General features: G+C 50.9%; 3 protein-coding genes across 7 annotated transcripts; all 3 read left to right on the plus strand.

Moving 5' to 3' along the window:
• The first annotated feature begins 1,201 nt into the window (after positions 1 to 1,201).
• Positions 1,202 to 37,879, plus strand: Fcgbp (Fc gamma binding protein). The gene is made up of 19 exons (XM_076837523.2): positions 1,202 to 1,256; positions 2,230 to 3,477; positions 5,363 to 5,709; positions 7,953 to 8,523; positions 10,050 to 10,654; positions 13,056 to 13,626; positions 16,322 to 16,914; positions 19,385 to 19,955; positions 20,076 to 20,275; positions 21,406 to 21,582; positions 24,075 to 24,434; positions 25,609 to 26,182; positions 26,424 to 27,040; positions 27,379 to 27,922; positions 28,891 to 29,468; positions 29,737 to 30,313; positions 31,333 to 31,532; positions 35,228 to 35,611; positions 37,613 to 37,879. Exons 1-19 carry the CDS (start codon positions 1,202 to 1,204, stop codon positions 37,877 to 37,879), a joined length of 9,039 nt encoding a protein of 3,012 aa, XP_076693638.2.
• Positions 37,880 to 41,431: 3,552 nt separating this feature from the next.
• On the plus strand, positions 41,432 to 51,956 carry Fbl (fibrillarin). The gene is made up of 9 exons (XM_076838604.1): positions 41,432 to 41,545; positions 46,649 to 46,810; positions 46,906 to 47,007; positions 47,089 to 47,183; positions 48,190 to 48,360; positions 49,446 to 49,578; positions 50,820 to 50,932; positions 51,552 to 51,697; positions 51,838 to 51,956. The coding sequence occupies exons 1-9, from the start codon at positions 41,536 to 41,538 to the stop codon at positions 51,860 to 51,862; spliced, it is 957 nt and encodes a 318-aa protein (XP_076694719.1). The 5' UTR covers positions 41,432 to 41,535; the 3' UTR covers positions 51,863 to 51,956.
• A 278-nt stretch (positions 51,957 to 52,234) lies between these two features.
• On the plus strand, positions 52,235 to 60,640 carry Dyrk1b (dual specificity tyrosine phosphorylation regulated kinase 1B). 5 transcript variants are annotated; one of them, XM_076839504.1, is made up of 12 exons: positions 52,814 to 53,165; positions 54,385 to 54,548; positions 55,591 to 55,710; positions 55,801 to 55,989; positions 56,333 to 56,480; positions 57,343 to 57,629; positions 58,349 to 58,495; positions 58,586 to 58,726; positions 59,025 to 59,060; positions 59,145 to 59,340; positions 59,700 to 59,806; positions 59,902 to 60,640. In XM_076839504.1, the coding sequence occupies exons 1-12, from the start codon at positions 53,087 to 53,089 to the stop codon at positions 60,271 to 60,273; spliced, it is 1,986 nt and encodes a 661-aa protein (XP_076695619.1). In that variant the 5' UTR covers positions 52,814 to 53,086; the 3' UTR covers positions 60,274 to 60,640. The 5 variants fall into 5 exon arrangements, with proteins under 5 accessions (XP_076695621.1, XP_076695622.1, XP_076695619.1 ...); XM_076839506.1 differs by lacking the exon at positions 52,814 to 53,165 and adding an exon at positions 52,235 to 52,377 and having other exon boundaries at positions 59,025 to 59,340; XM_076839507.1 differs by lacking the exon at positions 52,814 to 53,165 and adding an exon at positions 52,385 to 52,506 and having other exon boundaries at positions 59,025 to 59,340.
• Positions 60,641 to 69,324: the final 8,684 nt, after the last annotated feature.

Genomic DNA, 69,324 nt, shown 5'->3' on the forward strand with positions numbered 1-69,324 from the left:
CTGTGTGTGCCCCCTATGACCCCCATGTCTCTTCTCAGGCAAATTCTGGGGTGTGCAGAGGATACAATGACCCAAAACCTGTTCAGCCAGTCCCTTCTAATGGAAAAAAAAAATCCCCACAGGACAAAATAAAACAAATCCCAAACTAAATAATTCTACAGGAAGCAAAACCCACATGTCTGTACGAAACCAGGAAACCCAGGCCTCTGGCCTTACACACAGCCTCAACTGGACTAGGGATGGAGGCATCGTGTCCCTCACTGTGGTTTAGGATAGGGCCTCAGAGCCATGCCCATCTCCAGACACTGGCCCCAGATTGGTGCCTAGAAACAGGATGTGGGTGGCTTGGGACCAGCGATCAGCCCATGGGGACTGGGGAGGAGTCCAGACCCGGATATGGGCTTTTTGCTATTGTTCCTGGCAGGGGCCAAAGGAAGAAATCTGGCCAGTGAGCCAGCAAACATCAAGAATGCTGCCTCCCTGCTCCCCACCCCCACTCTACCCAGCCCCTGCCCAGATGCAGGCTCATGGCACCCTGCTCCCCAGCTGTCTCCCTCGGGAATGCCACCCCTCCAGTAATTTGTACGACATTTCTCATCGACTCCAAGGACACAGCCACCAGCTGTTCTCACACCCCACTCAGCACCCAGGCTCCCGACTCCACCCTGCCCAGGCCTTCGGGGCTCCCCATTCCATCTGGCCCTGAGATCAGCAGCCTCCTTCAGGAAGTTGGCATCATTTGCCTGGCAGGTGGCCCCGGGCGTGGCCTGAGGGGCTAAGAAACTCCCCTATATAACCCAGCCTGCAGGTGCACCCTAAAGCTCCAGGGACCTGCAGGTGAGAAGGGCTGGGGTCCCCCACAGAAGTGGAACAGCAAGGAACAGCAAGTTCCCTACTCTTGCCTCTGGCTCCAGACCCTTCTCCTCCCTGGACCCTCTGAACAGCCAAGTCCTCATCCTCGTCCCTGGTTTCTGCCTCTTCCACTTCACCCCACCACCTATTGGACATTCCTACACACACACACACACCCTTGGATTGGGCCCACCTTGCCCCAACTACCCAAGTTCTCTTCCCGCCTCGGTCTTGCTAGTGGCCAAGTAACCTTGTCCTGAGACTGGCCCCTTCTGTCCTCTCCAGGGTAGTCTCTGGCAGGACCAGCAGGCAAACCTCCTATGACCCCCTGTCTTTCCCTACCGCAGACATGGGTTCCCTGTGGAGCTGGTGGACGCTCTGGGCCGGAGCAGCCCTCCTGTGGGGTAAGTCAGATCCATCCCTCATCCATGTCCTTGTTCCAATCTGGGAAACTCTGCCTGCCTGGGTTAGTACCAGTCATTTGGGTCCCCTCCACAAACCTACCTCTCAGTATCCTCCTGGCTATTGACGTGAGAGAGAGACCTTTAGGTTCTGCAGAGAAATGTGGAATTCACCCATTTTTTTTTTCTCTCTCTCTGTCTCTGTCTTTCTCACTTCCCCTGTTCAGGGATGTTGGGAAGCCCCACTTGCCTCTACTTTTAGAAGATACATTGTCCTCTCTTTCATAATACCCTTCTTCCTTTTATCCTCTTCACAAACCCCCTAAATCCTATAAAGACAGAATTTATACACTGGTAGCTGACTTCAGTCAGTGTGTGCCCTTTGGTGCACAAAACAATTTTGGGTTGGCGATTTCCCAGAAAAATTCAGATCGTTTTTCTTAAAAAACGAGAACATGGTTGGGTGCAGTGATGCCATAATTCCAGCTACTCAGGAGGCTGAGGGAGGAGGATTGCAACTTCGAGGCCTGCCTCGGCAACTTAGTGAGGCCCTGCATCAAAAACATAAAAAGAAATGTAGCTTAGTGGCAGAGGGCCCTTGGCTCAATCCCCAGTACTAAACAAAAAAGGAAGGGAAGTAAAGTATTAAAAAAGAAAGGGCCACAATCCCTCCTAATAACTGGCTAAATCTAGTAGCAACAACCTGCTTTAGGTGGTGTATATGTGCTCTGGTTTTCCAGTTTGTACTACTGGCCTGGCCCTGGCAGCACTTAAGCTTGAGAGCCAGATTTAAAGTGTTTGGCTTTTGGGAAAAAAAACAAAAACAGAAGGGATTACAGATGAATGTTGCATGAGTAATAAGAAAATAAAGAGGTGGGGGTGCAATTATTTCAGCATGTTTTCAGACAGAGGGCAAGTGCTTGGCTCTCGGATGGGGAGGATTAGATAAATGGCCCCACAACTGTGTTTTCTTAAGGATTGACCCAGGAGGTCACAGCGACCCCCAAGAATGCCGGCGGGATGGATTTCCTGGCGACCTTCCTGCAGAATTACCAGGCCGGGTACAGCAAGGCCAGTCTCCAGCTCTTCATCTCCAGTTTGTCAGAAAACATCGCCACGGTCTCCATCATCAGCCACGCAGATAAGACCTCGCAGACGGTCACAGTGAAACCTGGGCAAACAGTCACAGTCAACATCACTGCTGAGGCTGAGATGTCCGGCACCAATACCTTCATGGGTGCGGTAGAGGTTCACTCTGACCAAAACATCTCCGTGCAGGCGTTAAATGCTAAGCCCAGCTCAGCGGACCTGACGCTGTTGCAACCTGTCAGTGCCCTGGGCACAGAGTACTTTGTGGTCACACCTACTGACATCTCAACCCGAAATGTCAGGGAGTTTGCAGTGTTGGCTGGCTCCGAAGGTGCTGAGGTCAGCGTCCACCTGAAGGGGGCAGTGACGTTCAAGGGCAAATCCTACTCAGCCGGCAGTGTCCTAGAGGTGACTCTGAACTCTTACGAATCGGTCCAGTTACAGAGCAAAGTTGATCTCTCAGGGTCAAAGGTCACAGCCAACAACCCCATAGCTGTTTTCTCTGGCCACAGCTGTGCCCAGAAGCACACGAAGTGCGACTTCGTGATGGAACAGCTGTTACCCACATCTGCCTGGGGCAAACAATATGTGGTCCCCCCTCTGGCCGCCCAGTCCAACTATGATCTGGTCTACATTGTGGCCAGCCAGACCACAAACCTCACCTACAACCAGGGGGGTACCCCTGGCTCCCGGGTGCTCCAGATGGGTGATGTGTTTGAGTTGCAGGTCAAGCCAAAGCAGCCACTCACCCTGTCTGCAGATGTAGGCATCCAGGTGGTGCTGTTTGGCACAGGTGCCGAAAGGAATGATGTGACCTATGACCCCTACCTGATCCTGATCCCAGATGTGGAAGCCTACTGCCCTTCCTATGTGATCAGGAGTATTCCAGACTCTGAGGACGTGGTCATACTGGTGGCACAGACAAATGACACCAGCGGGCTGACCATGGATGGGCGCAAACTGGGATCCACACTCACCTGGGTGCCTGTGCAGGGCAGTCAGTTCTCATACGCTGAAGTGGACCTCAGCACTGCTGAAGCCATCCACAAGGCTGAGGCAACAACCAACTTTGGAATGCTCATCTTCGGGCTGGCCCAGGCTGTGGGCCTCGGGACAACAGCTACCTGTAGCGCAAGTGAGTGACGGGCAATCACCCTGGGTCCTGACCACCTGGCCACCCCTTTCCTACTTACCTGTTCCTCGGTGGCTCCCTGGCTCAGCTGAGCTGTCCACCTCTCAGGTCCATCTTCCCTAACATCGTAGATTTTTTTCAGTCCCCTCTCCCCACCCACACATACACCCAGGAAGGATATGATATTCTAAATATTTAGCAACCCGAGCAATCCAGGGCACAACCAGTCAGAAGTTGCCCCAGCCAGAACATTGTAGCAGGAAGCCTCCATTATACCAGCATCACCCCTTGCCTGTTGGTTGGTGAGGAGGTACATATAACAGGTACATCTCAGGGATGGGTTACTAGGGGAGAGTCCAGGTGCCAAGGTAGAAGGATCATTGGGGAGGGGTCAGGTCAGCAGCTTCTTACCAACCAATTTGGAAATATTTTGACATGTTAGCAACTAATACAGCTCTACTAATGCTACTCTCATGTCTCATATAAAATTGTTGATAACTAAACTCAGAAGATCTAAGAGGATAGCCAGGTGCGGTGGTGCTCACCTGTAATCCCAGTGGCTCAGGAGGCTGAGACAGGAGAATTGCGAGTTCAAATCCAGCCTCAGCAATGGTGAGGCTTTAAGTAACTCAGTGAGACCCTGTCTCTACAACATAGGGCTGAGGATATGGCTTAGTAACCGAGTGTCCCTGAGTTTAGTCCTCAGTACTCCCCCCCAAAAAAAAAAACAGAATAATAATGATGAGGGGGGCAGGTATCTCTCAAGGAATCCAAGATCTTTCTAGGTACTTCACCTTTTGACATGATTAATGAATAGGACCTGGGAGCCTCCAATTGAGGAGCTGCCACCAGGAGTGAAGGTGGCATGTGAGGACACAGAGGTTAGTGGCAAATTTGCCTAGGGTTCAAATGCCACCTTTGCTTGGGAGACCTCGGGCACGTGACTTCACCTTTCGGGACTTCAGTTTCAACATCAGTAAAACTGGGATAAGAGCTGCACCCTGGTCACAGGATTTTAGTGGGGTGTCGATGGTTAAGTGTGAAGCACTTCTGGGCAGTGGTAGGAAGTAGTAGAAAGCTAGTCAGGGGGAGCTTTGTTAGGAAGGGTAGGGAGGCAGGGGTGTTTGAAAAGAGGGAGGCTCACAGGGAGGGGCTGTTTCTTCCTTGGTGGTCTTCTTTAAGATAGGACCCTTGGCACTAGGGCTCCCTATCCTGGCAAAAATGTCCCTTCTCCCTGCCCTCCAGGGCGTGGATGCCCTCTGACTTCAAGGGGCCACTTTTGGCTTGAGTAGTAGAATGGGGGACTGGGTGGGTGGCTGATTATAACAGGTACATCTAACACACGGTTCAGTTCCAAACTCAAAACCCTGACAACACCCCCCTGCTCAGATCCTGATGGAGAGGGATCCTCGTGGATCTCCTGTTACAAATGAAGACAGTGGGGCCCGAGCATTTCAAATAACTAAGCCTATGTTACAGAGCTGGTGCGGCCAGGATTCCCACCCAGGACGCCTATTCCTCCGTCATTTCCATTTTGCTGAACAGTCTCCGTATTGCATGGTCTGTCCTTTAAAGCATCCCTTAGCCTTTCCAGCCTGGTGGGAAGGCAAGGCAGAGAGGGAAAGAAGAAGAGAAAAACCCAAAGGAACATTTCAGGGACTGTTCCGGGTCCTGCTTTGCTACTTTCCATTCTTCTGGGCTAAGCCGTGTTTAAATGGGGAATCGGAAAGCCTGGGGTTTTCAGGGGGGGGGGCGGCAGAGGAGCTCTCCTGGACTCCGAAGTGCGCTGCTGTGAGAAAACCGTCCAAGTTCCCCAGGGTGGGAGGACCCCAGGATCTGCCCCTGGGGACGATTCTAACTCTTGATTTCCACCCTGCCCCCTCCCCAGCTGGACGGTCCTCTGCGGACCCCTGCGAAGGTGTGCAGTGTCCGGTGGGGCATCACTGCCGGGCCGAGGGCGGGAAGACCTCGTGCGTGCGGGACCCCACAGCCGTCTGCCGCGCCCAGGGTGACCCTCATTACACCACCTTCGACGGGCGTCCCTACGACATGATGGGCACTTGCTCCTACACGATGGCCGAGCTGTGCGGGCAGGACGACACCCTGCCTGCCTTCAGTGTCAATGCCAAGAACGAGCACAGGAACAGCCGTCTCGTCTCCTACGTGGGCTACGTCACCGTGCTTGCCTACAGCCACTCCGTGTCGCTGGCCCGCGGGGAAGCTGGCTTCACCAGGGTGAGTGTTGGGAGGCCTCGGGTTTAGCACCCACGAGCTCCCAGTCTGAAGGCAAAGCCTTAAGCCCTGGTGTTAGACCCCAACCCCAAAACCTGTTGGGGTGGAGGATGTGGAGTGGTCCCAGGAGGGAGGGAGGGGAGGTGGGAAGGGAGGAGTTGAAAATCAGTAGCAGGACCTTAAAACCCTTTCCTCTAGAAAATGTTCTAGAAACTTCTAGAAATTTTAAGTAATGCCTAGAGAGATGATTAGATAAAAAGCATATGCCACGTGGTCTGTAATGACAAAAGAAAAACAGGAAAGAAAGGTCTCCAACAATGGGGGATTTCTGAAGTGACCCCATCGCTAAAGTAAATGAGCACCTACTATGTGCCTGATTTATGTCTTAGCACTTTCCCTGCATTGATCCAAATTTGGTGCTTACAACAACTCAGTGGGATAGGAATCATGAACAGGGATGGTTGAGGAAACTGAGGCTGAAAAGCTGAGCCGCTTCCCAAAGGCCAACAGCTGCCAAGAAGCTAGGAAGAGGTGGCTCTAGGAACAGGGCCAGGCTGGCTCCTGAGTCTCTGTTCTGCCTCTGGTAAATGCCTTCCTACTCAGCCTGAACAAATTACAGCACAGAAACAGTTTCCATTTCCCCCCCACACACACACAGGTTAGTTTTGCCTGGTTGACAATGTCACATTAGCCGGGTGGCATGACACACACATGTGATCACAGCCTCTAGGAGGCTGAAGCAAGAAGATCACAAATTCTAGGCTAGCTTCAGAAATGGGATGAGACCTTCAGCAACTTAGGGAGACCCTGTCTCAATAAAATAAAATGGGCAGGTGCCGTGGCACACACCTGAAATCCAGCAGCTCGGGAGGCTGAAACAGGAGAATCTCAAATTCAAAGCCAGCCTCAGCAACTGCGGGGCACTTAGCAACTCAGTGAGACCCTGTCTCTAAATAAAATACAAAAATAGGGCGGGGAATGTGGCTCGGTGGTCAAGTACCCCTGAATTCAAGTCTCAGTACCAAAATTAGAAAAATAAAAATAAATTTAAAAATTAGAAGGGTATATTATAAAAAGTCTCATTTCTACTCCTGTCTTTATCTACCTTCCCTTCTACTCCCCACAGAGAACCACTTGTATTAATTTCCTGACTACTCATCCCAGGAAAACCCCTCTCCTCCCTGATTTCCTGACTCTGTCCTGTTGATCCTTTAAGGTTCGGTTCAGCTATCCCTTCTTCTGGGAAATCTTTCTTGACTGGCAGGATTTGGTGTGGTCCTTTTTCTAGGCTCCCAAACCAACCCAGACTCTTTTGCCTGTGCCTCCCTAGTCCTGGTCCTGACCACTCTGAGCTGTCACTATTTAGTCAGTAATGGATCTGTCTCTCCCAGTGGATTTGGAATCCATGAGGGTAAGGGCATGGGGCAGTCTTGGTCCCTGTTGTACCCCAGTATCTCCTACTTCAGGGCTAGTTGCAGAGTGAGTGTCTGAGGGGTGTTTATTTAATTGTAGCACTGATTTCATAAATTTATTTATAAATTTATTAGCACCTGCTATTCTACCAGGCTCTGTTGTAGGCAGTGGAGATAAAATAGTGATGGAAACTGACAAAAACCCATCTTAGTGGAGCTAACATTCTACTGAAATTAGATGATAAATGTGAGAGATTTGCAAATCATATACATTGGTACTGGGGATTAAACTCAGGGGCACTTTACCATTGAGTTACATCCCCAGCCCATTTTTAAAATTTATTTATGAGACAGCATCTCACTAAGTTGCTTAGGACCTTGCTAGCTAAGTTGTTGAGGTTACCCTCAAACTTGGGATCCTCCTGCCTCAGCCTCTCAAGTTCCTGGGATTACAGGCCATACACTCACCCAGCACAAGTTATATTTTAGAAAATTAGAAGCTATGTGAAAAAAAGGAAAACAGGGAGAGAGAATAGGATTAGGGAAGAGTTGCTACTTAAAATAAGGTAACCTGGGAGTGCCTCACTAGATCGGTGACATTGAGCAAATATTTCATAGGAGGTGAGGATGTGAGTGTGAGTGTTCCCTCTCTCTCTCTCTCTCTCTCTCTCTCTCTCTCTGGGGGGAGAACATTTGGGAGCCTGGGAATTGCAAGGGCAAAATTTGTGAGGCTTTGATGGGATACCAGAAGGAAGGAAGGGGAATGTGGTAGAACAGGGGAAATGAGGAGGGGAGGAGATCTTTATCTCACCACCACCCCGCCCTCCTCTGCAGATCAACAACCAGCGCTCAGGACTACCGGCCTCCCTGAGCGAGGGTCACCTGCGAGTGTACCAGAGTGGGACAAAGGCCGTGGTGGAGCTGGACTTCGGGCTGGTGGTCACCTATGACTGGGACTCCCAGCTGACCATAAGCCTGCCGGAGCGCTTCCAAAACCAGGTGTGCGGTCTGTGCGGCAACTACAACAACAACCCTGGTGACGACCTGCTCACTCCGGACGGGACTCTGGTCTCTGACATCGTGGAGTTTGCCAGTAGCTGGAAGCTAGACGATGGTGACGACCTGTGTGATGATGGCTGCCAGAACAACTGTCCCTCCTGCACCCCAGACCAGACCCAGCAGTACGGAGACAACCGTTTCTGTGGCGTGCTGACCGTGCCCGAAGGCCCTTTCGCAGCCTGCCATGAATCCCTGGATCCCCACCTGTTCCTGGAGAATTGTATATATGACCTGTGCGTGACGGGCGGGGAACGGATCAGCCTGTGCCGTGCCCTCGGCGCCTATGCCCAGGCCTGCACAGAGCTGGGCATCTCTGTTGGAGACTGGAGGTCACCAGTCAACTGCTGTAAGTGGTGCCGTGGGTGGGGGGCTGGGAGCACATGGTGAGGGGCAGGGGACCTCTTGCTCCTGCTCAGTATCTGAGCACCAGTCAGCCCGGTGCTGGACAATGCCTGGGACACAGTAGTGGCCGACACAGCCAGGCTGTGTTCACAGTGAACCCAGGGTTGGGGTGGACATATCACCAGACAGTGACAGTCTGGAATGGTCTGGGCTGTGATGGGGGAAGTTCAAGGGGACTATGGGACACCAGTCTTGATCCATCTTGGGGAGAGTTTGCGGGAGGATTTCCTGGAAAAAGTAATATTTCATCCAAAACCCAGAGGAGAGTTGGAAGTAGCCAGGAAAAAAGGAGGAGGAAGTTGGTTCTAGGCTCAGGGAACACCATGGGCTGAAGCTTGGCAGGAGAAACAGTCTGCAGAATTCCAACGCAGAAATACAATTGTCTTCCTCTGCTTGTGCTCCTTGCATACCCCACCACCACCACAGCCCAAGCTCTATAACCAGGTGTTCACCCGCTTAATCAGTCATTCAGTCAACAAATACTCTGTCATCTCCCCGGCCCTGTGCCATGCCAATGTTGAAAACACAGTGAGGATCCACAGAGACCCACCCCTGCCCCTGTAAGACTCCCAGAGGTGTGTTTAGGAGACAGGAAATATCTTCAGAACACAAAAGAAAGCGAGTTCATGAAACAAGTATATGAGAGACTCGCAAAGTGGAGAGTCCAGGGAGGGCTTTTGAACAGGTAACACTAGAGCCAAGAACAGGGTCTGGTGATGGAGTCAGCTAGGTAATGATGGTGATATTCACCGAGCACCTCTGGGAAAACTAACTCACTTAATTCTCACACCAACCCTGTGAGGTCAGCACGGAATCATTTCACGTTCCTGATGGGGAAACTGAGGCACGGGGAGATCAGAGTGATTTACTCATAACTCCACAGCTAAGAGATCTGGGACTTGCACTCAGGCTGCCTGAACTCCAGTAGACTCGCATTTGACCTTGCACCACATTGTCTTTCCGAGGCAAGGGTGACACAGGCAGAGGGATTGGCCATGCAAAGACCCCATGTGGGAATTTGAGCAACAGGGAGAAATCCCCATGGCTGGGACAGAGAGGGAGTGAAAGAGGTGAGGGCAGTTGGTGTGGGTCTTGTGGGCCTTGGGAGAAAGGCCTGAGAAAGATGGAGCTATAGGAGGACTCTGAAATGGGGAGAGACCTGACCTGACCGTGTCCTCTCTGGCTGAGGACAGAGGTGAGGGCAGCAGCAAGAAGACCAGGCAGGAGGAGGCTGCTGCCTGGATGGGACAAGGAGGCAGATCAGATTCTGGGTGCGTTTTGAACACGATTTACCCACAGATTGGTTGTCCAGCCAACAGGATGCAGAAGGGTCACAGACCTCTGAGGGTTGGGACCTGGGCCCTGGAAAGGATGAAAGTGGCATTAATTGAGATGGCAGGCTCCAACAGAGTAGCGGGGTGTGCGGGGCATCCCGAGGGCCCTGCTGACCCACTCCCCATCCTCCCGCAGCCATGTCCTGCCCGGCCAACAGCACCTACGAGCCCTGCGCCCCGCCCTGCCCCGCCACCTGCAACTCGGAAGCCTCACCCGCCAACTGCTCGGGGCGCCCGTGCGTGGAGGGCTGCGTGTGCCGGGAGGGCTTCGTGATGAGCGGCGGCGCCTGTGTGCCAGCCTCATCGTGCGGATGCACCTACGAGGGCCAACTCCTTGCGCCCGGCCAGGCGATCTGGGCCAATGATCAGTGTAGCCAGCGCTGTACCTGCGACGGCGCCACCCACGCGGTGAGCTGCCAGAGCGTGAAGGGCTGCCCGGCGGGCGAGCTGTGCGAAGTCCAGAACGACCTCCTGGGGTGCTACCCCACCAGCTTCGGGAGCTGCCAGGCGTCTGGGGACCCGCACTACGTGAGCTTCGACGGCCGGCGCTTCGATTTCATGGGCACCTGCATGTACCTGCTGGTGGGCTCGTGCGGCCAGGACCCGGCGCTGCCCACCTTCCGGGTGCTGGTGGAAAACGAGCATCGGGGCAGCAAGACCGTGAGCTACACGCGCGCCGTGCGAGTGGAGGCCTACGGAGTGGAGGTGGCCGTGCGCCGCGAGAACCCGAGCCAAGCCCTGGTGAGTGACCCCGAGCCCAGGCTGGACGGAGCGCAGGAAGTGCGTCCTAGGATTGGTGATTCCGGGTTCAGGTTAGGGTTGGGGGACGGCTCGAGGATCTGTGGCCAATGGTTAAGGCCCAGGTCCCTAATCCAGGACGTACTGTCCCTCCTTGGGTGTGTGACGGTCTCTCACCGCCTCAGTTTTGTTCGATGTCAAAGGGATAAGGAGCCACCATTCACGGGGTGATTGTGCGGATGTCATAAATGAACCTGGGAAGGGTATATAAGAGAGGACTTGCGGCCACCGAGTGTTCAGTAGACGTTGGCTGCTGTGGTTTTTGTTGTTGGGAGCCTTCAGAGTGGTAGATTTGCACATTTGCTGGAGGAGGGTGGATTTTCAGAGAGCTAGAGGGTGGATGTGCCACGTGGGTCCCTCGCAGGGTTGTGTGTTGGAGGAGAGCAGAGTTCCTCTCCCAACCTCTCAGATCATGATGGGGCAGGACTCACAGAGGCCCCAGGTTTCTGGGCAGAGGGTTCTCAAAGGACCTACCACAGAGTGAAAGTAAAAACCAATGATGTTCTTTTAAAAAGAAGTGGAGAAGTGGGGTTTGGGGGACATTCACACAATAGCTAATCAATGTCATTGAGCAGTTTTGGCCCAGGCCCTGGGGAGGTAGATGACTGAACCAGAAATGGGAGATCAAGAGCACCTTCCATGTGCCAGGTGCTGTGCTAAACCCTTCAGGTACCTTAACCCCTGATCCTCACAGCAGCCTTGGGCCAAAGGAAACCTCATCCATAAATCCAGTGTCTGGCACAGAAAAGGCTTCAGATAAACAGAGGGCATGATTATTATTATTATATACTTACATTCCCACCTCTCTAAAATGACATTTTGCCTGAGTCTTGAATAATAATAGCCAACATATATTCAGTTACTTCAACGTACTAAATGAGGAAACTGAGGCACAGAGAAGTTAACAGAGAAGTTAAGTCACCTGCTCAAGGTCGCACAGCTAGTGAGTGGCAGAGTTAAGAGTTTGAAGACAAACTGGCTTCAGAGTCTGTACTCTTATTTTTTTTTAATTTTTTATTTGTTCTTTTTAGTTACACATGACAGTAGAATGTATTTTGGCATATCCTACACACATGGAGTATAACTTCCCATTCTTGTGGTTGTAGATGATGTAGACTTACACTGGTTGTGTACTCACATATGAGCATAGGAAAGTTATGCCCAATTCATTCCACTCTTTCCTGTTCCCATCTCCCCTCCCTTCCCCAATTCCCCAGTCCAATCCAGTGAACCTCCACTCCCCCCACATTGTGAGTCAGTATCTGCACATCAGAGAGAACATTCAGCCTTTGGTTTGGGGGGCTGGCTTATTTCACTCAGCGTGATAGTCTCCAGTTCCATCCATTTACCAGCAAATGCCTTAATTTCATTCTTCTTTATGGCTGAGTAACACTCCATTGTGTATGTGTAAGACCAGAGTCTGTCCTCTTACCCATGACACTGTCTTGCCTGTTCTGAAGAAAGAGATGGAATGGCAGGGAGAAAAGTAGACAGAAGGGTGTTCCAGAAAGAAGAACAGCAAGTGCAAAGGTCCTGGGACGGCGATAAGTTGGAAGAGTTGAGGGCCAGCAAGGAGGCCTGTGGGGCCGGAGTGAAGGTTGGGGTAGGAGTTGAGGCAGAGGCTGGCTACGATCAGGCTTGTGCTCTCAGCTAAGCCTGAAAGATGAGGGGAAGGCCACCAGATGAAGAGTGGTGGCTTCTAGGCAGAGGGAACAGCAGGAACAAAGACAGAGTTGGACTGAACTTGAAGAGCACAGGAGAGCAGCACGGAGGCCAGCGGGGATGTGCATCAGGAGTGAAGTTGGGAGGCAGGATAGAGCAGTTGTTAGGAGAAGAGGTCAAAAAGGTGGGGACACCCAGGGACTTGTGGGTAGACAGGGTCAATTTTAAACTGATTGTGAAGTATAAGATGTCAGTAGCCAGGCAAAGAATAGGGATGTGGAAGAAGGTGGGAATGTCACAAGCAAGGGGTACAGCGGGTGCAAAGGTCCTGAGGCTGGGAGGAGCTTGGTGCGTTTGGGGTGCCTGCATGACTGGAGTTGCCGAAGGTGGGTTGTAGTGCTGTCCTGGGAGATTAAATTGGAGAATAATGGGGACTTCAAGACCATCTTAAAGTATTTGGATCAAAGCTGACACCTAAAAGATGAGGCAGAGGTTACCAGATGGAGACTGATGGGTGGTATTCCAGAAAGTGGGAAGGGCCAGCGCGGAGGGCCTGAAGGAGGACCAAACGTGATGTTTGAAGAGAGTAACAAAGAGGTCAGAGTCACTGGGGCCAGGTGGAGGGGTGGGCCATAGAGCCACCAGTGCCCTGACCAGTTCCCCCTCCTGCCTCTCTGCCCAGTTGAATGGCATCCTCCATTACCTGCCCTTCCAAGCCGCAGACGGGCGCGTGCAAGTGTTCCGCCAGGGCAGGGATGCTGTCGTGCGCACCGACTTTGGCCTGACCGTCACCTACAACTGGGACGCCCTCGTGACCGTCAAGGTGCCCAGCAGCTATGCAAAGGCCCTGTGTGGGCTCTGTGGGAACTTCAACGGGGACCCGTCTGATGACCTGGCTCTGCGGGGCGGAGGCCAGGCTGCCAACGCTCTGGACTTTGGGAACAGCTGGCAGGAGGAGCCCAGCCCCGACACCTGTGGAGCGGGCGAACCTGGCAACTGTCCCAAGCTGGACTCCCTGGTGACCGAGCAGGTGCAGAGCAAGAAGGAATGTGGAATCCTTGCTGACTCTTCGGGGCCCTTCCGGGAGTGTCACGGCAAGGTGGACCCCCAGGGTGCAGTGCGCGACTGTGTCTATGACCTCTGCCTGCTGCCCGGCCAGTCTGAGCTGCTGTGTGAGGCCTTGGCTGCCTACGCCGAGGCTTGCCAGGCCGCTGGGGCCACCGTGCAACCCTGGAGGACCGAGGAATTCTGCCGTGAGTACCAAGAGTGGCACCTGGGGGTCTCGGCCTTAGGTATTTTCATTCATGCACAAGTATCACTCATTCACTGAATCCTTACAACTGCTTAGTGAGGTGGGGATTAGGGTTGTACAGACCCATTTAGCAGAGCAGGAACCCGAGGTTAAGAAAGTTACGCAGACAGCCAGGAAGTCACAGACAGTACAGATTTGTCTTTGTAAAATGACTGAGTCCATCTGGTGGCCCTCAGTCAGAGTCTCATGTGACAGGTGTCATTCAGAGATAATCCAGAGGTGCTGCCTTTCCAAGGAGCTTGGTTCCCTCTCCAGTTCTCGGTCACCATCTGGCCCACTTTACCTATTTACAGCATCTACCTGGCCCCTGAGGGCCTTGCTTCAGCCGTGAGTGCAGGATCAGTTGGCAAACATTTTTTTCTTGCCTATTAAAGAAATTTGGAGGGGCTGGGGCTTGGGCTCAGCGGTAGACCATCCACCTAGCACGTGTGAGGCGCTGGGTTCTATCCTTAGCACCACATAAAAATAAATAAATAAAATAAAGATATTAAAAAAAAAGAAATTTGGAAAGGCAGACATTTCCTCACCTGAGTTTTGAATTTTTTATTTATTGTTCAAATATAATACACATATGAAGAATATGTACATATCATAACAAATAGCTTGCTCCTTTTTCAGTAGAAGAACAAATCTGTGCAAATAGTTGCAAGTTCAAGAAAAAAATAATAATTTCAGGTCCCCTGCCTCACAAGATAACCACTATTCTGACTCTTAAAGTTTTTTTTATATAAATGGAACCTCATATTTTCATCCTGAGTATAAATAATGACAAAAGAAAAAATTTCCAACAAATGGTAACTTTTGCCTTTTTTTTTTTTTTTTTTGGTACTGAGGATTGAATCCAGGGGCACTTTCACCACTGAGCCACATCCCCAGCTCGCTCATTCATATATATATATATAGTTTTTAGTTTTAGGTGGACACAATATCTTTATATTATTTTTAATGTGGTGCTGAGAATCGAACCCAGTGCCTCATGGATGCTAGGCAAGTGTGCTACCACTGAGCCACATCCCCAGCCCATATATATATATATATATATATATATTTTTTTTTTTGTAATGTTTCTGTAATTTTAGATGGACAGAATGCCTTCATTTTATTTGTTTATTTTTATGTGGTGCTGAGGATTGAACCCAGTACCTCACACGTGTGAGGCAAGTGCTCTACCACTGAGCCACAACCTCAGCCCCAGCCCTTTTTTAATATTTTATTTAGAGACAGTGTCTTGCTGAGTTGCTCAGAGCCTTGCTAAGTTGCTGAGGCTGGCTTTGAACTTGCAATCCTCTTGCCTCAACCTCCTGAACTGTTGGGATTACAGGTGTGCGCCACCATGCCCAGCTAACTTTTGACTTTTAAAAACCTTTTCATTATGGAACTCTTTGTACATCCTCAAAAGTGAGTTAGGATACGCATTTCATCGACTCCTCATCTAGTCTCCACAATGACTGACACATGTTGACATCTTCAAACAAAACCGTTACTTATATTCCTCTTTTAACATAGCACGAACTGGCACATATCACTGTTGGAAAGAGTCAGAGAAATCCATGAATGTCATTCCTTTGTCTCCTTTAACATATATTCATTCATTGATTCATTTGTTCATTAACAAATCCAGTCGGGTGCTGCCTAATGGTGTTTTGGTCAATGATGGACTGCACATACGATGGTGGTCCTGTAAGACTCTATCACCTAGTGACATCATAGCTGCCTTAGTTTGTGTAAGTACACTCTGTGATGTTCACACAATAACAAGACCTCTTAATGATGCATTTCTCAGAACACATTCCTGTCATTTAGCAAAACGTGACTGTTTTGTTGAATACCTACTATATTCCAGGCACTGTCCTAGGTGGCTCTGGAGCACTTGACATGTTAGTGATGTGACCAAAGAACTAAATCTTCACTTCTATTTAATTTCAGTTAACTTACATTTAAATGGCCACAGGAGGAGATTTGATTTGGTTCAGTTTTTAGTCTTTCCTTTTTTTTTTTTTTTTTGTTTTTTGTTTTTGAGGAAGCTGCCTGTCTTATCCACCAGAGTAAAGCGAGTAAAGAGAAGTGTTTTGGGTTTGGTTGGTTTTTGATCATGACAACACTAAGTACTTTAAATACTAAAATTTAGTATTAATCATTATTTTGAAATCATGAAATATTACTAAATACTTAAAATTCACTAAAAACAACAAACTTTTTAATTACTACATAAAAGGAGGGAGCTAGAAATACTGCATTCACAAATATATTGCATAGATTATGCACACACATACATCTTCATGCTTAAATTATGAACCACGGATCAGCAATTTATACCCAACTTAAATAAAGTCATTAAAGACATTTCAGACAATGCTGAGCCATGGTCACATTGGCCTAGGATCTTCCTCTTAGGGATCAGAGCTGGGGTGGAGGTCGGTGGGAGAGTGCTTGCCTGGCATGTTCGAGGTCCAGGGATCCATCCCAGGACCAAAAAAATATAAAATTTAGCAGGATCAGATTGTGATGCAGGGTGTTCCCAGGCCCTGCTGGAATAAAGGCTTCTTGTAGGTGGTCATTTGTGAGTGTGCGTGGGGGGGTGAACTGTGTCACCCGAGAAAGAGAATTCCTGATGCCACTGGCTCCTCTCCCTGCAGCCCTGACCTGCCCACCTCACAGCCACTACGAGGCATGTTCCCGCGGCTGCCCACTGTCCTGTGGAGACCTCCCAGTGCCCGGGGGCTGTGGCACAGAGTGCTACGAGGGCTGTGTGTGTGACGACGGCTTCGCCCTCAGTGGGGACTCCTGCGTGCCCCTGGCCTCCTGCGGCTGCGTTCACCAGGGCACCTACTACCAGCCGGGCCAGAGCTTCTACCCCGGACCCGGGTGCGAGACCTTTTGCCACTGCCAGGAGGGCGGCCTGCTGTCCTGTGAGCCCTCCTCCTGTGGCCCACAGGAGGCGTGCCAGCCGTCCAATGGAGTCCTGGGCTGCGTGGCCGTGGGCTCTGTCACCTGCCAGGCGTCAGGAGACCCCCATTATACCAGCTTCGACGGCCGCCGCTTTGACTTCATGGGCACCTGTGTGTACGTGCTGGCCCAGACCTGCAAGACCCGGCCTGGCCTGCCCCAGTTTACCGTCCTGCAGGAGAACGCGCCTTGGGGCAATGGGAAAGTTAGTGCGACCAAGGTGATCACCGTGCTGGTGGCCAACCACACCCTGCGACTGGAGCAGATGCGATGGACGGTCAAGGTAAGGGCGGGGAGGGGACAGCGGAGGGACCCTGGATGGGGGTGATGGAGGGGGGTGGGGCTCAGCCCAGGATGCACAGGGCCAGGGAAGGATGTGGGAAGCATAGAGGTCCCCGAGGAGAGAGCCGATCAGAAGAGTCCTTGGGGACCTGGGACCTGTTCCGTGTGGCTCAGTCTCTCTTCCCTGCAGTCTGTTGACTACCCATTCTGAACATCTCTGTCCCCTTCCTCCACCTGCGCTCCACTCTGTCCTGCCCCAGCCACCTCGCTGGTATGTGGTGCATCCAGAAATTGGCCTGCGTGGGGTGGGAGTGTTGGCACTCAGGGGTGGCGAAGGTTCAGCAGAGAGGACAATCCCCTGCCACCCCCATAATAACCATTACGACAGCAGCAAAGCAGCTCCAGTTCCGCACGCTGCCCCAGACCTTGATGGCTGCTAAGCACTTGGCGTGCACGCTGTCATTTTATTCTTGCAACCGTAGTTGGAAGGACCGTGATTTGCTTCACGTTTTTAGAGGGAGAGGTCCCATCACTGGCCCAGAGTCCCCCAGCACAGGCAGGATTTGAACCCAGGTTTGTGTGCCAGGAGACAGTGGACTGGTCCCTGTACAACTCTAAGGTGCTTTGCTGACTGAGAAGGATTTTTGGCCTCACGTAGAAACTAGCATTTCAGCTATATTGAAGGGATCTCCCCAGAGAGCCCACAAAAATACAGGCACACAGCCTTCTTCCGTAGCAGTAATGATGAGGATGCTGATAAATAGCTGGCTTCATCAAGGGTTCCCTGCACGCTGGACATGCATTGCACAATTCAATGTCTTCCCTAACAATATCCCAAGCTCCCAGAAGAGTGCCTGGCATATAGTTAGCTCCAAACACATGGGAGTTGGTGTTCTTGTTTGCATCTCCCTGAATCTCCAGCATCCATATGAGTTGGAAACCATCATTATGCCCACTTTGCAGAAGAGGAAACTGAGGCCCAGAGGTTAACTCTTGCCCTTAGTCACTACCCATCCCTGCTTGGAAAATACCAAGGTTGACTATGGTTTTAGAATACTCAGCCAAGAGCATGCCTCTCTCCTGCCTTCTCCCCTGATTCCTCACACTTCTGGAAGAATCCAATGTGCACTACATCTGTGATAAGGATTTAGAAGGCTCTGCTGGTGGGCTGGGGCTGGGGCTCAGTGGCAGAGCGCTTGCCTTGCACATGTGAGGCACTGGGTTCAATCCTCAGCACCACATGGAAATAGAATAAAGAAGGCTCTGCTGGAGCCCAGAGTGTTCCACTATTCCTCAACTCATGGAGTTCATTTCCCCAGAAATTTAGCCTGAGTTTCCACCCACTGATGCTTAAAGCAGAAACCCTTAGTCTTCATTCACTCTTTAGAATAGAAACTTCCAGTAGTAGCTACTTATCACAGCAAATCCTCCCAGAGCATGCTTTCTATACCAGCCCCTTTCTCAGCACTTTACAGTTTTTTTTAAGAATATATTTTATTTTAGTTGTAGTTGGACACAATACCTTTATTTTTCTCTATTTATTTTTATGTGGTGCTGAGGATCGAACCCAGGGCCTAGCACAGGCTAGGCAAGCGCTCCACCGCTGAGCCACAACCCCTGCCCACCTTACAGACATTAATTGATCTAATCCTGAAAATAACCCAATGGGGTTGATACTAAGACCCGCTGGTGAGGTTCTTATTCCCTTGAAACCTGTATTAGTTTGCAGGTGGCTGCTATAACAAATTGCTACACTTGGGAGCTTAAACTAACATTTATTTTCTCACAATTCTAGATGCCATGGCAGGGCTAGACCCCTCCAAAGTCTGTAGAGGAGCTTCCTTCCTTTGGTGGCTCCAGGTGTTTCTGGGCTTATGTGGCAGCACTACAATCTCTGCCTTTGTCTTCCGGTGGCCTTCTCTGTGTGTCTGTATCTTCTTCTGGCCATATAAGGACACCTCTTGTTGGATTTAGGACCCACACTATTCCAGGATGGTCTCATCTTGAGATAATCACCCTAATCACATCCACAAAGACCCCCTTTTCCAAATAAGATCACATTCGGAAGTTCTAGGGGGACATACTTCGGGCACACCATTCAGTCCACTACAAGACCCAGTTTTTAGATTCATTTTACAAATTTGGAAACTGAGCTGGGTGAGGTGGTGCACACCCCTAATCCCAGCAGCCTGGAAGGCTGAAGTGGGAGGATCACAAGTTCAAAGCCAGCCTCAGCAGCCTAGTGAGGCCCTAAACAACTTAGCAAGGCCCTATATGATATTAAATAGGGTTGGGGATATGGCTCCGTGGTTAAGCACCCCTGGGTTCAATCACTGGTACCGAAAAAAAAAAAATTTACAAATATGGAAACGGAGGCCCAGATAGGTGAGGGCACATAAGCAGGGACACTTGAGGTACTGACCCTGTGATCCAAGTGTGGCCTCTGAGGTGTGGCATCCCCTGGCGCCCAGGTGGACGGCGTGGACCAGAAGCTGCCGCTGGAGCTGGCCGAGGGCGCGGTGCGCGCCTTCCAGCACGGCTCCGACGTGGTGGTGGAGACCGACTTCGGCCTGCGCGTGGCCTACGACCTCATGTACTACGTGCGCGTCACCGTCCCGGGCAACTACTACAAGCAGATGTGTGGCCTGTGCGGAGACTACAACGGCGACTCCAAGGACGACTTCCAGAAGCCCGACGGCTCGCAGGCCGCCGACCCCAATGACTTCGGCAACTCCTGGGAGGAGGCGGTGCCCGACTCCCCGTGCGCGCCGCCGCCCCCCTGCGAGGACTGTCACTGCAGCCCCGAGCTGGAGGAGAAGTACAAGAAGGAGGAGTTCTGTGGCCTCCTCGCCAGCACCACAGGGCCGCTGGCCAACTGCCACAAGCTGGTGGCCCCCGAGGGACCCTTGGAAGAGTGCGTCTTCGACCTGTGCCTGGGAGAGGGGAACCTGACCATCCTCTGCAGCAACATCCACGCCTACGTGAGCGCCTGCCAGGCGGCTGGAGGCCACGTGGAACCCTGGAGGACGGAATCTTTCTGTCGTGAGTGAGGGGGACACGGAGGGGTCAGGAGCTGGGAGGCTGGGGCACAGAAGGGGCAGACCCTGCACCCTGCAGCACCCCCCCCACCAGACACCCTGATGGACACCCCTTTTTTTGCAGCCATGGAGTGCCCACCCCACAGCCACTATAAGCCATGTGCAGACACCTGCTCTCTCAGCTGCTCGGCTCTCAGTGCGCCCCTGAAGTGCCCCGAAGTGTGTGCTGAGGGTTGTGAATGCGACCCTGACTACCTCTACAACGGCCAAGCCTGCGTGCCCATCCAGGAGTGTGGCTGCTACTACAAGGGTATCTACTATGAGGTAGGAGCACAGACATCTAGGGCAGAACCCAGGGCCTCACAGCCTGTCCATTTGGCCTCCTACCTCTCTCTCCTCCCCTTCTCTCCTCCCCTCCCTGATCCCACCTTGGTCCAGCTAGTCCTCTCCCAGCCCCCTGCTTTTGCTTCCTCTGATCCACCCTCCACATGGTAGTTGGAAATACCTTTATAAATATGACCATGGGTCCTGAAGCTTTAAACCCTTCCCTGGCTCCCCAGGTCAAGATTCAGCTTTGTCTGGGCAAAGGGGGTCTCCATGGCCACAAAAATGACATTTTTGCCTCTCTTAGACCAGCTGCCAACCCCCTCTGTTTCCCTCTCCTTCAGTGAGTCCTTTTTCTTTGACTTGAGTGGTTGTCTAAAATCTGTCGCCCTCACAAGACTGAGAGCTTGCTATGGTCAGGGACCCTCTGTTGTTCTCCTTACACTAGCAATACTAGAAATAATAATAAATGTGTGGGTGGTTCTTACCACCAGCCAGCTTTTATTTTACATAGACACTTTTATTACAAAGAATTTCAAACCTGCAAATGTTAACAGAACAGTGCAATGAGTCTCTACATCCTGCTCATCCCAATCTTATTTCATCTCTACCCGGCCGCTTTCCTCTCCAGTCTGGATTGTTGAAGGAGGTCCCTTTTCGTTTCATCTGTATGTTGCATGTGTATTAACTCAGATATAGTTTCTCTGGCGAATGAGATTATCATAGGCAGTTTACAGATGCCTGCAGCGTACAGATGAGGAAACCGAGGCATAAGGAGGTTAAATAACGTCATCCTGCGTTGGATAGTTCTGGAAATAGCAGAAATAGGCTCAAAGCCAGTTAGTCTGCTCTGGAGGATTTGCTCTTAATTACTGTTCACACGGCTTCTCCTCTACAGCAGACATCTGTGGCTATTTTGGATGAAAGAGCCAGGAAATGCATGAAAGGGAATGAATGAATGAATGAATGAATGAATGCCTGACTTGGGCCCCAGTGCCAAGGTGCCACCTCGATGAAAGATGCCATTCTCATGTTCTCTGGACCCTTCTGCGCCTGGAACACTGGAGATGCCGGAGTTGGCTCCCACCCATGGGCTGGATCCCTGATCACCATGCCCTCTGTCCCCACAGCTGGAGCAGAAGGTCCTCATTGATGACTGCCAGCAGGAGTGTGTGTGCCACGCGAATGGAACCATGGCGTGCCAGGATCACACCTGCAAGCCAGAGGAGGTTTGCAAGCCCCACGAAGGCGTCCTGAGCTGCGTCTCGGGCTCCAGCCCTGGCCCTGAAGGTGCTGGGCTGTGGGGGGTGGGGGCTGGGGGAAGAGGGCAGGGACCTGGGAGCTGAGAGTAGCATGGCTTCATGGTGGCTTTCTTGTGGGAGGCGCAGAGGGCTAGGACTCTGGGCTGGGTTTTTCAATGTCAAGAGCAGAGATCAACATTGTGGGAGGCAAGGACCCCTGGGAGGATTCCAGGTCGAGGGGGACCTTCAGGACTAGAGTTCTCAGGACAGATGATGTCAGAGGCACTAAGTATAGAGCAGAGACAGGCAGACTTTTTCTGTCAAGGGCCAAAGGGGAGAGATTTAAGCTTGCAGGCCCCACAGTCCTGATCACGAGAGCTCAGCTCTGCCATGGTTCATGAAAGCAGCCACAGACTAAGCAAGGGAGGTGGTGTGGCTTTAATCAAACTTTATTTACAAAAACAGGCAACCAGTGGTGCCCTAGTTTGCTGACCACCGGTTTGTGGATTAGTATCTGGACTTCAGATGTCAGCACCATGGGGCAGGGAAGACTGAGCCACAGGGGACAGTGTAGAAAGCAGAGTTCTGAGGTCTCAGGAAGAGTCCCAGTCCCAAGACTGAAGCAGAGCTCCCACGAAGGCAGGACTTTGGCTACAGGGGCCCCCCAATCCGAGGATCGGGATTTCTACGTACAATGTCAGACATAGATGGGATCCCTAGACTAAAACTGGGACTCAAAGCCACCCTGGGGCTGGTTTCTTAGCTGAAAGGCGAGAACCCCCTGAAGGTTTAAAGAATGGGACCTCCAGAACTGAGAGGCAGGGGCTGAGTCCCTCAGGGCTGAGGGCAGGATAACAGGTACTGCCAGAGATGGAGGTACATCCGTCAGGGTCCAGTCGGGAGACAGATGCCATCCGGTCATTTGAATATGGAAAGTTTATGTAAAGAATGATTTATAGGGCTGGGGATGTCGCTCAGTAGTAGAGTACTTTTCAATATGTGCAAAGCCCTGGGATGTACCCCCAGCACCTCAAAAAAAAAAAAAAAAGAAAGAAAGAAAGAGGGCCAGCTCCAGTGGCTCACACCTGTAATCCCAGTGACTTGGGAGGCTGAGGCAGGAGGATCCTGAGTTCAAAGCCAGCCTCAGCAACTTAGCAAGACCCGATCTCTAAATAAAAATAGAAAAAAAGGGCTGGGGATATGGCTCAGTGGCTGAGCGCCCCAGGTTCAATCATCCCTGGTACCAAAAAAATAAATAAATAAAAAAAATAAGAAAAGAAAAAAAAAAAGACAGAATGATTTACTACTAAACAGAATAACTACTAAAGGGTAAACGGTGGCCAGCCTGGGCAACTTAGTGAAACACTATCTCAAAACAAATTAATTATTTAAAAAAAGGAAAAGAGAATGCTGAGGAATAGGAACACAGCAGACAGGGAGCCTGAGATCTCACTGAAGAGACACTACTGTAACTCACTGGGTGGCAGAGAGGTTTGCACAGGCTGCAACCATCAGGAAAAACACCCCCGCCGAGGTGCTAGCAGAATTCGGTGGGAACCTGCCAGCTGGAATGCCTGGGTGATTTGCTGGGAAGACAGCTGGGGCCAGTGAGACCCACTGAGCAAGTGTGCCAAATGTCACTGGCCCTGCACACCCAGGAGCAGCAAGTGCTGAGCTGGTTGTAACCAAGGAGGGACTGGCCTCCTGTAGAGACTCTCTTGCGCCCTCTAGAGACAAAGTTTAATTATGCAGGTGGATTTGGAGCAGGAGGCAATATATTGGTAACTGGCTCAGCAGGAGAGAGGAGGAAGTTTGAATTTACACACAGAGGATTCCAAAAGCGGGCACAGCAGAGATAGTGACATTAAGGATGAGTTCTAGATTCAGAAGCCCTCCAGAACGAGAACTTAGAAGTGAGACCAAGTCTAGATGAAACAACCCCTAGGAATGAAGTCTTGTGGTGCAAGACCCCCAGATCATGAGACTTAGATATGGGGATCCCAGAGCCAGAGTATGAAATGTTGTGACCCCTGGCACAGGGTTCTCATACAAAAAGTCCCCCAGGACCCTCATCTTGGGCATGAGACCAGGGGGCTGAGATTTCAGGCATGGGGGAACCTGGGACTGGGATCTCAGACATGGATGCCTTCAGGGCTGGTGCCTCAGACATAGGGACCCCTGGAGGGAAGGTCTCAGTGTGAGTCCCCTGGGGCTGAGATCTCAATCAAGAGAACCCAGAGCCTGGATATTAAATGCAGGGACCCTGGGACCTGGGTCTCAGATAGAGAAATAGGTCTCAGAGAAAATGACTCTAGGGCCTAAAACAGGGACCCTTGACCCTTAGGCTGTGGACACAGTCCATCACAGGGCCTGCATGTCAAGCCAGGGGGAATTCCAGGGCTTGGTCTTAGACACAGCAAACTCTAGGGCCTGGGTCTTGGGTGTGAGGATCCTGGAGTCTGGTCTCACCTGCAGTAACCTTCAGAGTCAACATCCCTGGCACAGTCTGGGGCAGATACTGGAAAGCAGCCACCTGATGGTGAGCAACCCGCCTCAAGGCCTTCTCTTCTCTGTCCCCAGAACCGTGCCACAATGTGATATGCAAGCCACAGGAGATATGCGAAGTTCAGAATGGCGAGGGCATTTGTGTGCCCATCTCTGAGGTCATGTGCTGGCTGTGGGGTGACCCACACTACCACTCCTTCGATGGCTGGGCATTTGACTTCCAGGGCACCTGCAACTATGTGTTGGCAACAACTGACTGCCCAGGGGTCAGTTCTCAAAACCTGACTCCCTTCACCGTCACCACCAAGAATGAAAACCGGGGTAATCCCTCTGTGTCCTATGTGAAGCTTGTCACTGTGAATACTCTCAATACCAACATCTCCATCCACAAGAATGAGATCGGCAAAGTCCGGGTATGTTCAGCAGGATGGTCGTCTGAGCCCCCCAGTAGTGTCCTAACAGCCACAGTTAGGAGCTCAAAATTCTCCATCTTTACCAGGTGTGATGGTGCATAATTGTAATCCCAGTGGCTTGGGAAGCTGAGGCAAGAGGATTTCTAATTCCAAGCCAGCCTCAGCAATTTATTGAGGCCCTAAGCAACTCAGCGAGACCCTGTCTCTGAAAAAAAATATTAAAAGAGCTGTGGATATGGCTCCGTGGTTAAGCACCCCTGGGTTCAATCCCAAGTACCAAAAAAAACACAAAACTCTGTCTTCACTTAGGCCTAAATCAAATTGGCAACAGGAATGATAACAATTACAGCAAACAATCATCCTTTCTCTGGGAATTAAGCCTAACCCTTTGCTATGGGCTTTAACATAGCAGGTTAGCATTTGCCTTTGTGAAAGACCTGGATCTGAACCCCAGTTCTCCCTCCTCCTTATGAGCTCCGTGATTTTGACCAAGCAATAACTTGGTGGACTTCAAGGTCCTCATCTGTTGAAGGAGCATCATAGCAGGCCCAAGCCCACAACAAAGTGGTACAGTTAAAGGGCTCAGCTCAGAGCCGGGCCTAATGAAGCACCTGTGAGTATCAAGGAACAGACAAGAGGCCCCGAGACTCAGACATGAAGAGAAAGTCAGAGATGGGAAAGACAGAGATAGGCTACCCTTTCTGCCCAGGAAAAAGAAGATGCAGATGAGTAGCAGCTCACAGGGAGAAAGGAAGGCATGGAACAGGACAGGCGCTCGGTATGTGACCATGAGCGAGTAGAGACAACCAGGCAGAGAATGAGAAGAGCAAACGGAGCGGGGGTTGGTGGGGGCAGAGACACAAAGAAAGACCAAGAGAGTAAATGCAGAGATAGAGAGAGAGAGATCTCCAAAACAAGAGAGAAAACCCAAGTGAAGGCAGAGGCAGATAGAGATCAAGAGAGAGAGCCAGAAAAAGCAGATGTGAGGTCTCATTCCGCAGGGCCTGGATGAGAACAGACATCCATGTTTATAAAATGACTACATAATCATATATGGATAAAGACCTTGGCAGCTCCCACCTACTGGCAGGATGAGAGAGGAAGGGAGGCAGGGACCAGAGCTGGGACCTCCCTACCCCATGTGACCCCTCTTTGCCTCCCTCCCCACCCCCAGGTGAATGGTGTGCTGACAACCCTGCCTGTCTCTGTGGCTGGTGGGCGGATTTCAGTGACCCATGGAGCATCAAAGGCTGTGTTGGTGACTGACTTTGGGCTTCAAGTCACCTATGACTGGAATTGGCAGGTAGAGGTGAAGCTGCCCAGCAGCTACAGGAAGGCAGTATGCGGGCTCTGTGGGAACATGGACAAAAACGCCAGTAACGATCAAGTCTTCCCTAACGGCACAGTGGCTCCTTCAATACCCACCTGGGGTGGCAGCTGGCGAGTTCCAGACTGGGACCCATTTTGCTGGGATGAATGCAAAGGGTCCTGCCCAACATGCCCTGAGGAGCGGCTGGAAGAGTATAAGGGTCCCAGCTTCTGCGGACCTCTGGCCCCTAACGCAAATGGCCCCTTCACCTCCTGCCATGCCCACCTGCCACCTGAAAATTACTTCAAGGGCTGTGTTCTGGATGTCTGCCTGGGTGGAGGAACCCAAGACATACTCTGCCAGGCGCTGGCTGCCTATGCGGCTGCCTGCCAGGCTGCTGGAATCACCATCAAGGACTGGAGGACACAGGCCGGCTGTGGTGAGTGTTGGGGAGGCAGCTGGGGCCGAGAGATTTCACTGCAGTCCTTCTGGGTCTTTCTGTTTGTTTCTCTGTGTCTCTGACTCTTAGTATTTCTCTGTGTGGTTCCTTGATTGTTTCTCTTTCTCCATTCTTTCTCTTTGTCCTCTCTCCCTGCCCCCCTTTTTCTGTCTCTGTCTCTTTCCACTCTGTCCCAGGACCCCCCTCCAAATGCTGTTCTCTCTCCCACTCCTACCCTCAGAGATTTCCTGCCCTGAAAACAGCCACTACGAGCTCTGTGGCCCACCCTGCCCAGCCAGCTGCCCGCCCCCTGAGCCTACCACGAAACCAGCTGTGTGTGAGGGCCCCTGCGCTGAGGGCTGCCAGTGTAATGAAGGCTTCGTGTTGAGTGGCCACCGCTGCGTTCCCCTGGACGGTGGCTGTGGCTGCTGGGCCAATGGCACCTACTATGAGGCAGGCAGTGAGTTTTGGGCTGATGCCACCTGCTCTCAGCGATGCCACTGTGAGCCTAAGGGTGGCTCATTGTCCTGCACACCCAGCAGCTGTGGGCTGGGTGAACAGTGTACCTTGCTACCCTCTGGCCAGCACGGCTGCCAACCTGTCAGCACAGCTGAGTGCCAGGCCTGGGGTGACCCCCACTACACCACCCTGGATGGCCACCGATTCGACTTCCAAGGCACCTGCGAATACCTCCTGAGTGGGCCCTGCCCTGAACCCCCCAAGGGGACTGAGAACTTCACCGTCACTGTGGTCAATGAGCACCGGGGCAGTCAGGCTGTCAGCTACACCCGCAGTGTCACTCTGCATGTCTACGGCCACAGCCTGACACTCAGTGCCCGCTGGCCCAGGAAGCTACAGGTGAGCAGAGATGGGAGCCAGACAGTGGGGGGTCAGCTGATCCCCACAGCACCTTTCACAACTTAGCACCCACATGATGAAGGGGTTCAGAGTATAGCCCTAGGAGCCTGACACTTTGGATCAGCCGCCTCGGACTCTCTGAGCCTTAGTAGATTCCTTTGTAAAATGAGTCTGCAGAAAGTACCTGCTTCGGAGTAGCCAAAGGGGCCCATGACACGATGTCTACAGATGCTTAAGGGCGGTTCCGTGCGGAGGTTCCGCGGCTAAAATGAGGTGGAGATAGGATTAGACCCCGGGATCCACGCCACTCACTGCCGTCCCCCTTCCCACGGCCGCAGGTGGACGGCGAGCTCGTGGCGCTACCCTTCCAGAAGGACCCACTCCTGCACGCGTACCTGAGCGGCGCCGACGTGGTGGTGACCACGGCCTTTGGGCTCTCGCTGACTTTCGACGGGGACAGCTTTGTGCGCCTGCGCGTGCCAGCGGCGTACGCGGGCGCCCTCTGTGGCCTGTGTGGTAACTACAACAAGAATCCGGCGGACGACCTGAACGCGGTGGGCGGGAAGCCAGAAGGTTGGCAGGTGGGCGGCGAACCTGGCTGTGGGGAGTGCGTGCCAGGGCCGTGCCCGGAACCCTGCACGCCCGCAGAGCAGGAGTCCTTCGGCGGCCCCAACGCCTGTGGTATGATCTCGGCCCCCGACGGCCCACTAGCACCCTGCCACAGCCTGGTGCCACCTGACCAGTACTTCAAAGCCTGCTTGCTGGACGCCTGCCAGACCCAGGGCCATCAGGGAGGCCTCTGCCCTGCTTTGGCCGCCTACGTGGCAGCCTGCCAGGCCGCTGGGGCGATTCTCGAAGAGTGGAGGAAGCCTGATTTTTGTCGTAAGTACTGATCCATACATAGTGCACATAGTGAGAGTCCCCCCATCACTTCCCAGAGCCCTCCTGCCTCCATTGGGCTCGGGGCCATTCTCCTGTCCCTGAGTCAGATATCTCCTCAGAGACTCCTTGGAATTCACACACTGAGATACACCAGATCAGGTATGGCATTGAAATACACAAGATCAGCTAGACACACCTGGTCAGAAACTCAAGAGTCCAATACGCTCTGGGGAGCTCATGCACTCAGATATCCTAGTCAGATGAACTAGTTGGTTGACCCAAAGTCACCCAGCAAGGAACCCCTGATCAGAGAGACCCAGTGAGCTACACACCTGGTCAGATGCCCCTGAGCTGTCTTATACAATGGAATACACCCAGTCACACAGAATTGGCCACATACCTTCAATGGTATCGAGCTAGATTATACACTGAGACACTGAGGTCACTTAAACCCAGATGGAATCAGGAGTCTGACAGTTTCAGGGAGATTCGTTCAGATTCATAGCCAGATAGTCCTGGGCCATTCCCTTCGAGCAGATCTGGGTCAAGTTTACCCAGTTCGCTTCATACAATCAGATACACATGCCCTGAAACACACTGTGTCAGAGACTGTAGATGCCCCTGATCATGTCAGCCACCACAGTCAGCTCCACTCAGACAGGTTGATACCCTGAGGCCCATCTGGCCCACACCCCAGGTGTATTTACACTTTGAGATGGACGTGATCAAATTCACCAGGCAGCCACTGATCTTTAGAAGTCCTTGGTCAGGTTATCACACACCTTGGTCTGAGCTGCTCCTCCCACACACACCTGAAATCCCACATTGAGTCCTGCTGTAGGATGTACTGGATCAGATCTCTATACCCAACCATACACACCAGATTGGTCCAAGCAGGTCTTCCCACCAGGGACCTCCTCTTGCCCACCTTTGCACCTGCCTGGCTCACGCCTTTTGTGTCCCCTCAGCTTTCCAGTGCCCTGCCAATAGCCACTATGAGCTCTGCGGGGACTCCTGCCCGGTGAGCTGCCCAAGCTTCACAGCACCCGAGGGCTGTGAGTCCACCTGCCGTGAGGGCTGTGTCTGTGATGCTGACTTCGTGCTTAGTGGTGACACCTGTGTGCCTGTGAGCCAGTGCGGCTGCCTCCATGATGGCCGATACTACCCACTGGGCGCGACCTTCTACCCGGGCCCTGAGTGTGAGAGGCGCTGTGAGTGTGGGCCACATGGCCAGGTCAGCTGCCTGGATGGCGAAGCCTGTGGACCCTATGAGGAGTGTCGAAGAGAGGATGGCGTCCAGGCTTGTTATCCCACGGGCTGTGGTCGCTGCATGGCCAACGGAGGCATCCACTATGTCACCTTTGATGGGCGTGTCTATGACCTGCATGGCACCTGTTCTTATGTCTTGGCCGAAGTCTGCCTCCCGAAGTCTGGTGATGAGAAATTTAGCATCGTACTTGAGAAGAAGAACACATCATCCGAACAATCCCAACGCCTGCGCGTTACTGTGGATGAGCAGGTTGTGATTCTGGATCAAGGGCCAACGGTAAGTGAACATGACCCTGACCTGGGGTTCTGAGGGCCCACAGCTCCACTCAGGGAATTCCAAGGGAGTCATTACCTCACCCTGTAGGTTCCGAGGGAGATGTTAAGCCAACCCAGGGGTTTTGAAAGAAATAGGACCCCACCCTGATAGAGTAGGGGGAGACACACCTACCACCATGAGGGCCTGACAGGTATACAGCTCCCCACTGGGAACATGAGGGGCAGCCTCACCCACTGTGATCCCCAACCCACCTGACCCTTCCATCCAGGTCACTGTGGATGGAGAGGCTGTGGCCCTGCCCGTGTCTGTGGGCCCTGTGCGGGTGACTTCCGAAGGCCGACACCTGATTCTGCAGACGACCAAGGGGCTGCGGATCCTCTATGACGGCAACTTCCACATCCTCATATCCGTCCCTAGCTCCTTACATGGACGGGTCTGTGGCCTCTGTGGGAACTTCAATGGCAACTGGAGCGACGACTTTGCTCTTCCTACTGGCAAAATAACTGCCAGCGTGGAGGCCTTTGGAGCTTCGTGGAAAGACATGGACTCCTCCCAGGAGGGTTGTTTTGAGGGTTGTGGGCCTCAGGGCTGCCCTGTGTGCTTGGCAGAGGAGACAAAACCCTATGAGGACAACAAGGTCTGTGGCATGCTCCAAGACCCCCAGGGCCCCTTCGCGACCTGCCATAAGGTGCTGAAGCCCTCTGAATACTTCCGCCAATGTGTGTATGACATGTGCGCCCACAAGGGTGACGAAGCCTTCCTCTGCCAGCACCTGGCGGCGTATACAGCAGACTGTCAGGCAGCCGGCTCGTCCGTGAAGCCCTGGAGGTCAGACACCTTCTGCTGTGAGTGTCCATGGGCCCTTCAGAGGATGCCTGGCCTGTTCCTTCTCTGTCTGTGGTTTGGGAAGTCCCTCCCTAGGACAGTGCTCCCCCCAGCTCCCTCCACAGCAGCCCCTGAGGCTTCTCTCCTACCCCCTGACTGTGCCTCCTCAGACCCCTTTCAGGAGTGCACTCTCCTCCAACTTGACCTTCACTTCTTCCCTGGCATTCGATCCAGCTTTCTGGGGTAACCTCTGAGGAAGGGTTGGGCAGGTCAGCAGTCCATACAGGCCTGAGTCTGTGGCGCAACCCAAACCCCCAAGCAATGCCACCAAACAGGATTTGACCTCTCCTTCAAATCCCCAAGGAAGGGACGTGTTCCCTTAAGACTCTCTGAGATAAGTTGATAACCATTCATGTCCCCAGGGAGAGCTGTCACCTTCAGTCTTCTCAGGGAAGGACCTATAACTGGGGCCATCACCCATCCCACAGCCTTGGATCTGTCCTCAGTGGTGACCATGGACTCAGTCTGTCTCCAACCCTGAACTCTCCCCTGACTGCCAGCCCCAGGGCCTGGTAGAAACCTTCCCCTGGGTGTCTTTAGAGTCCCTCACACCTGCTATGTTCCCAGTGGAACTCAGAATTTTACCCTAAACCTGATCCTTTTCTCTCCTGCCCTGGTGGCCAACTCAGGGCAGCTGCACCAGCCTCCAGTTGCTGAGCCAGAACCCAGGCCTTCTCCTGAGTGTGTCCCTGGGTCCTCATGGCCCCTGTTTTTCTCCTATGTCTGCCCATCCCCACCCCCTCTGCCTGTACTTCCCCATCCCAGGCCTGATCCCTCCATCTATTCTTCCCAATGCAGCATGGTCACTTGGGGCACTTGCTGTCTGCAGCTAGATGTGAGCTCTGTAGGACAGAGTTCAGGGTTGGCTTCGTCAATTGTCTTCAGCATCACCCCACCCAGGGCTGGGTGGGCAGAATGTCCCATTAGTTATTCCATGCCCTCCTGAAGGTGTCACCCCATCCTGCCCCTGTCTCTGCAGCTCTCAAGTGCCCAGCCCACAGCCACTACTCCATGTGCACTCACCACTGCCAGAGCTCCTGTGCGGCTCTCTCTGGCCTCACCGGCTGCACCTCCCGCTGCTTTGAGGGCTGCGAATGTGATGACCGATTCCTGCTCTCCCAGGGTGTCTGCATCCCTGCTCAAGACTGTGGCTGTACTTATCAAGACCGATACTTGCCGGTGAGCAGGGATTTGAGGTGGGCAGGGGTGATTGGAGGAGCTTGAGGGAGACTCAGAGCTTCTGTGGTGATCTTCTTATGGATGGGGACAGAGGCACAAGCACCATTTCCTGGCTGAGTAACTTGATATGGGGAACCTGTATGAGTTTCCTAAAGCTGCTGTAACAAATTATCCCAGGTCCAGTAGTTTAAAACAAGAGAAAATAATTCTTCCACAGTTTGGAGGTCCGAGGTCAGAAAGCAGAATCACTGAGCTGAAATCACAGTGTTGGTGGGGTGGCGAGGTCTCTGGAGGCTCCAGGGCAGAATATCTGATCCTTGCTTCTCCTACCACAGGCATTTCTTGGTTTGTGGCCACACCACTCGGATCTCTTCCTCCTCTCCTGTGTGTGTGCCACAAAATCTCCCTCTGCCCCTCTCTTCTTGCTATTTCCCCCATTTTACAAATAAAGAAGTTGTGATGTAGAGAAAGCAAGTGGCTCTAACTTGCACCACTTCCAAGTGGATCCAAATTCCTACTCTTCCTTCAGGTCTCACCACCTGCTAGAAGCCATCCAGAAAAAACCTCAGCTAGGTCATATGGACTCCCACCCCCACCCCCGTGCCTCCTCATCTCACCCCCAACCCTCTGCCTGCACCTCCCCATCCTAGCCCTGATCCCTCTGCCCTTGCTCCCCTATCCAAGCCCTGTGCCTTCTGTCTGCGATGGAAGTTTTATTAGGTTTGTGAATCTGGCATTCAGTGGGAGACGCATGGCCCACAGATAGAAATGTGGGAGTCATCAATATACACAGTGCCATCAGTCTTTCTGTGTGCAGTGTCCACATCATGGATTCAACTGACCACAGATGGAAAATATTTCAAAACAAAGTTGCATCTATTCTGACAACATGTACCGACTTTTTCTTGCCATTATTCCCTAAACAATATATGCAGTACAACTGCTATTTACGTAGCATTTATATTGTGCCAGGCACGAGAAGTAACCTAGAGAAGACTTAATGTGCACAGGAGGATGTGCACAGGTTATATGCCATGGCTATGCCATTTTATATAAAGAACTTGAGCAGCTACAGGTGTGTCTCTGGATCCTGGAACTGAGGGATAACTATGCTTATTTTGTTCATTACACTGACCTTTATCTTTCAAGGTTTTCAAATATTTATTTATTTATCGATTTATTTATTTATTGGTACCAGGAATGGAATTCAAGGGCACTCAACCACTGAACCACATCCCCAGCCCTATTTTGTGTTTTATTTAGAGATAAAGTCTCACTGAGTTGCTTAGTGCCTTATTTTTGCTGAAACTGGCTTTGAACTCGAGATCCTCCTGCCTCAGCCTCCCAAGTGGCTGGGATTACAGGTGTGTGCCACCGTGCCCAGAAAACTTTTATTTATTTATTTATTTTTAAAGAGAGAGAGAGAGAATTTTTTAATATTTATTTTTTTTTAATTTTCGGCGGACACAACATCCTTATTTTATTTTTATGTGGTGCTGAGGATCGAACCCAGCGCCACATGCATGCCAGGTGAGTGTGCTACCGCTTGAGCCACATCCTCAGCCTAAAACTTTTATTTTTGATGAATTCAAACTTAAGAAAAAATATAAGAAGCCGGGTATGGTGTCACACACCTGTAATCCCAGCAACTTGCCGGGCTGAGACAGGAGGACTGCAAGTTCAAGGGCAGCCTTGGCTAATTAGTGAGTCCCCCAGAAACTGAGTGAGACCCTGTCTCACAATAAAATAAAAATAAAAAATAAAGGACTTGGGATGTAGCTCAGTGGTAAAGGGCCCCTGGATTAAATTCATAGTACAAAAAAAAAAAAAGCCAAAGAAAAATTGGAAGAATAGTACAAAGCCCTCCTGTATACCCTTCAGTGAGGTTTTTCATTTGTTGATCTTATGCCATATTTGCCTTATCATCCTCTGAATATAAATATATATCTATTATTTTCTCTGAATTCTCAGTTGAGAAAATGTTGCAAATGTAATTCTCTTTTACTCATAAGTACTTTATCATGTGTTTCCTCAGATGAAGGAAATTCATTTATATGACACATAATTATCAAAACCATGAAGCTGGGGCTGGGATTGTGGCTCAGCTGTAGAGCACTCGCCTAGCACATGTGAGGCGCTGGGTTCGATCCTCAGCATCACAAAAAAATAAATAAATAAAATAAAGGGATTGTGTCCAACTACAATTTAAAAAAAAGATTTAAAAACAGGAAGTTAACATTGATTCAATACTAATCTGTAGATTTTATTCAAATTTCATCTGTTGTCCCAGTAGTTTTATTTATTTACTTATTTAGGGTACTGGAGATTGAACTCATGGACACTCAACCACTGACTTGCTTACAGCCTCACTTATGCTGAGGCTGGCTTTGAACTTGTGATCCTCCTGTTTCAGCCTCCTGAGCTGCTGGGATTACAGGCATGCACCACCACGCCTAGCTTGTCTCAGTAATGTTATTAAAACAATTACCTCTCTTTGGGCCAGGGTCCTACTGAGAATCAGATACTACTTTGTGTCCATAAAATTTGATGAAATCATCAGTGAATGTAGCTACAGGAAAAAAAAAAAGGTCTGAGGACTGAGTCCGGGGCAAGAGGTGAAGGATCTGAATAAGAAGGAGGCTGAAAATTAGGTGAAGAGCAGCTGGTCATGGAGGAGAAAACCACAAGTCTTCCTGGTAGATTTCCAGGGTCCTGTGTTCTGGAAACAGGTGTAGGTACCAGGGGTCTGGGATATCTCCAGTGCCCACCCTTACCTATAACTTCTTTTGCTGGGTTACAAATCACTTCAAAATGTGATGACTTAAAACAACACCAGTTTATTTCATTTTTAATCCTATGATGGCAGTTTGGGTTGGGCAGTTCTTCTGGCTTCCCTTAAGCTTACTTTTTGCATCTCTCATCACCTGGTGATTCAGCTGAGGACTGCCTGGTCTACAGTGGTGTATTAATCAAATTTTCATGCCTTAAGAAAATACCTGAGACAGGCTACTTTATAGAGAAAAGAGGTTTGTTTAACTCACAATTTTAGAGGCTGGAAATCCATTAGTTCTGCTGAGGTCCCCACCTTGGCTACATCTTATCATGGCAGGAGTGTGTGTGTATCTCTGTCAATGAACGTTCTGACCCTCCTTATAAAGCCACCAGGCTTCAATCATGGGTGCTCCACCCGAGCAACTTTATAGAATCTAATCATTTTACAAAGGCTCTACCCCTTGGATTAAGTTTCCACCCTCTTCTTACGACTAATAGAAGACTTGGGGGAATAAACTCCCATATGTGTTTGGGGAGACAAACCATATTCAAACCATAACAAGCAGCCTGAGCTGAGAGTCTTCTCTCTTCCATGTGGTCACTCATCCTCCCGTGAGCTAGCCTGGGCTTATCTTCATGGTGACTAGGCAGGGTTTTGAGACAGAGAGAGTGTGGGGGCAGGGTGTGGGGCGGTCAGGCCTCTTGAGGTCTAGACACAAACCTGGCACAACATGGCTTCTGCTGTATTTGATTGACCAAGCATAGTCTTAAGGCCCACCCAGATTCATGGATAGGAGAAACACACTTCATTTCTTAATTGGAGTCTTCTGCAAAATCACCCTGCCTGAGTAGAGGATGGGGGGCGCTTGTGGCCATTGCTGCAGTTTCTGTCCCACCCTAACCTGGCCCCATTCTGTGCACAGGTGAACTCCTCCCTGTTGACCTCAGACTGCAGTGAGCGCTGTTCCTGTTCCTCAAGCAAGGGTCTGACATGTGAGGCAGCTGGCTGTCCAGCAGGCCATGTCTGCGGTATCCAGGAAGGATCCCGGAAATGCCAGGCTGCCCAAGGTCTCTGTACCCTCTCCTTGGGTGCCCAAATCACCACCTTCGATGGGGCCAACAGTACCTTCAGCTCCCCTGGTGTCTATGAGATATCTTCCCGCTGCCCAACACTACGGCCGACCATCCCCTGGTACCGTGTAGTTGCTAATGTCCAGCCCTGCCATGAAAAGCCTGAAACCGTGAGCCAGTTCCACATCTTCTTCCAAGAGGGTATTGTCACTGTGACCCCAGGCAAGGGCGTGTGGGTAAGTTGGGGCTTGGAAGGTGGGATGTCTCCCCTGGATTTTCGTTCTTCCTGTTGCAAGGTTCTTCTACATTCCTGGCTCCTTGGCTGCCTTGCTGTTTTCCTTATCAAGATCTCTGCAGTATGGTCTCTAAATTTGTATTTGTCTCAACACTTCAGATTTAGTGCCTCCTTAGGGTTGAGTTCTTGGGAAGCAAAAACACACTCAAGTAACTTAATAGTTTTAGTATCAATCAAAACTCAAATTGCCTTAAGTAAAAAATTAATTGATTGGCCCACATAACTAGAAAATCCAGAGATAGAGTCTCAGGAGTGGCCGGATCCAGGTGCCCTAGCAATATTATCAGGAATTTATACCTCTATTTTTCAGACTTATTGTTCACTGGATCAGCTTCATTCCTTTCATAGGAAGATAACCCTCCAACTTCCCCAAGCTATGCCCCATCAGCTTAGCTACCTCAGCAGAAATTGATTCAACAAAAGACCCAAGATTTTGTCTCTCTGGGCCAGTTTGGACTCATGCCTATGCCTGGAATCAATCACTGCAGCCTTAGGGATAGAATGCTGTGATTGGTCAGTCTGGGGTCACATGACCATCAGGGTTCCCCTGGAGATGGCCCCAGACCATCTCCAGTTTCCCAGATATACTAGGAGAACTCAGCATATGGTTGTATTTCTGCGAATTATTACAATGAAAGAATACAAAGGAAAATCTACAAAGGGGAAAGATGTACCAAGCAAAATCCAGAGGAAACCTAGCCCAAGCTTCCCAGAGTTCTCCCCTCCTGGAATCATGTGGGGTGTACATAATCCTCCAATGATACTCTGTGACAAAACATGCAAAATGAAATGCTGTCTACCAGGGAAGTTCATTAGCATCTCCTAGGGCTTGCACAGGGGTCTGGTCACCTAGGCACACTCTGCTTAGTGCATACCAAAATTTCAGACTCCCTGGAAGGAAACTCCTAAGTGTTCAGCCTTACTAGATTATAAGTCTTATGTGAGCCGGGATCCTGGCCATCTTGATGACCAGTTTTTTTTTTCCAGTACCCAGCTCAGGGCATCTAGAAGGAAAAGTTTGCTTTTGTGAAAAAACTCAGCCTTCCTTCCTCTGTGCCACATTGTGTTCGGTAAGAGAAACAACTCAGATCCAGCTTGCAGCTGGTGAGACTGTCAATCTACCAAGTCTCCTTCTATCTCACTGCTTTCATCCTTCCTTTTCCTCTCCTTCCTTCCAGCATCTATTTTACACCCTCCATTTTTTCCTATCTCCTTCCTTCCTTCCTTCCTTCCTTCCTTCCATCCACACCTCCATGCATCAATCCATCAGGTCTGTATCTACTTTTTCCTAGCTATCTACCTGTCTCTCCAGTCATCTGACAGGAAGGCCCAGAAACAAGAGCATTTGGAGAAAAGAGAACATCTCTTTCAAAGAACTTGCTTTGGCAAAACTAAAGTTAGGGAGTCTCACATTAGAAGGATTCACTCATCCACTATATGGACAACCGTTCTTCAAAGAAGGAATTCACAAGGTTACTGAGTCTGCAGCTGATGACAAAGAAACAAAATTTTCTCTCATATTTGTTAAGATCATTACTTACCTTCAGACGTCACCATTACAAAAATAAAGGATAATGTTGCTCTTGTTAGGAAACCAGTAATAGACTCAAACTTTCTTTTTTTGTTTTTTTTTGAAGACTAGGATCAAGCAGGATGACCCTAGGGTTTGATTGTTTATCTATCTGGGTCAAAGTACTTTTCCCCTGTGACCTGGAGATGTTATGTGGGTCCCTCAGTCCATTTCTCGTCCATCTACTCTCCACCCTTTTTACCCATCCACTCAGTTCTCCAGCTGTCTTCTGATGTAGCCATTCCTGCATCAAGTGCACCTGCATCTTTGCTTTAGCACCTTGAGCTTGTTCTCTAGCTTGGACTCTCCATCTTCATAACACCCCAGCTCTTCTGTGTCTCTGGCTTCACCTCCATGTTTTCCCACTACCAGGTGAACGGTCTCCCAGTGGATCTCCCAGCAGAAGTGTTCTCATCTGTGTCTGTGAGGCAGACACCCGATGGCTCCATGCTAGTCAACCAGAAGGGAGGGGTCCAAATCCAACTTGAGACCAATGGGCAGCTGGCTGTGATGGTTGGTGATGAGCATTCTGGCAAGCTGTGTGGGGCCTGCGGAAACTTTGACGGGGTCCATACCAATGATGTGCCCGCGGAGACAGGAATGGAGAAATGGAAAGCAAAGGACTTCTCCCAATGGTGAGGGCTGGGGTGAGGGCTGTCATGTTGGAGCCAGGATTCTTGAGGGCAGGAGGATCTGGATCCTCTTGGGAAGCAGGCAGGTTGGGTGGGTTGCCTCGTCTGCAAGAGGAGGTGCTGAGTGTTTGTCTCTTGCAGTTATGACTGATGAATCATCCACTGGGAATGAAGACTTCAAGACCTGACCCTTCTGGAGGGGAAAGGATGCACTGTGTGCCCTTACCCTGCTCTACCCCTTTGCTGAACCATTGAGGCCCAATGTGAGAGCACTGAATAAATATCTCAAGCCAAGCTGCACGCTGATGTTTCTTTTTCATGCTTTCTCATCCTGACTTTCCTTCCAGCACAGGAGGGAAATCTGGGAAGTGAACATTGGGGGTGAGAGGAGCGGTGCATGCATGCTTAGATGCATGAGTAGATGAATCTACCGGTGGCTGGGATGGGAAAAGGGTGAATGGGGAAACAGGAAGATGTGGAAATGGATGATTAGAGGAATGGATGGGTGAAAGGACAAAAGATTGGAGGGAGGAAAGAAACAGATGAAGGAGAGATGCCTAGATTCTGACTTCATCATTTATAATCCTAGAGATGTCCTAAATTTCTCTCTGACTCCGTTTCCTCTTCTTTAAAGCGGAATGATTGACTGCACTTAAAAAGCTGGAGTGAGGATTTAACGTGTAAATTCAGCCAATAAGTCAAAAATGGAAGATGAGGGCACTGAGAAAATATAGGGGAGGTTCCAAAAGCCAAATGAAAAAAAAAAAAAAAGCATATTAAGCAAGAGGGAGTGTCAAATGTTACTGACGATAAATAAAATTAGGGAAGAAGATTTACCATTGGCATTAGCAACAGGGAGGTCCTTAGTGATCTAAAGAAAACTATTTTGGTGGGGTGAAGGAGGGAAAATTTGGATTAAATTTTCCAGGAGAAAAGATGAGAAGAAATGAAGACAGTAAGTGTAGAAAACAGCTTCAAGATTTATTATGAACCAGCCAACATGGCCGGGTGGTTTTCACTCAACAGCCAGGGTGCTGGGGCTGTAACTAGAGAGATGCTATCAGTCCAGTTCGGCAATGGGAAGGTGTGGCGATAGAAATGGTGGGGAATCTGAATAGTAACGCGTAATGTGGTCACAATGGGGTGAGGACAATGAACAGGCAGGCAGCTCAATGGAGTGCTCGGGGGAAGGATCAATGGGAGCATTCGCCTCAGAGGGAGTGAGGTGGAGAGATAGGAGGTGATGGACGGAAAGCAAGAGGACCCAAATAAACTCCCGTGGGGGCTATAGTTTCAGGGCTGGCACTGTTTAGATACAGGTTCTTTCTTCCTCAGCATCTGGAACCTCTAGGGCTATCACAGTCACCATTGTGTCCTCAGCACAAGGTTTTTGGTTTTGTTTTTGGTACTGGTGAAACCAGGGCTGCCCTAACACTGAGTTACATTGCCAGCCCTTTGTCATTTTTAAATTTTGAGACGGACTTTCACAAAGTTGCCCAGACAGATCTCCAACTTGTGAACCTCCTGTCTCAGGCTCCCTGGTTGCTGGGATTACAGGTGTGCACTACCATGCCTGACCCCTGCAGGAGGTCTAAGTGTGACATAGGGGAGAAGGGCTAGGTGGAATACAGGATCACTGGGCAGGGGTGGGGAGTGGGAGTGAAGGTCAAGGCACTGAGAGGCCAGAATGGTTGTAAGATCATCTATCTGAATTTAGAAATCATGAAAAATAATGATGGGAGCAGCGTAAGTAGCAGTAAGTCCCGTGGGAGCTAAAATTGCAAAGAGCAGAAGTGGCTTGGGAGTTGATAGAGTTGGCAGTAATAAAGCAGTTGCTACAATGTGGCTAGGGAAACTTCAAAGTTTCCTTAGGGAGGAGACAGAGGAGGGTTTAGAAATGACAGCCAGGAGCTGGGTACAGTGGCTCACGTCTGTAATCACAGTGGTTGGGGAGGCTGAGGAGGAGGATCATGAGTTCCAAGCCAGCCTCAGCAACTCAGCAAGGCCCTAAGCAACTCAGTGAGACCCTGTGTCTGAAAAAAATACTAAAAAGGGCCAGGGATGTGGCTCAGTAGTTAAGTGACCCTGGGTTCAATCCCTGGTACCAAAAAAGAAAAAAAGAAAAGAAAAATGACACTGAGGAGCTAGGGGGTCTTAACCCATCTACAGATCCAATGGGTATGGGGTGGAAGGGAAATAAGTCCTCTGCATGGAAAGCCCCATCAGGGGAAAGCAAGTGGTACTTAGAGGTAGAAAGTAAAAGAAAGCTTCAGAGGAAGATGAGACGATAGGGAACATCAGAAACAGTCCCAAATGGCTCTCTCACCTCAGTCCTACCCTGTCTGCCTGTGCTTCCTGGCTCTGGGCCTACACTGTGCAGAGACCAGTCTGTTTCCTGCACTGGACTGTCAGCTCCAGGAGGGCAGAGTCTGGGGCTGTTTCAGTCGACACTGTGTCCCTAGCACAAGTAGGGACAGGAGGCACTCACTAATTACTTGCTGAAAATGCCAATTTCAACTCGACAGAGTAAGTTGGCAGGTGAAATACATTGGAACCAGGAGATAGTGCCAGGACTCCAAGAAACAAGGTTGGCAGCCCAAATCTGCACTGTACTCTGAGTAATTTTGTCCTTCAGGAAAAAAAAAAAAAATTATCTAGAAGGCCAACAGTAAATTCTATAAGAAATAGGTAACACTATCTTGAATTGGACCCATTAAAATTACTGCACAGTTCCTAGAAATCCAGAATAGACTCAACTATTTCATCCCACAGTTTTGAAGAAAAAAAGTTTTTTTAAACAAGGGATTGAACCCAGGGGCACTTAACCGCTGAGCCACTTCCCCAGCCCTTTTTATTTTTTGAGACAGAGCCTCACTAAGTTGCTGAGGCTGGCCTTGAGCTTGCAATCTTCCTGCCTCCTGAGTCGCTGGGATGAAAGGCATGCGCCACCGTGCCTGACCCTTTCATAGTGTCTGGAACATACGAGGTCCACAGTGAATGTTTTCCGAAGGTATGAATGGGAACTCAGAAAAGGTGCTTGCTTATTCTTGAGGGTGGAAGGCATATTGAGTACAGAGGGAGACTTAGGGAGCTAGGAATAAAGAAGAGAGGGAGAGAGCAGAGCCCGCATTGAGGCCTCAGTAAGAGCTCTGATGCCAGGCAGGGGGCGCCCGCCTGTAATCCCAGCTCCCAGGGAGGCTGAGGCAGGAGAATCGCGAGTTCAAAGTCAGCCTCAGCAACTCATCAAGAACCTGAGCAAATTAGTGAGACCTTGTCTCTAAATAAAATATTAAAAAGGACTGGGGGTATAGTTTAATGGCTAAGCACCCCTGGGCTCAACTTCCGGTACAAAAAAAAAAGTAACAGCCTCGGTTAGCCGAGTGCGCATTCTAGGGAAGCTGGATACCGGAAGCGCAGCCCAGAGCGCAGGAAGCGAGTGGAGGGGGCGGGGCCTCGAAGGGGAGCTTAGAAGCCCGGGAATCCCCGCCTACTACGCGAGCAGAGTTCCAGGCGGGGCCGGTGAGCCAGGGGGCGGGGATACGTGGTTGCGTCACGGGCCACACGCCGCCGCGCGCCTGCGCTCCTTTCCACGTGCGAAAGCTCCAGACTCGTGGAGTTAGGGACGCAGCCGACTCCCCGATCCGCGCAACTCCAGCGCTAGCCATGAAGCCAGGTGCGGGCTGGCAGTGGGGTCCGGGCTCAAGGACTGGGGACAGCGGGAATCCGGGTGCCAGGCCGGAATCGGAGGGATGGGGCCTGGGCCTGGGCTCTGAGCCTGGGGTCCGGTCTCTGGTGGGGAGGTGATGCTGGTTCTGCCCTGCGATCGATCCTGATCCCTGGAGGTCTGAAGGTTTGTGACTGGCTTCGGTCGTGAGTCGAGGGCCTTGGTCCTGGGATTGGGGTCTTGGCGTCTAGTAGATGCGGTCATTAGAGGTAATTGGGTATTGGGCCGGGGGCGGCACTTGAGGATCTTAAACCGGAGTCTGCATCCAGGCATCTGTGCATGGGTTTGGGAATCTGGCTTGGGTTGGAGATGGAGAGTTCTGATCTTGGGACAAGGAACTGGGTCTGGAAACCTCGCTCCTCCGTCTCCTCCGTCTCCTCCGTCTCCTCCGTCTCCTCCCCTGTCGCCATCGTCACCACCATCCTCTTGCCTCCCAAACTAGCTCTTCAGAGAGAGCCGGAGTGGATGAGAACCACCGCTTGATAGTGCGCGGCCCTCTCTTGCCATTTTCCCGCTTTCCACGCTTTAACGGGGCCGGGGGGCGGATCCCGGAGATGGAGATTTAGGGGCCTAGGATTCGCAAGTCTGCAGTTAGAGAAACTTAAACAAGCCCAGTATTAGCGGGTGGAGGGAGGGTAGGCACAGAGCACTAGTGGTCTTTATTTATTCTGTTTCCCTTGTTACTCTGATGCATCCACCTCACCACCCCTCTTACGGTGGAATGAGAGTTATGGCTTTGACAGAAGGACCTAAGTTCCGTATTTGTTTCTGGCTCACTTTCTTAGCCTACTGGTGACCTTGGACAAGTAGCTTTTCCTCTCTGAGCCTCAGCTTTCTCATCAAGAAAGTGGCACCCTGTTAGGATTAAGCGAGGTGTTTTTTTTGTTTTTGTTTTTGGTACTGGGGATTGAACTCGGGGGCACTCGACCTCTGAGCCACATCCCCAGCCCTATTTTATTTAGAGACAGGATCTCAGTGAGTTGCTTAATGCCTCCCTGTTGCTGAGGCCGGCTTTGAACTCAGGATCCACCTGTCTCAGCCTCTTGAGCTGCTGGGATTATAGGCGTGGACTACCACACCCAACGAGGTAATAGTACAGCTTGACAAATCATGATATTGGCTTTAATTGTCATCCTTAACTTTCTCAAGGGGAACAAAGTTAGTGTTTCTCTCCCTGGTGTCTAAGAGCTTCCTAAATCATGCCTGCCCACTACCTATTTTCTTCAGTGTGAGAACTGGGTCCACTAAGTTTGGGGAATTTTTCACCACTGCCAAGAGGGTCTGTTTCTCTAGTTCAGGTTTTGTTTTCTTCTTGTGTGTGTGCATATATGGAGAGATGAGGCATCTACAAGGGCATTGTGGATCCATACCCCACATGAACGCCCTTTCTTTTCACTGAGGGGGAAGTAGTTGCTAGGCTGTGTATCCTGAGACCCCAGCAAGCCTGCATATGTCCTGTGGACTGTGATTGTGTGATTTCCCAAGGAATGGAGGACGTGCCACCCGGCTTTTTTCCATTACAGGGTAAAATGTGAAGTTGTAGAAATTGTCTGGAGTCAGCTTTTTAGCCTGAGTGAGAGAGGAAGCCTTCGGGAGATTTTGATGCAGTGAGATTGATGTTTTTAAAGGGATCTTTCTTTTTGCATCTGTGTGGAAACGACTTTATGGTAGAATCAGGCACATCAGTGGCATTTATACCCCAAACCTAGGAGATGTGGCTCAGACCAGGGTGGTAGTAGTGGACTTGCTGACAAAGCATTTTGATTTGGGAATATAATTTGAAGAGAGAGCTGACAGATTGTATGCAGAGTCTGAAGGAGTGAAGGCTAATTAAAGTTTGAAGTATATAAGTGAAGGATGGAGTTGCCATTTGGGGCGGGGGTGGAGGGGTACCAGGGATTGAACCCAGGGGTGCTTCACCATTGAGTCACATCCCCAGCCCTATTAAAGACAAGGTCTCACTGAGTTGTTTAGAGCCTCACTTTTGCTGAGGCTGGCTTTGAACTCGCGGTCCCCCTGCCTTAGCCTCCTTAGCCACTGGGATTACAGGTGTGTGCCACTAGGCCTGGCTGGAGTTGCCATTTTTCAGTTGGGGAAAGCTGTGACACGAGTCCAGATGCTAAACCAGAGGGTCTGTAGACCCCCTGCCCCCAATTCAGGACTTTCTGGGAAAGTATATAGTGGTTTTTTCCTGAGGTGTGAGTCCTTTCAGTACATTTCTCTGACAGCCCCCAGCACCTGAAGGATATGGATACGTTGTATCTGGGTCTGAAAGCTTACACTTGCACCTGCTGCACTCCTTGCCAGGTCTGTTTTGGGGGCCTAGGTTGAGACTCATGGATTTCTCTGCTAAAGAGTAGGAAGAGGGACTCCTCCCCTCAGTTTGAACTGTGTGCGGGCTGTGTATTATGTGAAGTGCTTTTGATATTAAGTAATTTAATCTTTACAATTTTATGAGGTAGGAAATGATAATCATGATCCTTCCCTTACTCTCTAGGGTCATGAGTGGAAGTGGCATGGCCATTTCCCCCCCTATATAGGATACTTTGGGGAGAGACCAGCGCTGTCCCAGTCACTACCTGATCACCTCATCTCTGAACAAAAGGAGAGGGTGCCTTCTCCTTGGAGCAATTCCCAGGAACTTAATAATCATTAGGCAGTTGCTCAATTGATGTTTATTGAGCCACTACTTTGTGCCAGATGTTGTGTATGGTGCTGGGGATGCCACAGTAACTAAAACAAATCCTTATGCATTTCGAGCTTGGTTCTTGTGGAGGAGTAGCCATGATAATAATAAAATTGTAGGTATGATGTATGAAGAGAAATAAAGCAGGGTAAGGGTAGTGCAGCCAGGAATGCCCTGCTGGAAACATTTGATCAGAGCCCTGAATGCATTGGAGTTGGGGAGTTATTCTACTTTCTTCAGGAAGTGGGCAGTGGGAACAGCACATGATGGAGATTTTAGAAGCTGGACTATTCTTTGGTTGGAAAAGTGTGGGACCCAGTGAGGCGAGATAAATCAGCAGGGGTCAGATTCTTGGTCTATTGGATCTCAATTGGGGTTAGAATCATCTGGAAAAAGTCCTCATGCCCAGTACAATTAAATCAGCATCTCTTAAGTTTCAGGGATTTAGCCACAGGTTGGACTCATTGATTTGGGGCTTTGTAAGCCAGGGAAAGAAATTTTGATTTCATTTTGTGATGGAAAATCCTCGGAGGGATTTAGGTAGGGGAATGATGAGACCTGATTTTGCTGTCTTGAAAAGATCAACCATTAGCTGCTATGTGGAAAGTAGACTGCAGAGGAGCACAAGACAGGAGGTAACGCCAGGTGATGTTTGGGAATTTTGAACATTCAGCTATTAATTTAAAAAAAAAATTAGGAATAGCTATTGTTACACTTTCAAAGAAAGCAAAAACAAAAAATAAAATTATGTTTTCATTTTTAATACCATTTGGATACATGAAACTATGGCAGGCTGTGGATATAGTGTACCTTTACAAAAGCTTTAGTGAATTTATTATTAATAATTTACATCATGAGATAATATTAAACCATCACTAATTTTCAAACTAACTATGCTTTAAGAAGTCTTGTGGTTTTTGAAGGCTGGCACAGTTCTGCACACCTGTAATCCCAGTTATTCTGGAGTCGGGCAGGGGGATCACAAATTTGAGTCCAGCCTGGGCAATTTAGCCATACCCTGTCACAAAATAAGACTTTTTAAAAAAAAAAAAAAGGGGGGGGCTGGGGATATAACTCAGTGGTAGAGAGCTTGCTTAGCATGTGTGAGGCCCTGGGTTCCATCCCCAGCACCACCAAAAAAAAAAAAAAGAAAAGAAAAGAAAAAAAATGGGGTGTTTCAGAATAGTACTTCAGAGCTTTTAAAACATCACAGAAAAGTCAAATGTGGAATTGGTTAGCACCAGAAGAATTCAGTCTGCTTTATGCGTTGTTTTGTACTTTGAGAAAAATGTTTCCTGAAATATCAAAAACAAAGTCTCTCCAAATGTATTTTTATTAAGCTTCTGGGGTTTATTTGTTTGTTTTTGTTTTTTGTTGTGGTGCTAGGGATTGAACCCAGGGCCTTGTGCATGCAAGGTAAGCACTCTACCAACTCAGCTATATCACCAGCCCTAAATTTCTGATATTATTGACAATCCCTAAACCACTTGTGGATTGTTATCCTTTTTTTTATTGGTACCAGGGATTGAACTCAGGGACACGCGACCACTGAGTCACATCCCCAGCCCTATTTTGTGTGAGACAGGGTCTCACTGAGTTGCTTAATGTCTTGCCGTTGCCGAGGCTGGCCTTGAACTCTCCATCTTCCTGCCTCAGCCTTCCAAACTGCATAGATTATAGGCATGCACCACCAGGCCCTGCTTTTTTCCCCACTTTCTTCCTGAGCTGGGAAGAATGTTGGAAACAGGCAAAAGAGTTAGCTGGGCAAGCATCGCACTAAACTGCCCTCTGTTTGGGGGTTGGTACTTTCCTTCCAGATGCAACATCAGGTGGATCTAGGGGACTCTGGCCCCAGTGCACACACACGCAGGGGTTGCGTCTATATCCATTTTCCACCTCTGTCTCTGCACCATAATTAATAACTCCTTCCTGGTCAGTAGCCCAAATCATAACTTCACCTTTATGATCCTCTCGCCTCCAGGGCAGGGGCAGTTACCACATGTGTCAGCCCAGTGCGGCTTTAACTTTAGTTGTTACTGACCATCACAAAAAGAATATTGTGCTTAGTGTGGTTTTCTCAAACTTGTTTTTTCACTTAACATTGTAATTCTAAGTTTGACCTGTCTGGTGTGGACTGAAGGTCATTTCCATTGTCGATTCTGAACATTCCTCCGTCGTGTCTGTCCATTCTGCCAACGCGCATTTGGGCTCCTTCGGCGCTTCCTGCGCTTGGACATTCTTGGACGCCTGTGCTGCCACACACCGGCACTGCTCCTCGGTTTCCCACCTGAGTGGTGCTGCCAGGTAAGAGCTATTTAGTCTTTTAAGCTTCATGGCCCTGATTCCTGTTTTTGTTCCCACTACAGGTTTCAGTCCCCGTGGGGGCGGCTTCGGTGGCCGAGGGGGCTTTGGTGATCGAGGTGGTCGAGGTGGTCGTGGCGGAGGCCGAGGGGGCTTTGGCGGAGGCCGAGGTCGAGGTGGCTTTAGAGGCCGTGGCCGAGGAGGAGGTGGTGGAGGAGGAGGAAGGGGTAAGTGACATCGGGGAGTGGGGCGCAGGGGCCTTCCTGAGCCTCAGGGGGAGGGAGACCGCGGGTCCCCCTCCTACTGTAGCTCTTCCTTGTAGGTGGAGGCTTCCAGCCTGGTGGCAACCGGGGCCGTGGCCGGGGCGGAAAAAGAGGAAACCAGTCAGGAAAGAATGTGATGGTGGAACCTCATCGACATGAGGGTGAGTGGGGATGGGACGGCAGCTGTTGTGGGACAGGGCAGGGCAGGGCGGAGTCTCAGCCCCACTCTCTGCCCTCACCAGGGGTCTTCATTTGTCGTGGAAAAGAAGACGCACTCGTCACCAAGAATCTGGTTCCTGGAGAATCTGTGTATGGAGAGAAGAGAGTCTCCATTTCGGTGAGACCTGGGCCCCTCTCCAAGCCACCAGGCCCCAGCTGATGGTGTCACCAATGGTCTTGTCTCCCTGCCCCTGCTGTGTTTCCTCCATATGACAGCCAGGGGACCATCTTAACACTTAGTTGGACTGTGGCCCTCCTAAGTCCTCCCTGTGGCCCTGCACATTCTAACTTCCCCTCCCTGCTCATGAGCCTGTCTCCCCCACTCTCCCTGCAGGTACCCCCAGCCACACTGGCCTCCCACTCTCCCCTCTCCCAGGTCCATGCAAAGCTGCTTCCTTCTCATCTGCATCTCTGGTTAGGTGTCACCTGGTCTTTCGGACAGGGTAGGCTCATATCACCCTGTCTGTTACAAGCAGCCCTTACTGTCAGTCCCCTGCCTTCTACTCCTGTGTCATTTTCTCTGTGTCCAGCCATGGGCCTGCTTGGGGCCTTCCTGTTTGCTGTCCCTCTGCCTGGAGTGTTCTTCCCCATGTAGCTGGAATGGCTCCCCTGCCCTCCAGGTCTGATTCAGCAGTCTCCTGCCCAGCCCTTCCCAGCTGCCCTTCCTGATTTTCGCACGTTCCTTGCCGTGTTTCTCAAACTTCACATCTTTCCTGGCTCAGTGTTCTCTCCTAGCATGTTCACCATCTAACATGCAAGTTTGTGTTTAGTTACCTCAGTGTATTCTTAATCCTTTAAGGGCAGGATTGGAGTCTTCTTCACTATTGTGTCCCCAGCACCTGGGACCAGGAGTAGCATAAATAGGTGCTAGGACAGGAAATGATAAGTGCACAGGTCTGACCATTATTCCTTGTATTTACTGTCTCCTGCTGCGTCTTCTCATCAAGTCAGCAACATCCACTCGAGGACAGGGGTACACCTGTCGTGCTCACTGCTGGGAGTCCATGTTCAGTTCCTGTGTAACAACTGAACTTCATTTCTTTTGAGGGTTCTTAGGGCCAAAGGAAATGGGGTCCTATAGAAGAGTCTAACACTGACTTCCATCTTCATATTTCTTGACCCAGGAGGGAGATGACAAAATTGAGTACCGAGCCTGGAACCCCTTCCGCTCCAAGCTGGCAGCAGCAATCCTGGGTGGTGTGGACCAGATCCACATAAAGCCAGGGGCCAAAGTGCTCTACCTTGGAGCAGCTTCGGGCACCACCGTCTCTCATGTGTCTGACATCGTAGGCCAGGTGAGTAGACAGGTAGAGAGGTGGATGAAGGGAAAAGCCACCTCCAGTGTCACCCTGAAGTGGTCCTAGCTGCTTCCCCACCATATGTAATGTTGGGCCATCTCCTTCCGACACAGTACCTGTGAGTCAGCAGAGCAGCCTGAAGTAGATGCTCATTTAGCTGCACTCCTGGGTTCTTGGCCTTGAGGAAGGTGGTATGGGCATAGAAAGACCAGCATTTGTGGGATCCAGAGCTGGGAGTATAGATACCAAACTATTTGGATTTGTTGCCTTCTTTAAAAATTCATGTCCTCTGCCAGGTGTGATGGCTCGCACCTATAATCCCGTTACTCAGGAGGCTGAGGTAGGAGGATTGCAAGTCCAAGGCCAACCTTTTCAAGTTTGAGGACAGCCTGGGCAACTCAGCAAGACCCTGTCTCTAAATAAAAAAATGAAAAGGGCTGGAGATAATGGCTCAATAGTAAAATTCCTTTGGGATTAATCCCCGTAAAGGAGTGGGGAATGGGGATTTATGTACCCAAAATCTGATCATCTAGTTTCTCTTGAAAGAACCAGTAGTTCTCATAGTTTCCAGTCTGCATTTCTTGTGTGTACTGGTTTCCCACAGAGGGCACCTGGCATGTGTGTATCTCATTTCATGATTTCTTGTTCACTTATGATTATAGGCATGTTAAAAACCCTAGACTCTAGGGTATTTAATGATGAAATGGCTTTCAGCAAGTTACCTAACCTCTCTGAGCCTCAGTTTAATATTCTGGAGAATGAGGTTGTTGTGACAGTTAAATAAGTTAATTCCTATAAGGGCCTGATCCATTTCAAATACTTTTAGCTCTGGTTATTTCATCTCTGTGCTTTGGTTGCCTATTTTTGGGGAGCCTGGGCTCTGTAGCTTTGCTGATAACTGACTCTTGGCCAGTGACTTCAAACCTCAGTGTATTCACCTGTAATATGAGTATGATAATAACAGTATTTAAACAGTTGGATTTTGTTGGGAGTCTGAAGTGATGTGCAGTGTATGAACCCAAAGTAGTCATTCCCCAGATGAGGACCAGTGTTGTTGCTGATTATTACTGGATTTATCTTAGGATGGACTGGTCTATGCAGTTGAGTTCTCTCATCGATCTGGCCGTGACCTCATTAACTTGGCCAAGAAGAGGACCAACATTATTCCTGTGATCGAAGATGCTCGGCATCCACACAAATACCGCATGCTCATTGGTGAGAGTGGGTCCATGGGGTGGCCCAAGGCAGGCAAGGCATGCCAAACCAGGTTTCCTGGAAGATTCAGATGGGGTCAGATTGGATGAGCAATGGATGGGAATGGAGCAATGGGGAGGGGAACCAGGAGAGGTGGTGAAGATCATGACCCTGCTTCAGGGGTTCAGATATCAGGTGCCACGGGAGAAGCAGTCTTGTCTACTTCCTTCTTCTTAATCTTTACAGTGTTCCTAAACAAAAGAAGCCACTTTCAGGGGTCCTTATTGTCTGGTGAGATCCTAGCCCAGAAAGCACAAGCTGTGTGTGGCCTGGACCAGAGGGGCCTATTGAATATTTTTTTTAAATTTCTTTTTTGTTTTAATTAGTTATAATGACAGTAGAATGCTTTTATGCACTTTGATATACATAGATGGGATATAATTTCTCATTTTTCTGAATGTACATGTTGCAGAATCATTGGTCATACAGACAAATATATACATACAGTAATAATGTCTGTTTCATTCTACTGTCTTTCCTCTCCCCACATGGGCCTATTGAATATTAATAACTACTTTTTAAAAATATAGTATAAAAATGGAAAGTCTTTTAAATCTCTCCCCAGAGGTAACTGATAAGAACATTTGCTATCTACTTTTCCCAGTTTTTAAAGAATCAGTTTTCACTAAACTACTTTTTCATTTTTTTAAAGTCACATTGCCTTAAAAAATATTTTCATTCCATTCATTTTTCTTTCTGTGCATTTTTTCCCCACACACAGTTATTTCCTTCCCCTTGTCCTGTAGTTTTTTCACAGGCCTGTTCCCACTCTTGCCTTTAAACTACTCAGCTTTACTTGTCTTTCTCATGATGTGTCTGTTTTCTTCCTCAAGACCTCAGAGCACCTCAAGGACAGGGTCCAGTTCTGATTCCTCTCTGTGTCCCCCATACCTAGCCCAGTTGGCCACAAGAGTAGATGGCATCCAATTAAGAGGATTGGATAAGTGGTGTGACTGTCAGTTTTGGACCCATCTCAGGGTACTGTGGAGGGAAGGGGGATCATTTGGAGAGAGTGAGACTGGAAGTAGGGAGACTCTTTCAGGAAACTGCTGCTAATGGAGCACAGGCCCCACAGGAGGATCTGGAACAATCTAGCATGTATCCAACTTCTTTAACAGTATCGTCCTTTCTCCTTAGCAATGGTGGATGTGATCTTTGCGGACGTGGCCAACTTCTTTAACAGTATCGTCCTTTCTCCTTAGCAATGGTGGATGTGATCTTTGCGGACGTGGCCCAGCCAGACCAGACCCGGATTGTGGCCCTAAATGCCCACACCTTCCTGCGCAATGGAGGACACTTTGTAATTTCCATTAAGGTGCGGGGCTTGAAATCTAAAACGGAGTAGCAACATCCTGGGGGGTATCTTTTGGGTAAAAGAGGCAAGAGAGTGGCGGTCATGTGCATGATGACTATCTTAGTTTGAATTCTAATTGAGTAAGTTATTTAATCTTTGTCAGTTTCTTTTCTTGCAACATAGAAATGCCTGTCTTCTTAAGAGTTGATGTAAGGATTAAATTAATCGATGTATGTGAAGTGTTTAAACAGATCCTGACATGGATTGGGAAATGGATTAGTAGTGAGTGCATTTCTCAGAATGTTTTGAGATAAAAACTCCACCATGTGCCTTTCACCAGGCTCACCATTTGTTAGCCTTTCGTGACCTTGGTTTTACTGTTCCCAGCTTCATACTAATATTACTAAGATGAAGTAGGTGAGAAAAAAAAAAAAGCTGGGTTTAAAATTTAAACACTGACTTTTAGATAAATAGGACATCCTGCTTCAGAGAACCATATTTAAAACTTATTCTAATTTTTTGACCACATTTGCAAGCCTGGGTTTCACTTGATGAAGACATACTTCTGGTTTAAAAAGCATGAAAAAAGGGAAAAAGCCCACTGCCTTGCTGCAGACCACAAATCCTTCCTCCTCTGTAGGCCAACTGCATTGACTCCACAGCCTCAGCTGAGGCCGTGTTTGCCTCTGAAGTGAAGAAGATGCAGCAGGAGAACATGAAGCCCCAGGAACAGTTGACCCTAGAGCCCTATGAAAGAGACCATGCTGTGGTTGTGGGTGTATACAGGTGAGCAGGGGCCCAGTAATCCACCGGGACAGAGACCTCCCTTCCAGGCACCAGCAGTGCCATGGTTCTGGGGACCCCCAAAATGATGACAAGCTGTGACACCATCTCCCCATCCCCAATCTCCTATCTTCTGCACACAGGCCACCTCCCAAGGTGAAGAACTGAAGCTCAAAGCTGTCTGGATTCCAAGAGATGTGTGTTGCTACTGTTGAATGTTGATTTTTTTTCTATTAAAAGACTGATCCAGTCGCTCCCTGCAGCTGATTGTTCTGTAATTGCTGTTGTCTGTAGACAACAGGATCCATGTGCCCTCAGTCAACTTTGCTTGGTGGGGGTTGTAATCGCATCCTGTCACAGCCCTTGCTCCTCTTGTAGCAGATTCTTGCGCAGCCTTCCTAACCCAGATTTCGGTCATTGGCAGCTCACTGCGCATGTGTGCCAGTAAGCGCTGCAGAGCGCAGGCGTAGAGTGTTACCCTATGTCACGTGAGGGGAGTGGATGAGATGGGGCGGAGCCTGAGGCTGGTGGGGGGGTCGGTTTGTTGTGGTCGCCATTTTGCTGGTTGCATTACTGGGTAATCGGGGCCCTGGCTTGCTGCGTCCGCCGGATACCCTCAGCCAGTGGGCAGGTCTGAGCTCGGGCTCCCCGAGCAGTTTGAGTCCCCTTACCCGCGCCCTCAGGTAACGACGCGGCAACGGGCGGGGCGGCACGCGCTTGCGGGAAGGAGGGCAGGGCGGGATCCGCCCTGCCTGCGTCGCTGCGAGACTTAGCACGAGGCCGAGGGAGAAGAGGAGGGGGGCATCGGGCAGGTGCGAGCCGTGTCTAGCTATTCATAGTCGGATTCCTGGAAGGGGCCGAGCCCGAGGGAGCCTTCTTGAGAGGGAGGCTGGGAGGGGGCTGCTGGGCCCCACTCCCGCCCTTTGTTTGGGCTCGGCTCCGCCGGCCGCTTCGTCGTCGCCTGGCAACAGCTGCCCTGGTCTGTGATTGGCTCAGCTCTTGGCAGCGACGACCAATGGCGCGGTTGTTGCCATGGGAGGTGCGGATTGCCAAACTCTGGCCCCGCCCGCCGGGTCTCAGCGGGCCGGGGCGGGCCTCCTGGGTGGAGGGCGGGACACCAGGGTCCCCGGGGGCAGGTGGCCGCGGGGCGGGGCGGGGCCGGTGGGGCGAGGGTTAACCCTCCCCTCCCCCGTCCACCTGCTCTCCCCTTCCCCCGCGTGCCCCGGGCTGACCCTCGTCCCCTCCTCTCCCCGCCCGCGGCGGCGGCGGCGGTGGCTGCTGTTGTCACCCACGGGGCAGCCTGTCCCGCTTGCCCTCATCGCCGCTGGGCTTGCAGGGCCGGCCGGGCCGGGGACAGGCGGCCACCTTCTCACCGCTGCTATCACCACCGCCATGCTGGCCGCTCGCCCACCCCACTGGGGGCCCCAGCGCGCCCCAGCCCCCCGTGGGCCCCGCGCCAGCCCTGACCCGGGTAGGGGGTGGGGGCTGGGAGATTTGGTCCTAATGTGGGGGGGGCCCTGGGAAGACGTTGTTTGTGGTGCAAGCTCCAAGAGAGGAAGGGGTCCTGGAGTGGCAAGGCATGGGACAGATAGGATTTGGTGTGGAGACTTCCGTAGGAAGAGGGTTTTGTCGTGGCAGACACTGGGAAGAGAGAATCCTATGTGATATTTGGGGATTTGGCTATAGAGCCCTTCTAGGAATAGACACCGTTGTAGAATGACCTAGTGTAAAGGGGTGACTGGAGAAAGCTCTGGTAGGCATATTGGGTAATTGAGTGGGGACAAAGATCCAGTATAGGGGAGAAAAGGATAATAGTTTCAAACTGCAGGAAAACACGCCTCCCCCATAAGCCCGTGAGGTGGAGGAGTTGGCCTTGCCTGGGAGGGGGTCTTAAAGTAATATGGGGTAGATCTCTGTGGGGCCCAGAAAAAACCAAAATATGGCATAGGGAGACTTCCTGGAGGGATGGTTCCTGGTTTGGGAGGACCTAATATAGGGAAAAGGTCTTGGCATGATATGGAGAGGGTGCCCTGGGAAAGGAATACCCTGGTAATTGAAAACTCTGTCATAGGGTTTCTCAGACCTCCATGTGGCCTGGAGGTCCCTGAGGATCCTGATATGGTTTTAGGGGCCTGCAGAGGACTCTTGCTGTGGCTTGGGGGGATCCTACTGGGAAGGGTCTACTTAAAGTGGAGGGTCCTTACTGTGGCACTGGAGCAACCTGGTGTTCAGGAAAGTCTGTTTGAGGGTGAAGTCTTGTATGTGGGGCCCTGGGGAGAGCCATGAGTAGAAAAGGGAAGAAAGAAAGAGTTCTCCCCAGAGTGCCCCTGGTTTCTGTCTTCTCTTTTCCTCCCCCAATTACTGGTGTCTTTCTGTCCTCCTTTCCTGTCACTGTCCATATCCACCTCCTCCCACATTGTCCGGCTCCCAATCATCCCTTTTATGTATTCTTTTCTTTGTGCTGCCTCATTTACTTATTTTATTATCATTTGCTGTGGGACTCTGCTGTGCCACCCTCTCCCACTCACGTGCTCTCTGTCCCCTCTGTACTGCTACCTGTTGCTCTATTGCACTCTTTTTCTCCTTCCCTCGTGCTCTGCCTTCTCTCTTGTGCCCACCTCTTCCCTGCCTGGCACTGTCCCACATATCCCCACGTTCCATGTTGTTTTCCCACTTCCGCCTGCTCTCAGGTCTCAGCGGCGGTGGCAGCCGAGGTGCAGGATGCGAGAAGGCGCCCCCCGGCCGGGCTCCCGCTCCAGGCCTCGCACCCCTGCGGCCCTCTGAGCCCACCATGGCCGTCCCACCAGGCCATGGTCCCTTCTCTGGCTTCCCGGGGCCCCAGGAGCACACACAGGTAGGCATTCAGCTGGCTCCCCATCTGCCAGGAGGTAGAGGGAAGCTGGGAATAGAAGGGTCTGAGGATCAAAAGATGATGCCGTTGTGCAGGATAGTCTCCAGGGGGCATTGTGAGACCCATGGAAGTAGAATAGTTTCAGGCAATTACTTTGGGGAGTTTGAGTTCAAATCCTGACATGTTGGCTGCATTAGGTCCCCCACACGTCAGCTTTCTGTTGAATAAAATTGGGCCAATGACAATGTCTCCCTTGCGGGGTTATTGCTAGGGTTAAACAAGCTAACACAACACACAGGGAAAGTGCTAAGGACTGTGCCAGGCACACAGCAGACAGAAAGTGAGAGAAAAAAGTCCAGAGTAAAAGACCTGGAGGGGTCAGTGGGGAAAGGGGCTGAGCCTGAAGGGTCTTGGGCTACATACAGGGCCAGAGTGGTGTGCAGATTTCCAGAGGCAGTAGATAAGGCTCTGAAATGTAGAACTAGAAGCAAGGGTGGAGCAGGAGGTCCAGGGGGCCAGGTCCCGATCCAAGAACCTTGCAGTGAAGGAAGCAGGCAGAGATCTCCCTCGGAATGAGGGTTGGCATATGTGCTGCCAAAGCAAGCACGTGGGGTGAGGGTTGGGAAGGCCCCAGGGGTTGACAGTGAATGGATTTGGGAGGTCTTCAGAGGCAGGGATCCTTGACGAGATGATCTCAGGTGGAATGTTTGAGGGGCAGAGCCCAGGTATTCTGTATGAGCTCTCCCACTGAGGTTCAGAAAAGAGTGAACTGACCCAGGGTCTGGGGGAAAGGTCAGGGGTAAACCATCCACTCCTTTATTCACAGGACAGATTTCTAGCCAACATTCGTCATGTGCTGGTCCCTGCTCAAGGCACTGGAAAGTCAGCAAGGACAAGACAAGTTTATATTCTAGTGGGGGAGCTAGACAAGGACCAGTTAAATTGTGTGTGACCATGATGAGCCAGCCGCCCATTTAGTTCTTCTCTCCAGGAGTTCTAAGGCAAAGGCCTGTCCTCACTGTCCTCTCCTCATACTGCCCCACAGGTATTGCCTGATGTGCGGCTACTGCCTCGGAGGCTGCCCCTGGCCTTCCGGGACGCAACCTCAGCCCCGCTGCGCAAGCTCTCTGTGGACCTCATCAAGACCTACAAGCACATTAATGAGGTGGGCAGGTGCTAGACGTTCCTGGGCTGAGTGCTGGGGGGTCTTGGCTGTTTCAGGCTCACAGTTCCCTTTTTCTGGCTGACTGGGCAGGTGTACTATGCCAAGAAGAAGCGGCGGGCCCAGCAGGCGCCACCCCAGGACTCGAGCACCAAGAAGGAGAAGAAGGTCTTGAACCATGGTTATGACGACGACAACCATGACTATATTGTGCGCAGTGGTGAGCGCTGGCTGGAACGCTACGAGATTGACTCTCTCATTGGCAAAGGCTCCTTTGGCCAGGTACAAGACAAGCCCCATGCTGTCCAGGGATTGGGGGGCACAGGCACCTACTGACATTGACCCAGACATCCAGTACTTCAAGTCTTGTGCTGGGTCACTCACTCCTGTCCAGTCACTAGGTTTCAATGTTCCCCCGTTTACTTTTTTGTAAAAATACAAATAATAAGACTCCACAGAAGATAGTTTATGTCCATGTTCATATCACTGCTCAGCTGATGGTGAGCACTCAGTTTTGAAGTAGTAGTAGTAATCCTGTGATTGCTGGGTCTTCTGGCTGGAAGGGAAGAGCAATGCCTGGCTCTGTCCACCCCCGCCTCACTTGGTCACATGCCCTGCCTGACAGGTGGTGAAAGCTTATGATCATCAGACTCAGGAGCTGGTGGCCATCAAGATCATCAAGAACAAAAAGGCCTTCCTGAACCAGGCCCAGATTGAGCTTCGACTGTTGGAGCTGATGAACCAGCATGACACAGAGATGAAGTACTACATAGGTGAGGCCTGGGACTGACTGAGCCATGGGTACCTGGGAGAGGGCGCACCCTGGGATAGGGAGGGGTTACCTGCCCCCCCACACACACAGGAGGTTACCTGCTGTTTTTAGGGCAGCACCTGGTCTGTACCTCTCAACCCTATGGAGTCTCCTGTTGCTTTTATAACTTTTGCCCGTTCACTTGATAACCATCAGGGTTTATCGAGTGCTCATTAAAGGCCAGGCTTTGTGAGTACTTTACATAAATGACCTCATCATAGCCCCATGAGGGACAGGGCACTATTGCCCACATGTTGGAGATAAGGAACCCAGGCATTCCATGTTGTCACTTGAATGAGGTGACAGCTTATATTCAGCAGAGCTATATTTTGATAAGGCTCCAGAGCCTTGACTGTCAACATCTATGCCAATCTTTGTTTTTTCCTTTTTTTTCTTTCTTTTCTGCCACTGATTCCTCTTAGAATTAGCAAGGGGATTGACTGTTTCTCTTGAAAGGAAAATTTACAGTCTTCCTACAAAAGGAAAACCAGTGTTTCTTGCCACAAAAATAGATATAACTATGATGAAAACAATGCTATCTATAAAATCAAATGAGGAAGTGTAGAATTATATTAGGAACTAACAGAAACCTTTTATTTGGTTTAATCAGAAGGTTTGACAGAAACTTGAAAAGAGAACTTCCTGTGTGACTCAAGTTACACACCATATAGAAACATCTTGACTGATGGGAGGTATCCATGGGCACCCAACAATTTAGCCAGTGCTTAGGAAGCTGAGGTACTCATTGCTGTATGACCCTGGTCTACCTTTGGCCCTCTCTGAACCTGTGTCTTCTGTTACTGCCTCTTTCACCTCCCCCACAGTCCACCTGAAGCGGCACTTCATGTTCCGCAACCACCTGTGCCTGGTGTTCGAGCTGCTGTCCTACAACCTGTACGACCTCCTGCGCAACACACACTTCCGAGGCGTCTCACTGAATCTGACCCGGAAACTAGCGCAGCAGCTCTGCACGGCGCTGCTCTTCCTGGCTACGCCGGAGCTTAGCATCATTCACTGCGACCTCAAGCCAGAGAACATCCTACTCTGCAACCCCAAGCGCAGTGCTATCAAGATTGTGGATTTCGGCAGCTCCTGCCAGCTTGGCCAGCGGGTGCGGCTCAAACCATCCAGGGGCGGGGCTAGCAGGGTGGGTGGGGCCGCTACGGGGGGGGGGGGGGGGGGGGGCTAGCCCAGGACTGCAGAGACTACACCTGAGGGATTGCGCTGGAGGTGGGGATTTCAGCTGGTGCTGTCCTAGAGGGCCCCTGCTGGCTGGAAGTAGAAGAGAGATCCACAGATACACTGTCCACTAGGAAGGGAAAGGGTCATTTCTCATGTAGCCAGAGGCAGCCGGTGAGGTTGGTTGGTTTGGAGCCTGGGGTGTTGCTTTGCCAAGTCGTTTACTCAATCGGGATGGAAGGCCCTTCACTAAGGTTACTTAAGAATCGAGCACCATGTCACACCCCTGTAATCCTAGTAACACAGTAGACTGAGGCAGGAGGATCACAAGTTCAGGGCCAGCTACAGCAATTTAGTGAGGCCCTAAACTACTTGGGGAGACCCTGTCTCAAAAAATAGAAAGGGCTGGGGATGTGGCTCCAGTACCCTAACTTAGGGCTTTAGGGACTGCCAGCCTCTGGTCACAAGAAGGGGCAAGGACTTGGGATAGAGAGGGTTAAATCAGGTGAGCAGAGATTGTGGTTTCTGTTAAGTGGCTGCCAAGAATGTCAGGATTTGAAGCCTTCGTTCCCAGTTGGGTCCTCTTAGCTTTGTGGGTGCCAGTGGCATCGGTAAGGGAGGCTGGGACTCCTGACTATTTCCCTCCCCCAGATCTACCAGTATATCCAGAGCCGCTTCTACCGCTCACCAGAGGTACTCCTGGGCACGCCCTACGACCTGGCCATTGACATGTGGTCCCTGGGCTGCATCCTTGTGGAGATGCACACGGGAGAACCCCTCTTCAGCGGCTCCAATGAGGTGCGCCCCCGCCCCCCAGGAAGGGCTGTACTGGAGGTGGAAGGGTGGAGCCTGGCTGGCCTGGTACCCCTGACCACCGCCCGCCCACAGGTGGACCAGATGAGCCGCATTGTGGAGGTGCTGGGCATCCCACCGGCCCCCATGCTGGAGCAGGCACCCAAGGCTCGCAAATACTTTGAGCGGCTGCCTGGGGGTGGCTGGACTCTACGAAGGACAAAGGAACTCAGGAAGGTGCGGCTCCTGCCCCGCGCCACTCCTCCCACCCCGGTGGCCCCTCACTCTCTCACACTTGGGGCTCCCTCTCTCCCTCCTTGTTTTCCCTCCCAGTGTCTCCCCCTTTCTTCCTTTCCGCCTTGTTTACCCTTTCCTTCCTCCCCTGCCCACCCCGTCTCTCCTTCCTACCCCGCAACTCTAGCTTCTCTCTTTCCACTTTCTCTCTTGTGCCTCTGTTTCCCCGTGTGTGTCTCCCTGCCCCTCCTGCCCACTGACGGCCACTCTCTTGCCCCCCCTCCCACCCCCTCCCTGCCAGGATTACCAGGGCCCCGGGACACGGCGGCTGCAGGAGGTGCTGGGCGTGCAGACGGGCGGGCCCGGGGGCCGGCGGGCGGGGGAGCCGGGCCACAGCCCCGCCGACTACCTCCGCTTCCAGGACCTGGTGCTGCGCATGCTGGAGTATGAGCCCGCCGCCCGCATCAGCCCGTTGGGGGCTCTGCAGCATGGTTTCTTCCGCCGTACGGCCGACGAGGCCACCAACACGGGCCCGGCAGGCAGCAGTGCCTCCACCTCGCCCGCACCTCTCGACACGTGCCCCTCCTCTAGCACCGCCAGCTCCATCTCCAGCTCTGGTGGGTGCCCAGTGCCCAGAAGGGAACAGCAGGGTGGGGTCAGCTCTGGTTTGCCCTGGCCTGGGTGACCCTGTCAGTGGGCCTTTGAAGCAGCCTGATTTTCCAAAATAAGGTGGGGTAAGCAAGCTCCCTGTGGCCCTGACATGACTCCTGAAGCTGGGCCTGGGCTCACATCCCTAAAACTGTTTTGACTCTTAATGCCCAAAACAAAACTCTGACCCCAGATCGCAAAACTGGATCCTTAAGATGAGTTCTGGCGGATGAGTACAAATCTGGGCCTAGGCCTTGAAACAGACTTAGCAACCCCCAAACCAGCTACTCTCTCCTCACCTGTGACCTCTCCTCCCTGGCACTTCCAGGAGGCTCCAGTGGCTCCTCCAGTGACAACCGGACCTATCGCTACAGCAACAGATACTGTGGGGGCCCTGGGCCCCCCATCACTGACTGTGAGATGAACAGCCCCCAGGTACTGGGGCTTTGAGGGCTTTGAAGGTGGGTGATGGAACGCCTAGACTTTCAGACCCAGATCTGTCTCACCAACTGCTGCTTTGGTTTTTTTAGGTCCCACCCTCTCAGCCACTGCGCCCTTGGGCGGGGGGTGATGTGCCCCACAAGACACATCAAGCCCCTACCTCTGCCTCGTCACTGCCGGGGACAGGGGCCCAGTTACCCCCTCAACCCCGATGCCTTGGCCGTCCCCCATCACCAACTTCGCCACCACCCCCGGAGCTGATGGATGTGAGCCTGGTGGGCGGCCCTCCAGACTGCTCCCCACCTCACCCAGCGCCTGCCCCCCAGCACCCGGCTGCCTCAGCCCTCCGGACTCGGATGACAGGAGGTCGTCCACCTCTCCCACCCCCTGATGACCCTGCCACTCTGGGGCCTCGCCTAGGCCTTCGTGGTGTACCCCAGAGTACAGCAGCCAGCTCATGACCCTGCCCTCTCCCTGGGGCCCCTCCTGAAGCCATACCCTCCCCCCATCTGGGGGCCCTGGGCTCCCATCCTCATCTCTCCCCTTGACTGGAATTGCTGCTACCCAGCTGGGGTGGGTGAGGCCTGCACTGATTGGGGCCTGGGGCAGGGGGTCAAGGAGAGGGGGTTGGCCACACTCTCCCCACTGAGGACTGGACCCTTGACCCCCTATCCCCCCTTGTTTTCTATTTATTGTACCAAAGACAGTGGTGGTCCGGTGGAGGGGAGACCCCCCCTCATCCCAGGGCCCTAGGAGGGGGTGGGGGCAGGTAGGGGGAGATGGCCTTGCTCCTCCTTGCTGTACCCCCCAGTAAAGAGCTTTCTCACATGCCTGCCTGAGCGTTTGCAGGGCCTTGGTTCCCCTCATCTGGCCCTTAGAGGCATGGTGGGGAAGGGAGTTTTGGGAGGGGGGGTGCCAGAAGAGCTTTGTGGTGTGGATACATCCCTTCTGGAGACATTAGGGATGTTGGTTCAGTCTTGGGGCTGCAGAAGTTCTGGGGCTATGGAATCCTAGACAAATCTGGATAGGATCCTATCTCACATTTGCCTTTTCCAGGGCAAATTAAGGCCCTGAAAGGTAAAGGCCCCCTTCTCCTCTGTCTGGAAAATACCATGTTATGATCTCATAAGCCACAGAATATACAGGCGGGTCTCCTTATGCTGGGCAGCCATTGGTACATGCTGGGTGCACTTAGCAGGCCCTGTTAGTGCCACCTGAGGGACAGGCAGGCAATAGGTACAGACTTCACCCCGTCCATGTCTGGTTTTACCCTTTGGAATCATAGCGAACAAAGCATTTTTGAGAGTCTCAGGCAAAAAGATATTCCCTGGGTTCCAGGTAAGTGGTCTTGTTCCCTGGCAATTTGGAAACGTCTGTCTCAACTGGCCAATCAGGAACTTCCTGGTTCACAAAGGGTACGTTCTCCTACAACTGGGGCGTGGCGTTTCCTGGGAAATGAAGTTCTAGGTCGTAGTTTCTTTATCCATTTTTCGTTGGGAAACTACGAAGACCAGAATTCTCCGCTCACGCGTGGGGGCGGGGCTTGAGGCAGCCAATCAGCAGTCGGGGTTGTTCGGGTGCCTGGTAGAGGCAGGCAGTAGAGGTGAAGGAAGCCGTGATTGGGGCGTTTGGGCTGTTCTCTGCATAGGTGTGCGGCTGGCGGGCATGCGGAAGGTGGGTCTCTGGTCACAGCGTTTTGTGCTCGCGGTTCTGGAGCAGGAGGTAGGCGCTGAGGCCTAAAGCGGCCCTGTCACGAGAGCCATCACTGGTTATTGTGACTAGGCGGCTTGCGGGAAGCTCCTGTCGGAAGACAGGCCAGGACATCCTTGCGGACCTGTGCCTGTTCAGTAACGGGGTCAGCCTGGAACGCGGTGAGAACCGGGAGGAGGCAGGGTAGGGGGCGCTTCCAGGGAGAGTAGGAGCTGAGCTAAGACCTGTAGACAGAAGGATGTGTTGGGTGGCAGTCCCCTGGAATGGCATGCGCAAAGGTAGTCCTGGAAAGAACCTGTTTTTTATATTTTGGTGGAGATCGTTTTGAAAGTTCTGAATGAATTAACTCGTGGGATATTTTCTTGACCATCTAGAGAGCTGGCCTTTGTCCTGAGAACAAGGAGAAGTCACTACAGGATTTTTAGAAGGCAGGGAGCATGCTTCAGTTTTGTTGCGATCTGGGAATAGATTGATAGCAAAGAGGCTGGGGTCTGGCAGTCTCTGTAACAGGTTCCTAGGCAAGAGAGATCCTGGATGGATCAGAGCAGGGGCTATGATAGGGAGGGAAGGATGGAGATTGGTAGGAGAGAAATCCAGAAGGTTGAGTTGGCAGGTTTGTGGAAGAGATAGAGAGGCTGGGGAAGGGGTATCTCCAGCACGTGAAACAGATTGTAGATTCCCAGTGAAATTTTTCCTTAATTTTTCCCTCTCTCCAGTACTGGGAATTGAATGCTTTACCACTGAACTATACTCAGCTCACCTCAGTAAAAATATTTGGAATTAACAGTATTTGGAGACAGGTGCTATTGTCATCTCCCCTTTGCAAATAAAGGTACAGAAAATAGAGGTGGTTAAGTAATTTGCCCAAGATCATAGAGCTAGGAAGTGAGTCAGGTTGTGTGTGAGTGTGTGTGTGAGTGTGTGTGTGTGTGTGTGTGTGTGTGTGTGAGAGAGAGAGAGAGAGAGAGAGAGAACCCTTGACTTTAAGGTGCCAGATGAGCCTAGGGACATCAGAAGGGGCCAGATCATGTAGGTCCATGAAGAATTTGAGACAGGCACAGAAATGTATGTCTCACATTTCTGTTTCCAGCCCAGAACCACTCCCCTGAGCTCTTGACCAACTGCCTACCTCATACCTCCTTGTTTTTCTGGAGGTATCTCCAAAGTCATCTTTATCAAATTGAACTCCTGTGGTAGTACCTTGATGGTCTTCCTGCTCCTATTCAATCTGTTTTTCACATGTCCAAAGGGACTCTGAACATCTGCATTGGTCCTATCCCTCCCCTACTCAGAACCCTTCCATGGCTCCATCTCACCCATGGTAAAAGCCAGAGTCCTCTCCATGGCCTGTAAGGCCCTGCACAGTCTGCCTTCATCATCTCTGTGACATGGTGGACTATCATCACTCACTCTGCTCCAGCCACACTTGCCTCAGGACCTTTGCACTTACTGTTCCCTTTGCCTGGAAGACTCATGTCCCAGATTTCCCATATTCATTCCTTCACCTCCTTTAGTTTTTTACTCAGATAATACTTTCTTCTTGATATCTTCCATGACCATCCTTCAAAAATTATACCACTGACATCCATTTTGCCTTCTGTTAATCATATCACTGTTTATCACACTGTACAATTTATCTTGTTTACTGACACCCCTCCCCCCCATGCCATCAGCTTCATGAGGGCAAGGCTTTGATTATCTCTTTCATGCTTTATCTCCAAACCCAAGAGGAGTGGCTTGGCACACAGCAGGACTCACTAACTACTTCTCAGATTGAGCCATTTTCAGAGCGTAGATCTGGATCAGAGTATCTGGGGGCCATTCCTGCACAACTCAAAGGGTTCACCTTAAACTTTTCTGAGGACTCAACACGTTTAGCAGACATTTATCTTGCCTCTGCTTTATGCTCAGTATTGGGAACCCAGCAGAGGACAAAGTTTCCCCAAAAAACCCAGTCTCAGGGATGAGGATTCAAATGGTAATCTCACAAACGTGGAATTACAAAGAAAGGGAGAGGATGCTGTGAGCCCCTGATAGGAAATCTGGTCTGGATCCTAGGAAGAGGTTTGAGGCTGTGCAGGAGTCGGACTAACTCCATGGACAGTGTGTGTGATGGACCTAGAGGCTATGTTTGGGTTGTTTTTGTTTTTGGTACTGGGGATTGAACTCAGGGGCAGTCCACCGAGCCACATCCCCAGCCCTATTTTGTGTTTTATTTAGAAACAGAGTTGCTTAGTGCCTCACCATTGCTGAGGCTGGCTTTGAACTGTGATCCTCCTGCCTTAGCCTCCCAAGCTGCTGAGATTACAGGCGTGTGCCACCGTGCCCAGCATGTGCCACCTTGCCCGGCATGCAACCACATATTCTTTGCTGTTTCTCCTGTGAAGTAGCAGAGTCTCCTTCCTTCCCTTGAATCTGGATTGGCTTATGATTTGTTTTAATCAATAGAATACAGTGAAAAGTGGCACTTACCAAATGTGGGGCCTGAACCTTAAGAGGCCTGGTAACTTCTGCTTTTACTCTTAGAGCCCTGGTTGGAGGACTCCTGCAGTGCTATCTGCCTTTTTTTTTTTTTTTTTTAATTCTGATTTGTTATATATGACAGCAGAATGCATTACAATTCGCTTTACACATATAGAGCACATTTTTCCATATCTCTGATTGTATCTTTATAGAGGTCCAGCAGCCTCTAGCTGTTCTGGCTATTTTAGCTGATGAGAGTGATTCTGCCTTGGATTTTTAACTGCTGCCAGCTGCCCCATCTGCATTAGAGACAAACCATCCTGAGTCCTCTCACCCTCTGACCCTTGCCTAAATTGCAGAATTATGAGCAAATAAATGGTTGGTATTTTATGACTGTGTTTTAGGATGATTTGTTACACAGCAGTAGCTAACTAAAACAAACTAATATTTTTCAAGATCTTACTATTATGACTGAATCCTTGCAGTCACCTTAAGTGGTGCTAATTATTATTCCCATTGTACAGATGAAATAGTGAAGACATAGAAAAGTTAATAAAGCAGTAGCATAGTATCTCTCCCACAGTAAGCCCTGCATATGTGATAGCTAATATCAGCATCATGTTCATCAGTACTCAAATTTTCACAGTTATTAAAAATAAATGATATTCAAGCCAGGCATGGTGGCACATGCCTGTAATTCCAGGGACTTGGGAGGCTGAGACAGGAGGATCTCAAATTTGAGACCAGACTCAGCAACTTAACAAGACCCTGACTCAAAATCTCAAACAGAGGACTGGGGATGTGGTAAAACACCCCTGGATTAAATACTCAGTACTCCTCTCCCCAAAATAAAAGTGGTATTCAGTTAGATACAGACAAGCTTGTTGGGCTGGGGGTCTTGTTTTGTTTTTTGAAGGACTGGTAGAGAGGCAGAATGGCAGAAGTACTTGGCCATCTCCTCAGAGTACCAGATCCGACCTCAGTTGGCATGCGGCTGCTCCTGGTCTTTCTCCTTAGGGATGCAGTAGATGGTTAATCATCAAGCCTCCTTGAAGTGGAGCCCACCTGTCCTGCCTGACCCCCAGGGCCACACTCCCACGTTCACGCCCCAGCTCTCGGGCGCATGCGCTGTTCTGCAACAGCGCATTGGTGTTCGTAGCAAGCCTGCCTCCTCTGAGCCTGTACCCTGTTGGCAAGATGAGTGGTGAGTAAATCCTGCTGCTAAGAGTTGTGGAAGCCGAGGATTGGAGGGAGAGGGACGAGGGGCGGTTATAGGTGGCCGTGTTGAAGGTATCTGTGAGTAAAATGTGAGTGCAGGTCCTGACCAAGGAGGAAAAGGGACAGTCCAGGTCAAAGGCCCCAAGGCACGGTTGTGGTGGTGGTTGTGGTTGTTGTTGAAGCAGAAGGAGCAAGGTGGGTGGAGGTCATCCAGGCCCTGATGGCGGCAGTAAGGACGTCACCTCGGTGCTGAGTGGCTGTCAGAGCCCTTTCAGCTAAAACGATAGGATCTAAAGTTCTGCAAGGATTCTTGAGGTCTGGAGCCTAGTCCTGTGGGCCCCAGACTCCACAGGGAAGGCCACTGGATCCAGCCCAGAGATGCTGGGGACTTGGCAAGGGTGAGAGCAAAAGAGGTGGTCAGATTTTTTTTGTATAATTTGTAGGGAAAATCAACAAGATGTGGGGTGTGGGTGTAGGGCTAAAAAGGGGGAGTCGGAGCAGCCTGCACAGAGGAAGGAGGCGAGCTGTGAGCTGTCTGAGGAAGCTAGATGGACTCAGCGCACAGGCAGGGGGCGAGAGGCTGGCCTTCAGGGTGAGGTCAGGGCGGGGGCGGGAGTTTGGGAATGCTGGCATATTGGTGGCCTGAAAGCCCAGGCCAGGATCACTAAGGGAGGGAGCATGGATGGAAATGAGGTGTGAGAGCTGGGAGGCTCCGGGGGAGGTGGCTGCAGTCTCAGTGAGGGGACAGTGGTGTGGACAGGCCCAGGCCGATCAGGCCATCATCAGAGGCCGGGTGTGTTTTGAAGGTTGGGCACACAGTGGGTGGGTCTTGGATGTGGGTGGGTCATGGACGATGACAGACAGACAGACAGAAACAAGGCCCTCAAGACCAGAGTGGATGCAGACTGCCCGTTGCTCCCTGCACCCTCTGCTTTTCCCTGCTCTGCTCCTTCCCTTCTCCTTCCTCCATTTGCAGGCGGCTCGGCTGGCCTGGGGGAGCTTTTGCCCTGGCTGTGTGCACCCTTCCTTTCAGCGCCCCTCAGTTCCCTCTTCTGTCCCCAGACAGAACTGGACCGCTGGCTGCTGGGGGTCAGGGTGTTCATCCTGGCCTACCCCGTGGCTGGAGGGCTGCTGCAGCGCTGTCTGCCTTAGAGGGCTTTGGGCTGCGCAGGCCACCCAAATGTTTGGTTACAGTGTGTTTCTGACAGATTTGTTTTGATGGACACCTCAGTGTATGTGGCAGAGGGGGCATGGTTTGACTCTGTTTTGGTAGGTGGGCAGGAAGTTTGTGTGGCCTCAGGTGTGTCTGGATTAGGTAAATGGAGGGGATACTGGAAAGGTGGGCTCTGGCAGGCTTTGGGCTGAGAAGGGTTAAGTGTAGGTTGGAAGAATCCAGGCACAGCCCCTGCCTATTTGTGAGGTTCCCCGTGTAGCCAAGGAGACATGCCTTACTCTGAACTTGAGCAAGACACAGCGATGACTGAGCCAGCCTCTGCCCTCACCGAGCACAGTCCAGTGGGAGAAATGACCCCACCAGCTGATGGTCATGGCCAGGATGGGCCTCCATCTGACCAGAGCCAGCACCTGACCCAGCCTGAGGTCAGGAAGGACTTCCTGGAACAGGGTGCACACGAGGTGGGATCTGCAGGACTCAGAGGGTAGTTAGGACTCTGCTCATCACTACTAACTTGTACTCGTAGCCAAGTTAGTAGACTTAAAACTTTTTTAACTTTTTTTTTTATTTAATAACTTTAGATTTGTACAGAAGTTGCAGAACCAATGCAGAGACTTCCCATGCAGCTTCTCCAAATGTTAGCAGCTCACATAATCGTGGTACCATTTGTCAAAGCTAAAAAGTCGACTTTGATCGGTGTTCTCTTAGACTCCATACTTTATCCACGTGTCCCTCCTTTCCCACTAATGTTCTTTTTCTGTTCCAGGATCCAATCAGGATGCCAGGTTGTATTTGTTCATCGTGTCTCCTGGGTCTCCTCCAGTCTGTGACAGTGTCTCAGACTTCCCTTGTTTTTTATGACCTTGACAGTTTTGAGGAATACTGGTCAGGTATTTTGTTGAGTGTCCCTCCGTCTGGGTTTGTGTGATTTATTTCTCAGGTTGGGATTATAGGCTTTGGAATGAATCCTCACCAGGGTGACATTAACCTTGATCCTTTCATTAAGATGGCGTCTGTAGGTTTTTCATTTGAAGTGTTATTATTTTCTTTTTTGCTTCCTCTTTTGGTTAGAAGCAAGTCACTAAATCTAGGCCTCACTCAAAGCAAGGAATATTAAGCCCCCTATCCTGGAGAGAAAAATACCGAAAGAATTTGTCTTCATATGTTGAAACCACTATGACATAATAGTCTGTTTTTCTCTGCTGTAACAAAATATCTGAGGCTGGATAATGTATGAAGAAAACAGGTTTGTTTAGTTCAAGTTTTAGAGACTGAAAGTTCAAGTTTGTGTGGCCCCATTTGTTCAGCCTCTAGGAAGGTCCTCATGGTAAATGACATCATGGCAGGAGCCTATTTGAGAGAAATCACATGGTGAGACAAGAAGCTAGAGAGTGGGGAGGGGCCAGTCTTGGTTTTTTGGGGTTTTTTTTGTGGGACGGGCGTATATGGGGATTGAACTTGTGGTCCCTCCACCACTGAGCCACACCCCCAGCCCTATTTTGTATTTTATTTAGAGACAGGGTGTCACTGAGTGGCTTAGCATCTCACTTTTGCTGAGGCTGGCTTTGAACTCGTGATCCTCCAGTCTCAGCCACCCAAGCCGCTGGGATTACAGGCAGGCACCACCAAGCCCGGCTCAGTCCCATGGGAACTAACTAGGGTCCCATGGGAACTGCATTAATCCCTTTGAGGGTGTCGCCCCAGTGACCTAACCAGCTCCCACTAGGCTCCACCTTGCCAGTGTTCCCCTGCCTCTCACGTCACCACGTCACCAAGCTTCCAGCATGTGAACCTTTGAGAGGAACCTTCAAACCTTGTCCAAACTGCAGCACAGAGTAACGATAAATCCAGGGAAGATGCTTGAAGCCATGCAGTGTCCTGTTTCTCCTTCACCTCTGGCTTCTCGTGGTGGAGCTTGACAGCAGCCGGTATTATGTGGCATCTCAATGACAGTCTCCGATTTCCCTCTTTCTTTTCCAGTGATCATTCAGAATCCTATGTGGAAGACCTGCCCTTCTCTGTTTTGCTTATAGTGTGGACTCACGGATATTTACTTTATTCCTTGGATAAACCCAGCACTGTTACAGTTGCTTTTTTTGATTCGAGTTGTTCTAACTTTGGTCACTGGGCCCTCTCAGGCTGGCTTCTGTGTTCTTTGCTCCTCCTCCCCCCACCCCTTGAGCACCTCATTTTCTGGCCCTCCAAGGTGACCCAGGCTCATGCTGGATTTCCCTGTCCCAGCCCTAGACTCAGCTTCTTTCGGGGGGGGGGGGTGCGCTGGTTCCGTTTTTTTGGAGAATGACGTCAGGAGCTGAGGTCTAGGTGGGTGTGCTTGTTGTCCCTGGGGTGTCGCCTTCATCCTGCTCCAGTCCACCCCACCCCTCCCCACCCCGCTTTCTCTGTAACTTCCCCCTAACACGAGAAACCTGGCCCTGGCTCTCTGGGCCCTCGTAGTGCTCATCTTATTGGTCAGCTTGGCAAAACTTGGCAGTGTTGGCGCTGCCCGCCTTCTGAAAGCTTGTCCCCGTGGGCTGTGACTCTGCCGTCGCCTGACACTTCTGTGTTATGCGTCTGAAAGTTCTTCGTCTTTGCCCATTTCTTGTATGTGGGGACTCTGTTCTCTCACCCCTTTGTGCCATTTTCCCCTCTGTGCTCTGTTTCCTGTCTCTGTGGTGATGTCGCCCACTCTCTGTCCTTAGCCCCGACCTCTTCTCTGAGCCCCACACTGGGGGATCTTGAGGCCTTGTGGATGCCCACCTCGCTGCAACCTGGAGGTCCTTGGACCCCCACACGCACCACATCCTCAGTTCCCACCTGCTGCTGTTCTCAGCCCTGTCTCAGGGTGGCCCCTCCAGTCTCCAGGCTCCCAGAAGAAGCCTGGGCCTCATCCTGGACACCTCCCTCCCAGTCCCCAGCCCCAGCCCCATCCTGGCCCATCAGCCTCTGA

Source organism: Callospermophilus lateralis, chromosome 18 (assembly GCF_048772815.1).
Source record: "Callospermophilus lateralis isolate mCalLat2 chromosome 18, mCalLat2.hap1, whole genome shotgun sequence".
NCBI lineage: Eukaryota > Metazoa > Chordata > Mammalia > Rodentia > Sciuridae > Callospermophilus > Callospermophilus lateralis.

Excerpts from the sequence above, each read along its gene's own strand:
- Fcgbp (XM_076837523.2), top strand. The coding sequence starts at position 1,202 with ATGGGTTCCCTGTGGAGCTGGTGGACGCTCTGGGCCGGAGCAGCCCTC. Across the intron at positions 13,627-16,321 it reads GAGGACCGAGGAATTCTGCC|CCCTGACCTGCCCACCTCAC; the intron begins GTGAGTACCAAG and ends CTCTCCCTGCAG. Across the intron at positions 30,314-31,332 it reads GAGGTCAGACACCTTCTGCT|CTCTCAAGTGCCCAGCCCAC; the intron begins GTGAGTGTCCAT and ends CTGTCTCTGCAG.
- Fbl (XM_076838604.1), top strand. Across the intron at positions 46,811-46,905 it reads TGGTGGAGGAGGAGGAAGGG|GTGGAGGCTTCCAGCCTGGT; the intron begins GTAAGTGACATC and ends TCTTCCTTGTAG. Across the intron at positions 48,361-49,445 it reads TGTCTGACATCGTAGGCCAG|GATGGACTGGTCTATGCAGT; the intron begins GTGAGTAGACAG and ends GATTTATCTTAG.
- Dyrk1b (XM_076839503.1), top strand. The coding sequence starts at position 53,087 with ATGCTGGCCGCTCGCCCACCCCACTGGGGGCCCCAGCGCGCCCCAGCC. Across the intron at positions 55,990-56,332 it reads GCAAAGGCTCCTTTGGCCAG|GTGGTGAAAGCTTATGATCA; the intron begins GTACAAGACAAG and ends CCTGCCTGACAG. Across the intron at positions 59,341-59,699 it reads CAGCTCCATCTCCAGCTCTG|GAGGCTCCAGTGGCTCCTCC; the intron begins GTGGGTGCCCAG and ends TGGCACTTCCAG.